This window comes from Phyllostomus hastatus, unplaced genomic scaffold (assembly GCF_019186645.2).
Source record: "Phyllostomus hastatus isolate PE091 unplaced genomic scaffold, TTU_PhHast_1.1 phas_contig_17, whole genome shotgun sequence".
Lineage (NCBI taxonomy): Eukaryota > Metazoa > Chordata > Mammalia > Chiroptera > Phyllostomidae > Phyllostomus > Phyllostomus hastatus.
This window is the reverse complement of record NW_025333664.1, coordinates 21,851,999-21,923,605: the sequence shown is the minus strand read 5'-3', so window position 1 is coordinate 21,923,605 and position 71,607 is coordinate 21,851,999. Positions and strand designations below refer to the sequence as shown.

The 71,607-nt window shown below is 42.6% G+C and overlaps 1 protein-coding gene across 6 annotated transcripts; it reads left to right on the top strand.

The window, feature by feature from the left end:
* The first annotated feature begins 14,811 nt into the window (after positions 1-14,811).
* CSNK2A1 (casein kinase 2 alpha 1) lies at positions 14,812-68,000 on the top strand. 6 transcript variants are annotated; one of them, XM_045832729.1, is made up of 16 exons: positions 14,816-14,945; positions 33,943-34,039; positions 37,547-37,610; positions 44,277-44,497; positions 46,485-46,596; positions 48,764-48,865; positions 49,378-49,428; positions 50,678-50,737; positions 52,197-52,280; positions 56,443-56,553; positions 57,480-57,581; positions 58,584-58,684; positions 61,621-61,769; positions 62,665-62,751; positions 65,061-65,209; positions 66,211-68,000. In XM_045832729.1, the coding sequence occupies exons 4-15, from the start codon at positions 44,397-44,399 to the stop codon at positions 65,174-65,176; spliced, it is 1,176 nt and encodes a 391-aa protein (XP_045688685.1). In that variant the 5' UTR covers positions 14,816-14,945; positions 33,943-34,039; positions 37,547-37,610; positions 44,277-44,396; the 3' UTR covers positions 65,177-65,209; positions 66,211-68,000. The 6 variants fall into 6 exon arrangements, with proteins under 6 accessions (XP_045688681.1, XP_045688685.1, XP_045688684.1 ...); XM_045832728.1 differs by adding an exon at positions 36,850-37,026 and having other exon boundaries at positions 65,061-68,000; XM_045832724.1 differs by having other exon boundaries at positions 65,061-68,000.
* The last annotated feature ends 3,607 nt before the right edge of the window (positions 68,001-71,607 follow it).

Genomic DNA, 71,607 nt, shown 5'->3' with positions numbered 1-71,607 from the left:
CAGAGCCTTCAAGGTGATCTCTTCTCCTGGAGAAAAATGATTTGCAACTTAAATCTACAAGTGAGCCCATAATTTCCCTGAGTTTGGGCCCCAATAAATAAAAAAATGACAAGTCAAACAAAGATCCATTCCCCTAGAGAGTGGATTAACCCTTGAATGGGCTTATTGCACAATGCTGCAGCGTGTTACCCAAAAGACACGCAGCCCCCCTTTTGTTTTATTTCCGAGCTTAGATACATTTTTTTAAACCTGAGCATGCAATGCAATCATGGAGGTAGAAGAACTCTGTAAGTTTCAGAGTGCTGAATGCCTCTTGGCTGGTTATTTATGTCCTGTCCTTGCCCCACGGCCCAGCACTCTGAGCCGCCCAAAGGAGGTGGACAGCGAGCTAAGAACACTCACAGGGCTGTAAACTATTTGCAAACATGGTGTTACTCACTTTTATTTCCTTCCAGAGCACTCTGGCCACCAGGCCTGGAACGAGGGTGAGGTGATGCAGTACCTCATACAATGTGTAAGTGTCTGTTTCCCACTGATTCTCTAGAACAGCCTGGGTGTATTTTTTTTAATTTGTATTGAATGCATTGGGGTGACACTGGTTAACAAACTTCCATAGGTTTCAGGTGCACGGTTCTATAACACATCATCTGTGTATCATATTGTGTGTTCACCCCCCGAAGTCAAGACTCTGTTGCCATTTGTCCCCTTGACTCTCTTCTGCCTCTCCCACTGCCCTCCCCCCACACTATTTTCTGTGTCTATGAGATTTGTTGGTTTGTTTGTTTGCTTGCTTGCTTAATCCCTTCACTTCTTTTTTTTTTTGGTCATTTATTCAATCATTATTTGCTGCCAAGCAGTGTCCTGGGCACTTGAGAAAACAAGACAGACATAGTCCCTGCCTCCAAGGCCCCAAAGTCTAGACAGGAGACAGATGGTCAGTTAATTGAGATAGACGCTAAATAATAAAAAATCACCACAAGCACCGAAAAGGAAAAGATCAGGATGGGCACAAGCAGGGCCACCAGCTTTACAGAGGGTCCGAGGAAACCTCCTGCAAGAGGACGGTCCAGCTGAGACGTGAGGAATGAGAGGATGCCAGCCAAGGGGAAAGCTGGGGGAAAGGCGTCCCAGGCGGGAGGCCCAGCACGTGCAAAGGCCCTGGTGCGGGAACAGACTTCAGGGAATTCTGGCCATAGTCAGCAACTGGCAGGAGATGAGGCGAGGAAAGAAAGCAGGACCGGAACCATGGGGGGATAAGGAGGAAGGGGGAAGCATCTGCCAGAGACCTAGATTTAATTCTAAACAGAATAGGATGATATGGAGTATTGTGGTCAGACACTTCCATTACTCCACCTGTGTTTCTAACTCAGGGCTCCAACCAGGGTTTTTTACAGTGGGGTCCCTGAACCAAGAGCATCAACAGCACCTGGAACTTGTTAGAAATGCAGATTCTTCGCTGGCTAGTGTGGCTCAGTGGATTGAATGCCGGCCTGGGAACCAAAGGATCGTCTGTTCCAATCCCCGTCAGGACATGCCTGGGTTGCAGGCCGGGTCCCCAGTGGGGGACATGCAGGGGGCAACCACACATTAATGTTTCTCTCCCTCTCTTTCTCTCTTCCCTCCCCTCTCTCTAAAAAGGAATAAATAAAAACGTTTAAAAAGAAATTCAGATTCTTAGGCCCCACCCCAGAACTACGATTCTGAAGGCGCAGCCCAGCCATTGGTATAACAAGCTCTGGAATCAATCCATGTTAGAAATACAACCTAGAGTCGCCACCTCGTGGCATTTTTTGGGAACTACAGCCGGACTGCAGCTTCCACCACCAACCCTTTTTGACAAGAGGAAGAAGAGGAAGGACACTTCCCACTGAAAGGACCTGGGTCATGGACAGAACGGTGGCTTTAGAGTGTGCCCGTCTACTCTTCTCACACGCAAGGACACGAAACATAGGAGGGTTTCCCCAGTGAATAACTTCAAGCCCAGATTCCTTACACAGTGGCTCTGTCCTAACTTCCCCGCCCCTCTCCACGCTGCCAGCCGCGCTGCATTTCTTGCTGTTTCTCAAACACACCAAGCATGTCCGCACCTCAAGGCTTTGTTACTTTCTGTTCCTTCTGCCTGGAACGCTCTTACGCCATGCTCGCACGTCTTGCTCCTTCACGCATTCAGATCTCCGTTCAAAATACCACCTCCCCAGGGAAGCCCTGGAGCTCCTGCCCTGCCCTCTGCCTGTGACCCCGTCTTCTTTCTCTTCATCCTTGCCATCATCTTACACGTTTATCTGATTTTTTTGTCTGTCCTCCTTGTGAGACTGTGGGTTTCAATAAGGCGGGGATGTTTTTCTCTTCTGTTTGCTGTTGTATCCCCGTTACAAACAGTAGGTGCTCAACAGATCTTTACCCAATGAATGAACATACTCAGTGAGGCAAGTATTACCACCCTCCTTCCCATCAGTGGGGAAACTGAGGCACAGAGAAGTGATCCGACTCACTCAAGTTCACATGATGGGTAAGTGGCTGGGGTCTAGGTTTGAAGCCGGAATTCTGGAACGTGAAGGGCGGGCTGTGTCCACAGTGGCACCTTGAGGTTCCTGAGGTTGGGGAGATTTTTCAATCAGGAGACCACGTCCCCGTCACTCAAGAGCAGCAAGCAGGTGGCTGTGGGTTTCGCAGGGTGTTCTTCACGGTGAGGGTACAGAGGGCAAAGGTCCAGTGCCAAGGTCCTGAGTGGGGCAGCAGCCCCAGGAGCGTGGGTGGTCCCCAGTGATTGGGGGTGCCCCGGGGACACAGCAGGAGGGGAGCAGGGGTGCAGACATCCTGCAGTGGGTCCCAAGTCCTGTGCGGTATTCACATTTCCCTTTAGTAATTGGCATAGATGAAAACCCTGTTTTTAATGATCTGAGCCTGGGACCAAATTCTATTTCAATGCAAATACTATTGGGGGGGGGCTTTTGTGGGTTTTTTGTTGTTGTTAATTTTTACTAGACTTTATTTCTTTACAGCAGTTTTAGGTTTACAGAAAAATTGTGCAGAAATGACAGAATACCTTATGCTCCCTCTCCTCAATGCACACAGTGCCTCCTATTATTAACACCTTGTGGGACCTTTGTTACAATTGAAGAACCAATATTGATCATTATCATTAACGAAAGTCCATAGCTTACATTAAGTTTCACTCTTGGCGTTGCACATCTCTATGGATTTTGAAAAACACAGAACGCTCCGTATTCGTCATTACAGAATCTCACAGAAGGATTTCGCTGGCCCCCAAAATGTCCTGTGCTCCCTGTAGTCATCCCCGCTCTGCTCCCCCCAAACCCTTAGCAACCACTGATCTTTTCATTGTTTCTGTAATCTCGCCTTTCCCAGCACAGTGTATTTGCTTCGTCTGAATACACAGTGGCCCTGTGAGGAAAGCGACCTCCAGGTGAGCTGGAACCCAACCAGGTTGTGTTTGCTTCAGAGCTTTACCTCGACCTGCTGGTGTTTTGGACGGTCACAGCCAAGGCGAGGCCGCGGTGCTGGAGGTAGCAGGGCTCCTGGCTCGGCCGGCAGATGCGCAGGGCTCCCACCTACTTCGTGGTGTTCCCTGTGCCTCGTGCCCAGATATTTACATATGCATGTATTCTACATTACTTTCATTTGCTTCTCGTTTATATTACAATTAGGATATTATTTATGTTGCAAATGATGTGAATCAGCAGGTTATGTTATCCAGGAATTTCATGTTGGAAAAGAAAAGAAGCTTTACAACTGTTGTGAAAGGGAACTTTGGGTCCCTAGGGCTTCAGCCCACAGCTGTGCTGCATGACAGTCGCAGTGGCAGCAGGTGCTCCAGAGGCACTGGGCTGGGCTGGTGGCTTCCGTGTACGAAGCATTAAGTCCTCACAGTGTCCCACCAGGTGCTGCATGGTGTGTAGTGGCACCTCAGTTCACAGAGGGGGACACTGAGTTTCAGTAAGGTCCCTGAGTGGGACTGGAAACTTAATCCAAGCACATGCCCCTAACACCCCAGCATCCAGCCCTGGAGCTCCTGGGCCTCGTGGGAAGGCTGAGCTGGGGGAGCTGAAGATCTTCAAGCCTGAAGGGCCCCAGGCAAGGGTGGAGAGGCACCTGGGGGAGCCGAGAGGTCAGGAGCACATGGTCTGGCCTGGGTTCCCATCTTAGCTGTGACACTGACTCATGGGTGACCCTGGGCCAGTAACTCCCCCTCTCTGAGGCTCAGTTTTCTCATCGGTGAAGTAGGAGTGACATCACCACAGTGTGGCGGGTACTGTCTATCCTTTTCTGTGTTACCGAGGTGGAAACTACAGTTCACAAAGGGAAGCACCTGCACAGTGTTAAATGGAGAGTGTGTCACCAGTCCTCTAGGCACCCACTCCGTCTGCCCAATGAGGTCCCTGCGGTTCCCTCAAAGCCCGATTCTGTATCACACCAGGGAAAGGTCAGGGTTCATCTTCCCTGGCCACCCACCCTCCAATCCACCTGCCCACGTGTCACCCCACAGGGCAGAAGTACCTGAAAGCCCCAGTGGACTGGGAGAGCTGAAGGGGCGCTATCCTTGGAAGCACGGAGCCTCAGTTTCCCTGGGGTGAACTCCAGCTCCAAAGCGGGTCCCACACTGACCAGTCCTCTCCATCGCCACCACCTCCACCCTGTCCCGCCGTCCCTGCTCATGTAGGCCACTCCTGCTTCCCTCCTCCTCACTCCCCACCCAGCAGCCAGAGGTCTTTTATTAATGTAAAATCATAAGACGCCACGCCCTTCATTAAACCTCCCATAGTGCCCTTTTGTTCTGAAGCCAAACTCCTCTACACCGTGCACGGGACACAACCCACCCCTCCTGTCTCATCTCCCACGCCGCTCCCTCCACCCACACTGGTCACAGCGGGCTCTTCCATGGGCCTTCAATGCACTAGGCCTGCTCCTGTCTTGGGCCCTGCACCCGTGCTGCTCCTCCTCCTCCTTGGCCTTCACCAGGCAAACTCCTCCTCCCTCCCTCCCCCACTCCGCTAGGTCAGCTTTTCCCGTTTTGCTTTCTCATAGCACTAATCCCAGTTTGCGAGAAGAGATTTATCTAATTATCTTCTTCCCACTGGACTGAGAACCAAGGGAACCCTGATTTGTTTCCTTCTGGGCGCTGAGAACTTAGAGAAGTGTCTGCCTCAAAGAAAGTACTCAGGAGAGCCTACTGTCTGGCAGACGAAATGGTCACCCAGAGGAGGGGGATGGCCCATCTCCCCACCGCGTGGACAGGGAGAAAATGGAAGGCAGGGGGAGTCCCAGGCACAGTTCAAGTCACTGTTCAGCACGAGCCTGCGCATGCCGGACTCCATGCACGGCAGGGTGGGGGTGGAGGTGGGGGTGGGAGGCGGGAGCCTACGTTGCTGGGCTAGAGAGAGAACAAACTGAGCCACCCCACCTGGGCTCCCAACTCACTAGCTGTGCAGGTTCAGGTAAGTCACTAACCCTCTCAGAACCCTGGGGTCTCCAAAGACCCAAGGGAAGAAGTGGAGAATTTACTTCATAACAAAAAAAAAAAACCCATGCCTTAGGGCATTAGGACTTAACACGCCCTCAAAACCCCAGGAGAACCAGCAATTCTGTTTGGTTACTGTTGCTGAATCACAAACCACTCCAGCTGTTGGTGGGTTTCAAACGACCATCCTTTCCCTCACTGTTGAGTGAGTCAAGCACGTTGCAAAGAACCAGCCGGGCAGTTCTGAATCACAAAGAACTGCCCGGCTAGTTCTTTGCTTCAGCCAAGTGTTGGCCGGGCCCAGTGGCTGGCTCTTGGCTGGGGCACCAACCTGTGGCCTCTCCACTGTGGCAGTCCACCGCAGCAGCTGACCTGTCACATTCAGTGCCTGCACCCCCACCCCACTACCTCAGTGTCAAGCAGCCAGCTCTATGACCGTCACCTCCTATCTTTCCAGCTCACTCTGCCCGGTGCCCCAACCCTAGCAATCCTCCAGCCCCACGGGGCCTCCGATCCACTGAGCCTCACTTCCCTCCTCCCTGATGAAAGCCCATGGGGTGTCATCATCCCCGAGCCCTGCACACTCCCGAGAGAGGCGCCTGCCCCTCCCTGGCTCAACCCGCAAGGGTGGACACCAACGCTGTGTCCCTCCATGCTCGTTCCCCTGCAGTGGAATGCGGCTGAAGAACACCACGCCACACGGTGTGGACTGGTCTCACTTACTTTCCTGATGGCTAGCCCTGATGGGATCTCAAACACTGCCTGACAACACACAGAGGTCCCCCGGGCCATTCATTTTCCCCCGGCAATTCCCTCCTCAAACCTCCATCACCTTCTCCCCCGCTGTCGCTCTTAGCTGCAGACCTTGCTCCCTATTTCACCGGGAAAATTATAGCAATCAGAAACTACTCCCACGAGCTTCCACCACTACACGGCTACCCTTTACACACACCCTGCCCTGTCCCCTGTGACGTGGACCGACCGTCTGTGTCCCAGGGCACGGCCCCATCTTACGTGCAGATCTCATCCTTCTCTGTCTTCCCCTCTCGCCTAGTCCCTATTTCCAGTCCGTTGAGTCACTCTCATCAACACAGAAATGTGCTCATATTTCTGCATTGCAGTAACTGCTCCCGACCCCGCTTTGCTGTCCACCTACCACCCCATCCTGGGTCCTGAGGCAAAACCCCTCACAAACGTGTCTGTACCCGCTGCCTCAGTGTCTCTCCGCTTGCTCTCATTCCATTCCAGAAAAGGTACAAAAATAGTACAAAAAAATACCCAAATACCAATCACCCAGGTTTTATTGTCTTTATAAATCTCTCTTTCTTCCCTCTCCTTGTGAGCTCTTATGCAGTAAGTTGCAAATTCGAGTCCCTTTATCCCTAAAAACCAGTGTGGGTTTCCTAAAAGCAAGGACATTCTCTTACAAAACCCAAGACCAGGAATTTTTTTTAATATTTTATTTATTTATTTTTAGAGAAGGAAGGGAGGGAGAAGGAGAGAGAGAGAGAAACATCAATGTGCAGTTGTTGGGGGCCGTGGCCTGCAACCCAGGCATGTGCCCTAACTGGGAATCAAACCAGCAATGCTTTGGTTCACAGCCCGCACTCAATCCACTGAGCTATGCCAGCCAGGCAAGACCAGGAATTTTTACATGGATACAATACTGTTACGTGAATCACAGGCCCCGCTCAAATTTTACCAGTAGTTCCACTAATGTCCTTTCTAGGACGTGAAAACCACTTTTTCTGGGTCCAAGGTCGCAGATCGTCTTTGGTTCTCGTGTCTCGTCAGTCCCTGTAACCTAGAGCTGCCCCTCAGTCGTTCTCCGTCTTTCTCGACCTCGCCCATTTCGAAGAGCACAGGCCAGTTATCTTGCAGCGGTACCCTTGAATTTGGGCCTGTCTCATGTTTCCTCGTGAATCGGTGAAGCATTTCTGGCAGAAATACCACTGAAGGGACGCCGTGCGCTTCTCAGGGTCTCCGATCAGGCAGCACATGGTGTCGATTTGCCCCGTTAATGATGCTCGTTTGATCAGTCAGTTGACGTGTCTGCTGGGCTTCTTCACTGTAAAGTTACAATTTTGCCCTTTGTAATTAATCACTATCGCGTCAGGAAAATGCTAAGACTGTGCAGATATGCTGTTTCTCCTCTACTGTTGACTGCAGCGTCTCTGAACGAGTCTCTCCTGAAACAATGGTTACTACGGTGGCTGCCCAGTGGTGACCTCCAATTCTCACTCTTCTGGATGTGTTAGTTGACTTTCTGCTCTTGAAAGGAGATTGCCTTTTCCTTTCTGTCTTTCCGTATGTGTGTGTTTAAATCCTCTCCTGCTTTCTCTTCTGCCCACTCCAATCAGCCTTCTGCTCCCACCATTCTGCCTGAAGCCTTTCCTGTCCAAGCGACATTGCCCTCCACTGCCCTAAACCCGGTTTCAGCTCTCATCCTCTTGACCTCTCGCCAGCATCTGACACAATCATCAACTCTCCTCCCAGAAATGTTTCCCTTACTCGGCTCTCAGGACACACTCGCTGGCTGCTCCTTCTCAGGCGCCTCTGTTGGTTCCTTGTCTCTTAGTGATGTAGTCTCAGTCCCTGGTCCTCCTCCCTCCTCGGTCTGTGCTCCCTCCCTGGGAAACCTCACCTAGTCCCGTGGCTTTGGAACTCTGAGGATTCACACAATGAGGAATCCTCATTTCCACAATGAGGATTCCTGTATTCATTTACTTGGGCTGGCAGAACAAGGTACCACAGACTGGCTTAAAAACAGAAATTTATTTTTTTATTTTATCACAGTTCTGGAAGCTGAAAGTCCAAGATCGAGGTACCAGCAAGGTGGGTTTCTGGTGAGAACTCTCTGCCTGGCTCGCTGCCTTCTCGCTGTGTCCTCGCGCGGCCCTCCCTCCACGCACACTCAGGGCGGGGGGGAGGGAGAACTGTGCCGTCTCTTCCTCTTCTTACAAGGATAGCAGTCCTATCTGATTAAGGCCCCACCCGGATGACTGTGTTTAACCTAATTACCTCCCAAAGGCCCTATTACCAAATATAGTCACATTGGGTGTTCTGGCTTCAACGTCCGAATTTCAGGAAGAAGCAATTCAGTCTCTGACAACTCCCAAAACTATATCTCCAGCCTGGGCCTCCTTCCTGGGCTCAGACTCATGCATCCAGCTTCTAACTGGGCATCTCCATTTGGAAGTCTTATGGGTGCCTCCGATTTATCAAGCCCCAAATGGCCCTGCTAATTCTTCCCTTCTTCCCCTCACCCCCAAGTTCCCCTCCTGTAGCCTTTCTCATCTCAGTTAAGAGCAAATTCTTTCCTTCAAGTCCTCTGGCCCCAAATCTTGGAGTTATCCTCAATTCCTTTCTTTCTCAAACATCCCATACCCACCCTGTCTTTTTGTCTTTGCTTTCAGAATAACCCCAGAGCCTAACTTTAGCTCAAGCCATCACCACCTTCTGTCTGGATTGTGGCAGTAACCTCGCAGCTGGTCTCCCTGCTTCAACCCCATCCCCCCTGCATTTATTCTGCAGCCAGCAGCTGGAGAGTTCCAGTAGAAATTCAAAGCTGGTCCTGTCCTCCCTCTGGTCAAAACTCACCAATGTCCCCCACCAAACTCAGAGCCGAAGCCAGAGTCCTCACAATGACCTACAAGGCTGTGTGTGATCTAGCATTGGGGTATCTCCCCAATATCATCTTCCTCTTGATGACTCAGCTCAACCACACTCTCTGCTGGCTGTTCCTTAAACCCGCCAAGCACAAGTCCACTTCATGGCCTTTGCCCATCCTGTTCCCTGTGCTCGCAGTGATAAGCTCCCATGTACCCCGTGGCTCCCTCATCTCGTCCAGGCGTGTGCTCAAGAATCAGCTGCCCAGCGAGACGTCCCTTGATTACCCCATTTGAAATTGCACCTCAGCACCCCTTCCTCCCTTCCCTGTCTTACCCTCCTCCATGGCGGCCGTCACCATCTGACACGCCACACATCTCTCCACAGAACGTGAGGTCTCGAGAACAGGGACTTCGTTTCGTTCACCACAGCACCCTGATCATAATGGCTCACATCGTTTGTACCCTCACCATCATATTTTAAGGGCTTTAATGTATGGCTCATTTAATCTCGCTGAGAGCCATACAAGATGGGTATATCAGTTAGCTATGACTGTAATTACTTTGCATAACAAACCACCCCAAAAGCCCGTGGCTAACAGCAGGAAACATCGATTTCTCCCTCTCTCCTCTGCAGCCATTTGGGGTTTGGCTGATCTTGTCTGGGTTCCGCAGGCTTGGCTCCAGATCAGGCCTGCTCCGCGTGCCTTTCCTAGTTCTGGACCAGTCTGTTCACTGCTGGGGGTTGGGGCAGGGCCACTGCTTCCCTAAATTGACACAGAGCATTCTCCTCCTACCTGTTTAGCTCCTATCCTTCCAAACAGATGCAGTTCATGAAAAAATAAATGTAATTTGCTACAAACTAGACACCAAAATAGAAAACTATTCTTAGCCTATACTTTCCTATAGAAACTTACACAGGGATTCTGTTTCTAAAGATGCAGTGTGCCCATGACAGCCCTGCCTCTGTGGCAGAGGCAGAAATTCTGGGTAGCAGGGGTGGGGGCAATTAAAACCTTCATCTAATTTGCCTGAAGACATATCATGCTATATCTCCCTTTCTCTCTCTCTCTCTCTCTCTCTCTCTCTCTCTCTCCCACCATCCCTCCCTCCCTCTTTTCCTCCTTTCCTTCCTCTCCCTCCCCTTCTCCCAACCAAACTACTTCTCTCCTCCTTCCTCCCTCCTTCCCTCCCTCTCTTCTTTCCTTTTTTTCTTTCAACAGGTGAGGAAACTAAGGCCCAGAAAAGTCAAATAAGTCATCTGTCCACAGTCATACTGCCAGAAAATGACAGAGGTGGAATCCAACCAAGTTGGAGTCAAGTTTACAAATGCCATGTACACCAGGCCAAGGGGACTGGACTTCCCCTGAAGGCAATGCAACGCCACTAAAAACACTGGAGCAAGAAAGAGGCATGGTAGTCAATAAACTTTCCCCCAGGTGCGCTGTGCAGAATGCATGGGGGAGGGGGATGGAGGGGCTCCCCAGGCAGCCACAAAACTTCAGGCCAGAGCTGATAAGGGGCTGGGCTGGGGCAGTATCAAAAAAAGGAAGGGAAAAAACCACAGTAAATGTAAAAATCAAATCGAAAAAGACAGGGGTGAGAGACATTTTTAAAAGACTTTCCTTCCATATGGAGTGTTGAAATAAAAATTAATGTTTGTTGTACAAAAACACAAACAGAAAAGATGTGCCTAAGGCAGACAGAGGGTTTAAAGTAAAAGTCTCCTCCTCTCTCCAGAGATAAGTTTGCCTAATAGTTTTCGGTAAATCTTTCCTGCTTTTATGTAACACTATACAACACATATATATCTACTCACTTTTAATGTGTTGTTTAAATGTGTTCTGACCAAACACTCGCTCTATCTCTTGCTTTTCATCACATAACAGTATGGCAGAGCCAGTTTTACATGTCCTCATTCTTTTTCATGGCTTTGCCACTTACTAGCTGTGTGACCTTGTACAAGTTATTTAACCTCCCTGAGACTCGGTGCACTCACTCTCTAAAAGGGGATAACAATTGTACTTGCCACAAAGGGCTACTGTGAGGATTAAATGGGCTAATATGTGTATGGCAGGTGGTATGGTGTCTGACGCATAGTACGTGCTCAAAACAATTAGTTCTTATTGTTGTCAATAGCTCCGTGGCAGCTATACCATAATTTATTTAATCAGTTCTGTGTATGGTCACTTAGGGTGATATGTGGTTTGCAAAGATGGCCACAACAATTCTGCCCATGTGCAGAACACATGACTGTTTGCAATGGGACTTGGTGTTTTCCCCATCAAGAAATGGGGTCTATTTCCTCTCTCCTTAAATGTGAGCTGGCCACAGTATGGGCTTTGATCAAGGAAATGCAATGAAAGTGATCCTGTGGCGTTTCTTAGCCAAGGCCTCAAGAGGCCTTGCTGCCTTCGTTCTCTTCCCTCAGAGGCCGTCGCGGAAGGACGCCCAAGCCAGCTTGCTGAAGAAGCCACATGAAGGAGAGCCAAGGCACTGACGCCACAGGCCCAGCCAGCAGCTGGACCTGTGAATGAGGTCACATAGGACCAGCCACCTTGACAATTTGCTGACTGCAAATGAAGGAATAAGCCCAGGCAACAGAAAAGATCTATCCCAGCATTTTTTTTTCCCAAGATTTTATTTACTTTTAGAGAGAGAGGAAGGGAGGGAGAAAGAGAGGGAGACAAACATCAATGTGCAAAATACATTGATCCATTGCCTCTCAGACACCCCCAACTGGGGACCTGGCCCACAACCCGGGTGCATGCCCTGACCAGGAATCAAACTCAAAACTTTTGGTTCACAGGCCGGCACTCAATCCATTCAGCCACACCAGCCAGGGCAGACCTGTCCTAGCCGAAACAAATCCAAACTGCCACTTTACACAAACAACCAAGTAAGTGATTGTTGGCTTAAGCTACTCTGTTTTGGGATGATTTGTTAAGCAGCAATAGAAAGCTGAAACATTTACATTCTTAGTTCAGTTGAGTATGTGAGTATGACGCATGTTGAAATGCAAATTCCATCTCTGGCATATGAATTTCTCCACACCATGTAATGTCTCTGAACCTCAGTTTCCTCATCTGTACAATGGGATACTTTCAGTTCCTGCCTCTTCAGACTGATATGAGGATTAAATTAGAAGATGAACATTCAGTGTGGCACAGGGCAATTACTGTTGGCATCATTAACTGTGGTTGTTGCTGTTGTTCGAAGAAAGTTGAGAGTCGTGATGTAGGGGGTCAGAAAGGGTGAGTGTGAAAGATAACTGAGGTGGTCTTTGGAGGCTCCATAACTGGTGGACACTGGAGACTGAGAGCTTCTTGGGACCAGAGACCCATAGCAGGCTGGCCTGGGAGAAAGAAGGAGTTGGGTCTCAATGTGTCCTGCATAGTACAAAGAGACTATATGTGTGTGTGTCTGGGTAAACCCTCCAAATTAGGTCATGAATGGACGCTACAGTTGGGTGAAAGAATGAAAAATAACACTGTAGGAAAGGCTAAGATCACAGGTAAGTTGTGAGGGCTAAGTCTTGGGAAACACCCAAGCTCTTTTCAGATGAAATCCCAGACTCCTTACCATTGCCTGAATGCCCTTCCCACCTCTCCCATCGTATTTCCTACCTTTGTCCCCTCATTCACAGTGTTCCAGCCACCCTGTGCTCCTTCAAACTGATCAAGCTCTTTCCTACCTCAGGACCCTTGCACTTACCAGTGTTCCATTCTCAGAGCAACCATCTGAACCAGTGAGTCTAGAGTTCTCCCCCATCTTACCTTCTTCTCATCTACTTATGTTTTTTCTTCATACCACTTATTCCTACCTAACAATACTTTTTTGATTCATTTGTTTGCCTGTGCATTATTTGTTTCTCACTTTAGAAGGTGAGCTCCATAAGGAACTGGTATCTGTTTTGCTCACACCACATCCCCAGCACCTAGCACAATATCTGGCTCATATTAAGTGATTAATAGCTATAAACTAAATAACTGTGAGCAGAGGTGGGGGACAGGGAGCCATGAGAGCTAAAAAGACATGGTCCAAGAGCTAAGTGGAAGGCTAGTCATTTCTTGAAAGACTGCTTTACAGAAACATTGGGATCATCTTCTCTAACTTCCTCAGTCCACAGGTGGGGAAACAGAGACCCAGAGAAGAGGAATCACCAGCCTGAAGGCACCCATTACTGTGGGCTCCCAGCCTACTGAGATCAAATATCACAGACCTGTCTGACAATGCGGCCCAGAAAAAAGTCACCGCCACCTCCCTGAGGCCATCACTGTAAGTCTGCAGCTGCCACCACCCTCATGCCATCCCATGGGGGAGGAAAGTGTCTCTTTGGGAGTAGAGATGCCTGTCAGCTGACAAACTGCCAAAGGAGGACTGGAACTGGTGCAGAGGTACATCCCTTGGCCAGGCAGCTATTCTGAGGGAGCTCTGGTATAATAGCTGGTAGTACCAAAATAGCCCAGCCTCCTCACCCTTGTTCCAGCTCTCGCACCTCTGCCCCATCAGAGGTGAGACTAATTCTTGAATCCTCTCAGTAACACTTACATATACCAGCTTTTAGCAGAGGCTGCAGGGGACAGGATGATCATCAGACCCAGCCCAGGTCACTGGGGGCTCACAGTCTGATGGAGGAGGCAGGCTAGAGACCAGCCAGACTGCTGAATGATGGTGCCGCGGCCTGGGGGAGCTCAGGGAAGGAAGATCCTCAGAGGAAAGGACCCTTAAATTATTTGGATGGACTTTTGTAAGTTATCCAATGCAGGAAATGACAGTAACAGAGGGAACTGCCAGTGCGAAGGGACGGAGGAAACATCGGTAAATTCCAGGAATAATTTGGAGTTTTAGTGGGTGGGAGCATCAGGAACTTGAAAGGGGACAGACAGAAATGAAAGTGGGGAGGGGGGTGTCCAAATGATGTAGATACTTGGATGTCAACAGGAGAGATTTGCTACATTTGGTGCACAAAGGAGAATCTTGGGAGATTTATAACCAAGAACTCGCCGTGATCAGGTTTTGCACAGTAGAAAGTGTCCTATGGCTGCTCTGGGGATGTAGCCCGGGCAAGAACGGGAGTGGGGGCAGACCCAAGGTTGAAGAGGCTATTCTGGATGAGAAGCTCTTAGATAGGTCTCCTGTGGGAAGCAGGGTTGGGTCTCAGTCTCTAGAAGGCTGATATCGTCACCTCCTAGACTCCTGCGCCACCCCACTCCCGGGGTCCAACTTTAGTTCGCTTGCTCCGAACTCGAAGTTTGAGCAGGCAAAAATGTGCTGCTGGAACCCTAATCCTGGACGAGGGGTCCGAGCAGGAGACTTCAACTCCCAAAATGCTTCGCTCTACAGCTCTGCGGGTCGCGCATGCTTCTTTTCAAGAAAGGCGGGCCGGCTCGTAGATTGATGGGACTCGTCAGCTTGGTGAAGTGCGGGAAACCTAGAGACCGCCATCTTAGCTTGGGTCAAACCAATTGCACACTTAGGGGTTGGTTGGTGTTCGCTGTCTCGTAAGTTCTTAAACGTGCTGAAATAAAACCCAATCAATTATTGCAAGTCTCTTTATTATGCTTTAGGCGGAAAACGCCTTCCAACTTCCGCCCTAGCCCGGAAGTGAGCCCAGAGCGACAATAGGACATTCCAGTATGGCCGCTTTCAGCAAGATTCCACTAGGGGCGGGGTCTGAAGTAGTCCCGCCCCTCTTGCTGGTAGGAGGATGTTTCCGCTTCCGTCAGCCGCGGCTGCAGCCTCGCTCTGGTCCCTGCGGCTGGCGGCCGAGCCGTGTGTCTCCTCCTCCGCCGCCGCCATATTGTCTGTGTGAGGAGAGGGGAGAGCGGCCGCTACCGCTGCCGCTTGCACCACAGGTACCCTGGGAGCCGCCCGGCGAGGCCGTTGGGGGGTGGGGATTGGCCCAGGATGGGCAGCCGGGCGCGACCGCCCCTTGTGCTTCCAGCAGACTCCCGAGCGGCCCGTCGCCCTCCCCTGCCCCCCCCTACACACACACCAGCGGAGGCGCCTGCAATCCATCGGGGAGGCCCGGGGCCACCCGCCCCCCGGACTCAGGGCGGGGAGCGAGACTTGGGGACAGATGCTGATGTGAGGGTGGGATCTAGGTCTCGAGAGCCCAGCGTATTAGGGGGAAGAGGGCTGCACTGGGGCGGGGACTAGGGGGCAACTTGGAGGAGGGGGTCGCCAGAGGGGGAGGGAAGCTTAAGGGGTGGGGCTGCAGGGGATGCTGGGGGCTGGTCCCGAGGGGAACGGTGCCTGCTGGGTAGGGTGGGGCGAACCCTCCCTGGGAGCCTGGCAGCTGGGGTGGGGGCCTTCCAAGGGTCCCTGTAGGCGAGGCTGGGCTTCCCACCTGCTGACTGGGCTGCAAGGTGGAGGGAACTGGGGCCGAGGTCGCCGAGGAGAAAGCCGGAGGGAACAACGAAGTGGGGTAGACGGGGTTGGAGTTGGAGTTGAGGGGTAGTTGGGAGACTGGGTGGAAGAGGAGCGAGATGTAGAATTAAAGGTTGGCTAAGAGTATACATATTAGTGACCTTTTGTAAGAGTAGGACTTTTATTTCGTTTCCCCGCCCCCACCCCGGCGTTGGAACATTTTTAGCCGAGGCAGGTGATGGGTGGAGCCTCTGTAGTTTGTTTTTGGGAAGCAAAGTCAGGGTCAGGAGAAGTTGCTTCTTGGCTATTGCTATTGTGGGAAGTGGTGAGTTCTGAAAAGGAGGTGGCAAATTTGAGAAGACTTGATTATCTTTCATCTGCTAAGTGGTATGAGAAGGGTGTGTGGGGAAAAGAAATGAAAAGAAAGCTAGAGAAGGAAGTTTTTTCTAAGAGTTGGGAGGACCCCCCCCCTCCATCTAAGGGGTTACAGTATAGGCCCAGTGGTAAATAATGAGACTGCCTGGGTTCTCAAATATCTGTGCTACTACTACATAGTTGTGTGACCTAACCTCCGTAAGCCTCAATTTTTCTGTCTGTGTAATGGGCATGATAGTATTCTCTAAACTATAATGGTGAGGAGTAAATAAGATTTGTGTTGAGTGCTTACCATGGTGCTTAGCAGATAGTAAGTGCTCGATAGATCGTACTGTATCTAGTAGTAAAAGGGACTAGCTGGTGTATTTGGGGTTGCCCCATTCTGAGTGAAATTTATAGTCAAGAATGGGACAGTAGGTAACGCCTCACAATGTTATCTTTGTAGTTGTTGCAGTGTTTTGGTTTCGTTGTCTTTTGGGTTAACCAGCTTGGTGGACCTTGGACTGAAAGATCAGGACCAATACTAGTTCTCCCTCATCATTTTAAAAAGTTCACTTGCAGTTTCACCTGAATAGGTTTGTCCTTCCGTGACTTTGAAATAGGTGAGTTGCATTTCTATTGGAGGATGACGGTGTATGACTTGAATAAGGAAGGAGAAAGGTTTGGCAGTTTACTTAGAATGATTACAAAGTTAGGTTTCCTTGGGGCAACTCATTTCTACCTGTGCCCTCTTGTGTCCTCAAGGATACAGTAGAGAAGAGAAAAGTGCATTTAACGGGGTGCATTGGGTTACTTTCTGCCTAGTGGATTGATGAATGGCCTTGCTCTTTGAGGATGAAACAAGTGACAGCTTCTTCTCCACGATGTATTTTTAAGCTTTCCTTCCTGAGCCCTCACTAGCAGGTCACCTAGCCATTCTCTTCAGGTTGAGTCCTTGATTTTACTGTTGTCTCTATCTCTGAACATACACCTTTCTTTACATATTCTTTTGATGAAAGGAAAATTTTTCTTTAGGTGCTGAGTTAAAGCCTTATGTAGGGTTTGGGTTTGTAGTCGGCAGAATGCCCTCCCTCCCCCGCCAAAAAAGATGTTCCTACTCTAATCCCCAGAATCTTTACATAACTAACATGGTAAAAGGGACTTGGCAGATGTAATTAAGGTTAAGAATCTTTAAAATAGGAAGATTGTCCTGGATTTTACAGGCAGGTCCAGTCTAATCACGTGAGCCCTTAAAAGCAGAGAACTTTCTCCAGCCAGGAGTTAAAAAGAGAGGAGGGGGGCATAAGGGAAATCAGAGATCTGAATCATGAGAGGGACTCCATTTGCTCTTGCTAGAAGGGGCCACACGGAAACCATGAGAGGGAATGTGGGTGGCCTCTACTAGCAAAGACCAGCCCTGGTGACAGCCAGCAAGGAAGTGGAGGCCTCAGTCCTACAGCCACAAGGAACTTCATTTAGCCAACAGCCTGAATGAGCTTGGAAACGGAGTCTTCCCTAGAGTTTCCAGCAAGGAGTACACCTTGAGTTTGGCCTTGAGAGACCCTAAGCAGGAGACATAGCCAAGTTCACCTGACTTCTGACCTACAGAAACTGAGATGATAAATTTTGGTTGTTTTAAGTCATTACGTTTGTGGTAATTTGTTATGGCAGCAATAGAACACTAGTATAGATTTTGGTACCAGGAGTGGGGTACTATAACCTAAAAATGTGGAAGTGACAGTGGAGGTCAGAAAATTTTTGACTATGATAAAAAAAGGCTTTGAATAACAGATGGTTACTAGCAATACGAATGTTACTGCCTCTGCTAGTGAGGGCTCAGGTGGAAGTGGGGTATGCATTAGGGACTGGAGCAGAAAGGATCCTTGTTACAAAGTGGCAAAGAAGCTTAGAATTGTGTCCTGTAGTTACATGGAAAAGAAAGTAAGTGATAAACATGGATATTTAGCTGAGCAGATTTCCAAGCAAAGTCTTGAAGTTGCACCCTGGTTTGTTTTTATCGGATGTTAGTCTGACTAATGGCGTGAATTTAGGAAATTCACCTAAAGCCTTCTGGGTCCTTGAGAATTTATACTAGCAGAAACAGTGACAGCTTGGATTGAAAGAAACAGTAGCAAGTTAAAGAGGGCTGTGAATTCCCTAAATTTTCTCAGGAAGCAGGCTGGTAAAACCACTCAGGTGTAACTCTGCTGCTTTTTGGGGAAAGGGGGGGGGGTTGGAACTAATGGCCTGGAGAGGTAGAGCTGAATACCACTGAGGATTTTTCTCTGGTTTGAAATGGAACGGAGTTTGCTCAGGTTTTGAAACTGCTGTGGACTGATGGATCTGTTTCTCTTATATTTTATCAGTTTGGACTGGAATGTTTATAACATTGCTCCATGCATGACCCACAGGGATTGTAGTTAATATACAGGGTCCAGCAGAAGTAATACCTGCTTGAGTGTGGTTGGTAGGGTAATAGAGGTGTAATAATTTATAGTTTTAATTTAAACATTTCACCTAAAATGTCATTTGGTATGCTTGAGTGTGATATTGTTATGTTATAGAATGACATGCTTATGATTTTGTAATAAAAGATTTTGTAATAAAAAGGGGGGTGTTGTTTATGCCTGTATTATAGTCAGGTCCTCATCTACACCTGATTTAGTTGATGATGATATTTGGGACTTTTGACTTGATGAGCTTTAGTCGGGAGGCTAGAGGGTGGGTGTGGTAGGAAAAATGACACCTCCCATCCCCAAAAGATGTCCATACTCTCATCCCTGCAGTCTAAATTATATTAACATTATGTGGCAACGAGACTTTGCAGATCGGAAATTATTCTATTGCAGATCATCCTGGGTTGTCTGGGTGGGTCCAATCTAATCACATGAAAGCAGAGAACATTCTCTAGCCAGAATCAGATTTAAAGCATGAGAGGCACTCAGCCTGCCATTACTGGAGGGGGCCACATGGAAAGCATAAGAAGAAATGTGTGCAGACAACCGGCAAGGAAATGGGGACATCAGTCCTGTGACCAGAAGGAACTAAATTCAGTCTCTGATCAGAATAAGCTTGGAAACAGATTTCTCCCAGTTTCCAGCAAGGAATGTAGCCCCGTGGACACCTTGAGTTGGGGCCTTGCAAAACCCTAAGTAGAGGACCCACTCACCCAAGGTCACCTGACTTCTTACCTATAGAAACTGTGAGATAATAAGTTTATATTGTTTCTGGTAATTTGTTAAGCAACAGTAGAGAACTAATAGAAAGGTTTTGCTAGTTTTATTTAAGAATCTTTGGGGGATTATTTTCTGGAGAACAGAGGAGGCAGATTGTTCTGTAAAGTGATTTGGTCCTGGAAGACTTTGCAGAATAATGGGTTGAGTGGAACCTATACCTCTTCCTTAATGATTAAGTATCCTGTTACTGTCCTTACTTGCAATTTGAAGGGACTAGTTGACCAGCTTAGTAGAATGTAGATTCTAGAGCTACAGGCCATTTTAGTAGGACCTCTACAAATTGATGATTCTCCCATGTCTATAATAAATGTTGGGTAAAAGATTTTACTTATTTTTAGAGCGAGGGAAAGAAACATCAATGTGTGGTTGCCACTTGTGCCCCCAGCTGGGGACCTTGTCCCTTACCCAGGCATGTGCCCTGACTGTGAATTGAACCAGTGACCCCTGGGTTTTCAGGCTAATGCTTAATCCACTGCACCACACTGGCCAGGACTCTTCACTAACTTTTATTGGCTGAATAAAGCAGTCAGTTTGTGACAACCATTGAAAGATTTATTTTCTGTTTTTTTAGAGGAGAGAGAAATGGGTGGTTTTTATGAATTTGTAACCACCAATACACACAGTCTGTTCCTTCACGCCTCCCATCCCAACCCAAAGGTGTTGTAAGGTCTTTTCTCCTCATCGTAGTCATTGGAGGTTAAGAGTCAGATTTGGAGATAATTGCAGAGTGGAGTTCTCTAGCTTTGAAAAAAAATACTGTTTTTGTTCTTCAGCCTATTGAATTAGACTCATAAAATGTGGGCTCCCAACTTTACTGAGGGAGACTTCAGCGAATGGAGGAAACGAGACCAATTCTTTTTGAATTAGTTACCTGATTACAAAATTAGAGCATTTCAGGGTATGAAAGACTTTTGAGATTATTGTTGGACTTTTGGGTTTAGAAAAAAGGAAATTGGGTCATATGAAGGTTAAGTGGCTCAACCAAGTATCTCAGCCCTAGAACTGGCCTAGAATCCTGGTCCAGGCGATGGAAATGGATGGCTTTTGAACTATAGCAGGTCCTGGAATAACATCCTTTCGTCGGAAGGTTGGTGAGATGCCATTGGAACTTGACTCTTGTTTATATCAATTAGCCTGTGGTAAAATTGGGTTTCCTTTTTTTTTTTTTATATCCTCACTTGAGGATATGTTTATTGTTTTAGAGAGAGGAAGAGAGATTGACATCAATTGGTTGCCTCCTGTACTGGCCATGGCCATATGCTCCCTGACTGGGAATCAAACTCACAAACTTCTTGTGTACGAACCGGTGTTCTAACCGACTGAGCTGCCTGGCCAGGGCAAAATTGGGTTTCCATATATGTCGTTTCACTTAAAGTTGTAGCTTAGAGGCGACATTGAGGATTTATTGTATATCCCTGTGCACCACTCCTTGCCTTGTCCTTTTTCTAGATTTTACCTTGTACAGGTTGTCTCTCTGTGCCTCAGTTTCCTCATGGGGTAATGTGAGTATCAGGATAATGCATGTAGCGCAGTACTTAACAGAGTGTCTGAAAGATGTTAACTATTATATATGATTATTGTTTGGACAACTATATGACTTGTGCATAAACATCACAGTACAATCTGTGTAAGTTCAGAAATTAAGAACTGGTACGATTTGGCACTGGATTGGGTAAGGACTTAGCGTTTTAAGGTAATAATGCTTGTGATACTTACTTTAAAAAGAGAAACTGGATTTGATCCTTGGTCTATCACAGTTCATTGGGCGACCTGGACCAAGTTTGTTTCACAAGAGTATTAGTTTGTTCATACACCTAAATGTCTTTGAATTCCTAAGATGGATGACTTTAAAAGTAGTGTATCATTTAATTGTTTCTTAATAGAAAGAAATCTAGGCCAGCTAGCTTTTCAAATGAAGAAATTCCTCTAGGATTATTAAGGAACTGCTGTCATTGGAACAAGGGATATATTTACATTGGGTTATAGACAGTTGGCGGTTTTTCTTAAATATTTGGTATGCTCCAGCGTAGATATCAGCAGACTTAGCTGTTAACCAAAGTTTGTTTTTTTTTTGTTTGTTTTTTTTTTTTCACATTATAGAGATCAAGAATTTAGTCTTTTTAAAAGTTTAAGGTGAATGAATTCACAGTATCATGCTAGGAGTGGCATTTCACTGATTTCTACAAATTCTGTATTTTAGACATAAGACACCTACTTAGCAACAGTTGCTATGGTGGGCAAGCTTTTTTTACATTAGTGATGATAGTGTTTTCTTGCATAGAAAATACTGAGCTATCTGAAGTGAGGGTTTTAGGGTTAAATGCCAGGGTATACTTAGAATAATCATTTGTTATTTTAGATGTGTTGCATCTTAAATACCTTTACATTGGCCGCTTTTTCTCTTTTTTATACCTTTTGGTCTTGTGAATTTTTCTAGCAATCTTTTGTTAGCTGAAACAGTTTAATCTGCTTGGGCCCTGGCAGGGTGGCTCAGTTGGTTGGGGCATCATCTCTGTACACCAGAAAGGTTATGGGTTCAACCACCGGTTGGGACATGTCCTGGATGTTTCCCTCTCAAATTGATGTCCGTCTGTCTGTCTGTCTCTCACTCACCCTCTCACCCCACCCCTCCCTTCTTCTCCCTCTCTCCCTCTCTCCCTCTCTCTCAAATCAATAAGCATATTCTCGGGTGAGGATTTTTTTAAAAAAATTAATCTGTGTGGAAAAGTGAGCACTTGCAATTTTCTGGAGTTACAACTGATGCATTAATGAGCATTTCTCAGTTTAGTTACCTCATTGACATTCTATAAATTTTAAGAAAACGAACCTGTTAAAAACAAATGGATAAATTATTTTCCTAAAGAAATGAATCCTGTCATATTACAAAGTACAAGATAGCCATTTTAGGCTCTTCCATTTATAACCAGTCAGAGGTGTTTCTTACTCAGCAGACCCTCCCTCCTTCGGCACCTGCTGCATTTCAGGTAGGTGCCTTGCTGAGAATCTCTCGATCGTCCCTGTCCTCAAGTCTACAGCCGAGGACGTTTTGTAATAACGCATGTATCATTCCACAACTTAATATTCTAGGATGTTTTCTTATGAAGGAAAACTCCTATTGCCTTTGTGTCTCAGGTATAGTTTCTGAAGCAGCTACAGAAATTTGGGGTGGGGAGTTGAGAATTTCTCCTTCTTAATAGAATTCTTCAACTGACATTGCTTGGTGTACGGGGGTAACAGAATTGTTGGAAAGAAGTCCAGCTTTAGAGTGAGGCAGACCAAGTTTGGGGACCGTTACTTAATGTCTCTCAAGTCTAGATTTTTGTCATCTAAACAATTAAGATAACTACTTCGCACAAGTTAATTATTAGCCTGTAAAATGGGGTTAGTGGTACTTAGTTATTAACCCACAAGTGAGGGATAATGACGAGAGCAACAGATGACGTTATCTCAGGGTTACGGTGAGGGCTGACAGAGATAAGTTACTGAAATGCTGGGTGCCCGGCTAATGTGAGTTCTTACCCTTTCCTGCCAGCGAAGACAGTATGTTCATTGTCAGTGCTGCCACTCTTTTTTCTTTATTTTCATTTTCTGCTGCCAGGAGTACTTGTTTTTTAATGAGGCCTTTCGACTTGTACTTCCTGTTTCTGGTGTGGCCTGCTGGTTGGGTGAGGTACTGAATTGCTGCTGTTGAGGGGTGGGTCATTATGTAATCAAGCCCAGTGTGGCTGCCTTAGTCACTCGTTCACAGTGCAAATGACCAGAGTGGCTATCTGGTCCTCATGAGTATTGGGTTCTCTTGCTTCTAGACAGAGAAGTGAATTCCACCTCAGATTTGGGGAATGTTCAAAGTTTGGTCTCCTGCAGTCTTGTGAACCTGACTCAGAGGTGTTGTTTCTTGGCGGTTCTTTGATTATAGTTTGGGAACTCCTTGTGCATTTGTGTACTAGAGATGTGTTTGAAGAACTTTATCCACATTGACATCATCTGTATATCCTGTTCTTCTAGGTAATGTACTAATTTGCGTTCTTGTTCTGTATTCTTAAATCATATACTCCTTAGGTAGGGCGGGAACCTGTCTTTATCAGTAATTTAAAGTGGTTAATGTGTTCTGAGTGTTTATGACTCGTTATATAACATGAATACAAATAGCCATCTGCCTTGGAGTTTTTTTCTTCCATCATTTAAAACCTGGCTTTTACACCATAGTGGCCTTATAATGAAGAGAATAATGAAGACTTCTCATTGTTGAAATTCACAGGCTCCACCCTTCTCGTCTTGCCTCCACATTTAAATCGACCCATTTCATTGTATTTATGATAGGCTGTTACTGAATCAGTGGGCAGAATTAGGAATAGTTGAGATAGTGAAAATAATCTATTTAGTTTGAATTCCAAACAGAGCTGGGCTCAGACCTGGCCCTAGCCACTTAGTAATCCTGTGAGTCAGTAAGCCATTTAACTTCTAGACTTGTTTATTTCTAAAATGAGATGTGCATCTCATACCAGACCTGGCTTATTAGAGGTGTTCAAATGATAGCAATAATTATTACATACGTAAATGCTGGGGTATACTCTCGATTACCCTAGGTCTTAACTGAAGTTTTTTCTGTATTTGCTTCTAAAAAATTGTGGTCAGTGGAATAAAGTACCAGATTGTGACTTTATTTTCCTGTGTTGCCTGGTTAAAATACATACAATGACGTCTTTACCCATCATTCATTATATTCTATATTATTGGAGACAGTGCTGGACTAAGACTTCCATCAGCTGTTTGAGGTAGAACTGCATTGATTCATGTCAGACTGCTTGGGTTTTTGTACAGTGCTTCCCTCCATTGGAAGACCTCCCACTGTTGCTGTATTATTCATGTAGCATTGGAACTTCGTTTCCTCTTCTGATTTAAAGGTGAAGAAATAAAATTCACACAGAGGGTCCAAATGTTTTGTTTTGTTTTGTTTTCATTTTGGGTTTTTTTTTTTGTTATTCCATACATGTTGGTTTGTTTTATGGAAATGCTTGAGTGTTTTGCCTTTTAAAATAACAATGTTGTCAATTTTGTCAATGGGAATAAAAACAGAATGCCTAGTGAGTGATATGTTAAAATTATAGTGTCTTAAATATCCTGCAAATTTAAGCAGGCAGTAACTTAATGGGTTGTCAGGTGTTAACTGTGAATGTTTACAGTTCTGAATTCAGCTCTTAGCAGGACGGGGTGGGGGGGGAACGTTGGCTTTGAACAGATTGTTTTCTTGCTTACTCAGTGTGCACTTGGAGTCTTGGGATTTGAAGGTCAGAATGGGTTAGGGAAACTGTCAAGGAGCCACTTGCTAACCATTTTTACCTGTATAATTCTCTCCTATTTAAAAAACAAGAACGCCACAACTTTTTTGGCAGTAGTCTGATAGATGAGAAAGAATGTTCTTGGCCACGTTTACCACCTTGGGTTGAAACAGGAAAGGAGAATCATAAAGTGGGGGGCGGGAGGGGAGATAATTTCATTTCTTTTGGCTCATTCTTCTTCCAAGTTAGGGTTAAAAGGTTTAGTTTGTGTTCATTGTTTGGGGTTTGTATTCCAAAGACTTCCAAATACATCATCTCCCAGAAGAAACAGTAGCTCATTAGTGTCATACCTGGATAAAACGTGAAAGGTGCAAAGATGATTGCATAGCTCTTGAAATAAGGGGAGTTATGAAATAGTTTTCTCGACCTGTGTCGATTTTTACTATTTAGCTCATGACCTCCATAGGTCATTTAAACCAGAAATTTTCAGTGAGTGTATATATCAGGAGTTACAGATGTGTGGAGATTCTGGTCCTGTCACTCCTCTGGCCATTTGTGGCAGGGTACAGGGCGTCCGAGTCAATGACCTTAAGTCTGAAAGTCTTTATCATTTATTCCACTGTGTCATACAGATACTATTTTTTTCTCTTGAGTTCTGAGTTTTTAAAAGGCTGTGAGGACTAATTTTAAAAGTTCAATAATGATATCTTAAAAGTTTTAAGATTCAAGATTTAAGATTCAATCTTAAAGCTTGGCTTTAAGTTCAGAAAAGACCCTTTTTAAGTATCTCTCTGGCCCTTAAGTTCTCTTTTTATATTTAATTCAAGGGATATACTTAAAAATGTAAGACACTACATGATTTCTTTGGACACTTAGGAAGAAATTCAAGTTCTTATTTTTTAAGCAGTAATGTGAAGCAAAAATAAAGTTCCCTTGTATAAACTCTGTGTCCTCACCTAACACTGAAGCTGACATTTTATTAATCATTCATCATTCATCACTCATGCTGGAACATAAATTGAAGCTTAAGATACATTGTCTTATTCTCTTACCTCAGGAAATAATAGGGTATATTTAGTTTAAGAAATTTAATTGTTTAATATTTGTGTAAATTAGCAAGTTAACCTTTTAAAATGAATGTTTTACGGTGTTAAAAATGTTCATTTCCTTTTGTCTGACTCACCAATTCTTAATTTTGCTGGGGTTGACAGATTCCTCTGAGCCTATAATAAAAGCCATAGACCTTGTCTTAAAAAAAAAAAATAAAATGTACCTGCCCATGTTATTTGGTATATACTTACAAGGGGTTTATGGACCTCTGATCTCATTGATGAACTGCATTTTCAGTATCATAATTTGCATTGTTCAAATACTAGTTTTCTCTTTTTATTACTTTTAATACTGTAACAGTTACCTGATTTATCATTTGCCACAGTATTATTCTTTCAACAAGTATTTCTGGGCCATCTTCTACATGTCCAGACTCCTGAGGATACAGTTTTCTACCCTTAGAGCTTTGTTTAGTTAGAGGTGAGTGTGTGAACAGTGCAGTGGCAGTGCTAGATGGAAAGGTAAGCCATGGGTGCTTGCTGGTGGAGTACAAAGGCGTCTTGACCATTAGAATTTTTTTTGTAAATCCACTGTCAGTTCTGTATTTCTTTTTTTTTGTTTTTTAATGTTAAAGATTTTATTTATTTTAGAGAGAGGACAAGGGAGAGAGAAATACTGCTGACTGGTTGCCTCTAGTAGATTTCCTTACCGGGAATCAAACTGGCGACCTTTTGCTTTGCTGGACATGTCCATCCAAGCTGGATGAGTCAGCGTGGTTCTGTATTTCTTGACAAAAAGCATATTGTGGTCCTGGCTGGTATGGCTCAGTGGAGTGAGCACCAGCCTGCAAACCAAAGGGCCACTGGTTCAGTTACCCATCAGGGCACATACCTGGCTTGGGGGCCAGGTCCCCAGTTGGGGGTGTGCAAGAGGCATTGATGTTTCTTTCCCTCTCTTTCTCCCTCCCTTCCCATCTCTCTAAAAATAAATAAATAAATTTTTTAAAAAACATTAACAACAAACAAAACCCCAACATACTGTGAACTGTTCCTAATGGAAACTTAAATCAAGGCACAAATAGTCTATTTATTTATTTGATTGTTGTTCAGTTACAGTTGTCCCCATTTCCCCCTCCCCATTGCTCTCCCCTGCCCCGTCCAACCGCTGCTCCTGAAGACAATCCTCACCCCATTGTCCATGGGTCCTTTGTACCTGTTCTCCTTCCCCCACTGTCCCCCACCCACCCCCCTAAGGAACAAATAGTATCTTATTTTTAGATAGAAAGAAAGGGGGAGAGAAACATCAATGTGTGGTTGCCTTTCATGTGCCCCACACTGAGGACCTGGTCCGCAAGACAGGCATTTGCCCTGACTTGGAATCAAAACAGCAACTCTGTGGTTTGCAGGCCGGTGCTCAATCCACTGAGCCACACCAGCCAGGGCAGGAACAAATAGTCTTAAGTTGAGAACCTAAATGTGCTTGTCATTGCTTGTGATAATACTGAACATTTTCTTTGCCCATATTTTTTCCGAGTTATCTTTTTTTAACATGTCAGTTTATTTATAAATTTATATATTTCGTGTAGAGCAGGGATTGCTAACTCAAATATCCACAGGAGTTGGACCAGTAAGCTAAATTAATGGAATTATCCAGGTTTATCTATCTCGTTTCCAGTGGATGGGTTTTAGAGTCCATTGTTGGATACGTATAGCTCAGCAGATCAGAGTGACTTTGTCAGTGCAGGAATACAAAATCATTGTTACCAGACAGACCTACCTACCTTCTTCTGAGGTCAGTGTTGGCAACTAAGTCACACTTAAAAATGAGCATCACAAAACGTCTTTTTTTGATCCTTACCTGAGGATATGCTCATTGACTTTAGAGAAAGAGAAAGGAGGAGGGAGGGAGAAATTGATCGGTTGCCTCCCACATGTTCCCAGAGGATCGAACCTGCAACCCTTTTGGTGTACAAGACGATGCTTCAACCAAATAAGCCATCTCTTACAACTAAGCCATTACCCAGGGCTATTACAAAACATTATAACATCTAATTCAACTTAACAGCTGATTCACTTTCTAAAAACACTGAAAAAACTTGTATAGAAATGTTCACTGCCGCGTTATTCATAATAGCTGAAAAGTGGAAACCTGAATGTCCATCAACTCATGACTGAATGAACAAAATGTGGTATGTCTATGTGGTGGACTTAGCCATGAAAAAGAATGAACTACTGTGAATAAAACTATATCATGGATGAACCTTGAAAACAAGCAAAATGAAAAAAGCTAGACATACAAGGTCACATATTACATCACTTCATTTATATGGAATGTCCAGGATGGGCAAACCTACAGAGACAGAAAACAGGTTAGTGATTGTTGGGGAGTAGGCGCCAGGGGAGTATGCAGAATGACTGCTGTGGGGTATTGGGTGACTTTTGGGGGTATTGGTAATGTTCTGAAATCAGATAGTGGTGGTGATTGCACATTGTGAATATGCTAAACACCACTAAATGACACGCTTAAAATGGTGAATTTTTTAAATGATGAATTTTATGTTCGTTGGGTTTTACCTGAATTTTAACAATTGGGGGGGGGGGGACATACTCTGTGAGCCAAATACAACATAAGTGTTTGCTGTAGAGCAGAATGAATAGGCTGTGAATCTAAACAGAATAGTTTTAAATCACCTCTCTGTGGCATGGTAGCAGTTATTTTGATATATTTGCCTTCTATAAAATGGGAAGAATATTCCCTAGGTCTTGGACTTGTTAGGTTTAGAAGTGATCAATACAAATCCCAAAAAGCAGTGACTGGCTCACCATAGACATTCACATACGTTTATAATTGAAAACCAGCCAGTGTTGGCCACCTCTAGTTCTAGCCTGTGTTTTGTTGCCAGGTCTAGGATGGCCTGCACTGTTAGTTATTGCTTATCCATCACCTCAGGAGGTGTGGTTGTCTCCTTTGTAATCTACCTCTAGGGCAGTAAAGGGAGGAGTGGGAGAAAGTATTATTCCTTATATTCTGCAGTTTCTTCACTGTAATCAGACACTGTGAAATGACAGATCCAAAGTCATATTTGTTCATAGTGGCTCCAGGGTTCATGTCTTTCAGTAACAGTACTGAACATTTTCTGTAGCTCTGTCAAGGGTTGTTGAGTACTGTGCTCATCACATTGGGTAAATGATACGGCCTCATGAAAGCTTATGGCCTAAAGAAGCATCTTTCACACATTGACTGGTTATCTCTTTGGGAAGTGATAGTATGGTTTTTACCTCTGGTGTTATGTGCGTGCTAACGTTTATATGTAAGACTGAAGAGCATCTTTAAAGTCAACTGCAGATTAAATATCTACCATACAGCCAAACAAGTTTTCTTAATTTTGAACAGGAGAAAGTCTATATGCAAGCAAGATTAATTTTTCCCAAAATATTGTTTACTACTGTCTTGATATTCAGTTCTTCGAACATTTATGCAACACCACACTAGGCACTGTGATAAATACAGGGCACACATACCAAGAGAAATAAGAGTCCAGGTCCTTGAGTTCACTATCTGCTGAGAGAGAAGTGTATAAACAAAATACATGTGCTGGCTTTATGAGTATGTGGAAGCGCTTTGGCTCCAGAGGAAGTGCTCTTCTTGTTTTAGAGAGGTGTGGAAAGGCTTCGTCTGGATGTAAAACTGATTCTTGAAGGGTGAGGAGTTCCCCTAGAAAGCAGGATTAGGATAGGGAGTGGGGGCAGGAGTATATTCAGTACTCATTTGCTTAACATTTACAAAGTTTGTAACTTTTTATAAGTGTTCTGGAAGTGTTAAGCTGTGCAGTAGAGAGACATTAGGACAGAACAGAGGTTGTAAAGTGATAACCCAGTTACAATACAGATTGAACTGTGTATGGGAGTATTCAGGGTTTACACATGCGTGCGTGTGTGTGTGTGTGTGTGTCAGTTTTGGTAAGTCCTCTGGGAATTTCAGATTTACTGGCATAAAGTTGTTCGTGTTATCCTATGTTTGATTATTCAGTGTTTTAGGACACAGTGTTTTGGGATATGATAGGATTTTTCCCCTTTCATTTTTACAATTAATATACAGTAAAATTGATTCTTCGTTTTCAGTTCTGTAAATTATATCACACACATAGATTGAAGTAACCACCATTACAGCCAGGACATTGAGCCCTTGTTAGTCACACTAGGTCTCCCACCCCTAGTCTCTGGCAGCCTTCATTCTGTTCTCAGTATAATTTTATCTTTTCAAAAATATTATATAAATGGAATCAAACAATATATAACATTTTGAAACCAGCTTTAAAAAAATTTTTTTAATTATATTTTATTGCCCTGGCTGGTGTGGCTCAGTAGATTGAGTGCCAGCCTGTGAACCAAAAGATCACCAGTTCAGTTCCCTGTCAGGGCACATGCCTGGGTTGCAGTCCAGATCACCAGTAGGGGGCGTGCAAGAGGCAACCACACCTTGATGTTTCCCTCCCTTCCCCTCTAAAAATAAATAAATTACATGTTATTGATTATGCTATTACAGTTGTCCTAATTTTTCCCCCTTTGCCCCTCTCCACCCAGCAACCCCCACTCCCTCAGGCAATCCCCACACCATTGTTCATATCCATGGGTCATGCTTAGGTTCTTCGACTACTCCATTTCCTATACAGTAGTTTACATCTCATGGCTATTCTGTAACTACCTGTGTGTACTTCTTAATACCCTTTCTTCTTCACCCATTCTCCCACAACCCCCTCCCATCTGGCAACCATCAAAATGCTCTCTGTATCTGTGATTCTGATTCTGTTGTTCTTGTTTGCTTTGTTTTTAGATTTAATTGTTGATAGGTTTGTATTTTCTGCCAATTTATTGTTCATAGTTTTGATCCTCTTTTTCTTAATAAGTCCCTTTAACATTTTTTATATTAATGGCTTGATGATAATGAACTCATTTAATTTTTTCTTGTCTGGGAAGCTCTTTATCTGCCCTTCAGTTCTAAGTGATATCTTTGCTGGGTTGAGCAATCTTGGCTGTAGGTCCCTGCTTTTCATGACTTTGAATATTTCTTGCCAATCCCTTCTAGCCTGCAAAGTTTCTTTAGAGAAATCAACTGACAGTCTTATGAGAACTCCCCTATAGGTAACTTTTTCTCTTGGTGCTTTTAAGATTCTCTGTCTTTAACCTTTGGCATTTTAATTATGATGTATCTTGGAGTGTGCCTCTTTGTATCCATCTGGTATGGAATTCTCTGTGCTTCCTGGACTTGCACGTCTGTTTCCCTCATAAATTAAGGAAGTTTTCTTTCATGATCTTTTCAGATAGATTTCCAATTTCTTGCTCTTTGTCTTCTCCTTCTGGCACCCCTATGAGGTGAATGTTAGATCTCTTGAAGTTGTCCCAGAGGCTGCTTGTACTATCTTTTTTTTTTTTAATGTTTTTTTCTTGTTCTGATAGGAACTCTGCATCTGATAGATGCTTCTCCCCATTTTATTTAGTTCTCGGGGAGTTTTCATCTGTTCTTTCATTTGGGCCATATTTCTTTGTCTGCTCATTTTGACAGCATCCCTGTGTTTGTGTGTATGAGGTAGAACTGCTATGACTGCCTGTCTTCGTAGTGTGGCCTAATGTAGTAGGTGTCCTGTAGTGCCCAGTGGCTCAGCCTCCCATCACCCAAGCTGAGTGCTTGAGGTGCGCCCTTCGTGTGTGCTGAGTATATCCTCCTCTTACAGTTGAGCCTTGATTGCTGTTGGCAGATCAATGGGAGGGTTTTCCCTGGGCCAGAGACTGACTTCTGTCACTCAGCATATTGCTTTTGAGATTCATAGAAGTTCTATCAGTGATTAGCTCCTTTTTATTGCTAAAAAATACTTCATTCTGGAGCCCTGGCTGGCATAGCTCAGTGGATTGAGCGCGGGCTGGGAACCAAAGTGTCCCAGGTTCGATTCCCAGCCAGGGTACATTCCTGGGTTGCAGGCCCCCAGCAACCGCACATTGATGTTTCTCTCTCTCTCCCCCGCTCCCTCCCTTCCCTCCCTAAAAATAAATAAATAAACTCTTAAAAAATAAAAATTAAAAATAATTAAAAAAAAAACTTCATTCTATAGATGGACCACAGTGTATCCACTTAGATGATATTTTTTTATTATGAATAGAGCTTCTGTAAGTATATGCATATAGGTTTTTATGAGCATGAGTTTTTATTTCTCTAGAGTAAATAGTTGTGAGTGGGATTGCTGGGTCATATGAAAAGTGTAATTTTAACTTTATAAGAAACTGCCATGCAGTTTTCTAAGGTGACTGTACCAGGTTACATTCCCACCAGGAATGAATTATATAGTTTCTGTTACTCTGAATCCTCTTCATCTTATTGCCAGTTTTTTTTCATTTTTTAAAAAGTTAGCCATTTTAATCTGTAGTGTGTCTTATTTTGATTTTGATTAGACTTCCTTAATGATTAAAAATATTTTGCATCCTTTCATGCTTATGTATATATCTTAGGTGTCTTCAGATCTCTTGCCAGTTGTTTAATTGGGGTATTATTGAATTATTTATTATAGATACAAGTCTTTTTTTATATAAGGTGTGCAGTTTAAGTTCATAATTTTGCAAATGGATGTCCAAGTTTTCCAAAACCATTTATAAAAAAGGTCATACTTTCTCCACTGAACTGTCTTTATACCTGTGTCAAAAATCAATTAGCAATATTTATGTGGGTCTTGCGTCTGTACTCTCCATTCTGTTCAATTGATCTATTACTTCTTTGCTAACACCACACTATTTTTCTAACTGTAGCTTTGTAATAATGTTAAAGTTAGATGATTCCTCCAGCTTTATTTTTTTTAACTATTTTGGTTATTCTAGTTCATTTTGGATTTCTATTTTAATCCAGTCTGTCACAGTATTTGTCTTTTACCTGGATAATTTATTTCATTTATATTTAATATAATTAGCCATATTTCCTCTATTTCTAGTTTGAAAATGAATGGTATTTTTTCTTCTGTAAATAAACACCATCATAGATGTTATAACCTGAAGCCATAACATATCAAAGTCTGTTATTAGTCAATGTTGATGTTTATTTGAACTTTCACATAAATATTCCTCTTTTTTGCTCATTCTTTTCTTTTCCAACTCAAACTTTCCAAATACGATTGTGTTATCTCCGTTTTTTAGAGATATTTACTGGATATAGAATTTTAATTTGGCAGGTTTTTTCCTTAGCACACTGCAGGTATGAAACTGCCATGGCTTCATTGTTGCTTTTAGAAAAATCAGCTGTTCTTGTGTTGCTCCTTTGAATGTAATCTGTCTTCTCTGTTTGCTTTTCAGATTTCTCCTTGTCTCTGTTTTTTCCTGCTATTTTGTTATTATATGTTGTAGATTTCTTTTTATTGATCTTGTTTGTAATTTGTTGGTTTCTGAAAGGTGATTGTATCTGGTTGCTTCTGGGAAAATCTCAGCTGTTACTCATTTGAATATTGCCTTTGTCCTGTCTCTTTTTCTTTTACTCTAGTACCAGTTACAAGTACATCAAATCTGTCACAGTGTTACTGTTGTCTTATTTTTCCTTAGTTTTGACTGCTCTGCTACATGTGTGGATAATTTCTAGCCTAGTCTTTAAAGTATCCTGTTCCCTGCAGATATTCTGAAACATCTCTTATCCTATAAGCATAGTTATTTCATAGTGAGTCCAATAAGAATCAAATTTCTGTGGGTCTATTCTATTGTCTATTCTTTTTCTGCGGTTTTTACTTTGGAGTCTTTTCTTCAGTGCCTAGTTATCTTGGATTACAAGATGAAAGTTGTATTTGAAAAATTATTTGTAGGAATGACTTAAGGGCCAAACATAGGAAGGTACTTTTCCCCACCAAGAGATTACTCATGTTGGGTATCTGTGGACATTACTGGTCCAGGGACCACCTTAAAATAAGCTTCAGATCTGCTATTCCTTCCATAGGGCTGTAATACTTCGTTGGATCTGTCACTGCCCCAACCCTGGTCCCATCCACTCTCACCTTAGGGTTGTAACTCTGAAATCTCAGCTCATTCTGGAGGGATTCTCCTGTTAGATTCTTTACCTTATTAGAGCACTTGGCTTTGGTTTCTGTCAGAACAAAATTCTAATTTTTAGGGATCAACAGACCCTTTGGGCTTGCTTGCTTGCTTACTTGCTTCTCTGGGTTCCCATTTTCTCTTTACTTTTGGCTATAATTGCTTGTATGTTTTATTTAAGAATGAGAGAAAAAGGAAGAGGGAGTGTGCGTGTGTTAATCCATTCTTTTTAGTTGTTCACATTGGGGGATTGGCCCAAATAAACAGGCCCACCGTTACTGAAAATAGGGATATTATCTGCAAAAATCTTGGTTTCTTACTTTGAAAACTGAGAAGCTCTAATCACACTTTCAGGGGTCATTTACACCTTCTAGGTACTTGTCCTTTCTAGGCATTTTGGTCTGTGACCTCTGCAGTGAAACTAATTTGGATGAGGAGTAGAGAAAGAAAGAGAATGAGATCTGAATTGCAATAATTATGAATTAATGGTTCTATTTTTTTTTCTTTTAGGCACATACTGTAACAGTCAAGTATAATGCACCAGTATTCTCCAAATCAGATATAAAAAGGTTGCTGATCCGATTTGCTTCTTATAAGGGATAACAAGGTGTGTCAACCTTTGGCAATTTTAGGGTCAAAATTATAGGTGTTTAAAATTCTTAACTTGCTTACTTTATTGTGCTTTACAATTTTTTGTTTCAATGTTCTTCACCTGAATAATTCCTGTGCATTCTTCAAAATTAAGCTTAGATGTTATTTTTGTCCCTGATAGCTTTTCCCCAGGTTGGTAGGAGACTTAAATTCCCTTCAGTGCCTTCAGAGCACGCAGCCTTGTTTCATTTAAGCACTGATCACTTAGGAGAGTAATGGTCTGTTTTCTTTGTCGGAGGGCTTAGAGAAAGAATCCCTTTTGGGCCACAGGCACACATATCCTAGTGCATAGTAAGTGTTCAATAAATGCTTACTGAATGAACATTCTGCTCTTGATTTAAAAGGAGAGGAATAGTAGAAATAGACAACTGTGGACATTTGAGAAAAGCGTTCCAGGTAGTATTAGCTACTTAAATCCTTTTCTGTGCCATATGACCTTCTAAACAGTGCCACTTTTGAAAGGGGCAAAGGTAAGTTTGTGTGACTCAATATTTGCTTCTATAAAAAAGCATGAACATGTACATAGTTATACTTTCCCTAGGTTTTTTCCACAAATCCTGCTTCTCTCTTACCAGTGTGTGCTAGGGAGAACTCACTCTCTGCAGCAATGCCTAAAAGGTGTTGTTTTCCTCATACAACTGCTATTCCTCTCAACAGGAGTCCTAAATCATGCAGATAGTGCAATATAAGCACATTCCTCATTCTTTGCTTTAGAAATCTTTGTCCTGTCTGGATGATTATGAGATCCGGTTCATTCACTGTGGATGATCTAGCGATGGCAGGATTTTTTTACTTTTTGAAGACAGCAACTCTAGTAAACTTTAAAGTTATAAGAACTGATAAAACTGTTGCAGTTTGAAAGTAGACTTAACTCTCTAAGTCTTCTTTCTCTAAGCCCTCCGACAAAGAAAACAGACCATTACTCTCCTAAGTGATCAGTGCTTAAATGAAACAAGGCTGCGTGCTCTGAAGGCACTGAAGGGAATTTAAGTCTCCTTTTCAAATTTCAAGTTCCAGAATAATCTTTACAGTTCTAATACTAGACAATTAATCTATAAAAGTACATTAGAACAAATGACTAATTGACTTGTACAGTTTTCTGGTATTAGACCATTTACTAGGCCCCCAGTTTTCTTCTTAGCTGCTAGATTGAAAAATAGAACTCATATACAATAGAAGAGAGTAAAGAGAGAGCCTGGCTGAAGAAAGCAAGAGAAGTTTTTATTGAAATTAATTTAATTGTATTCCACTTATGTCAGTAAATTTGTGATTTTGGCAGTGTATATTTTAACCTTATTGTTTAAAGGAGTTTTCATTTCCTTGCATCTTATAAAGAATAGGTCAAACCGTGGCTGGTGGGGCTCAGTGGACTGAGCACGGGCTGTGAACCAAAGGGTCACTGCTTCGATTCCCAGTCAGGGCACATGCCTGGGTTTTGGGCCAGTTTCCCAGTAGGGGGCACATGAGATGCAGCCATACACTGATGTTTCTCTCCCTCTCTTTCTCCCTCACTTCCCCCTCTCTAAAAATAAATTTAAAAAATCTTTTTAAAAAAATTAAATAAAGAAAGAATAAGTCAAGCAATGAAATAAATTATCCATGTAGTTGGATTTGGTTATAGGTATGGTCTGACTTTAGTACGGAAATTTTTGTTGAGAAGATAATTATGATTGACTTCCGTTAGATTAAACATTGAACAAACAAAACTTACCCGTATCTACAAAGTCAGTCTAAGGGCTTTTTAGATAGAAGTATGGTCTGAAATTGTTAGCCACTAAAGTTACATCGTCTTTTATGCAGTTACATGGGAACAGTAAGGGTTAAGTAAGTTTATTTTAAATGGAAATTATTGGGGAAGGTAATACTTTTCTGTAAGTTAGGTTTTCCTGAGGTATACATGTGTTATGAACAGTGAACAGGAGAATTCACCTTCAGGATATTCAGGACTCAGGCACTTTTTCAGCCTTCCAAATAACTATTATAAAAATTGCTAAAATAAAGTTTCTCCAGTGTTCTTTTAATTTTGATTATTGTTGTGGGGGGAAACAAATCTTAATTGTGGCCCTGTTCTTTAGTAGAAGAACATGTAATACTGGGAAGGAGAGAGACAGAAAGCAAAAGAAACAGTTACCTAAGCACCCTTTAGTTCCCTCTGGCTGTGTGCCAGATACGTGTTTGGGGGCACCCTGCCTTTTAGAGGCAACTTCATTTTTATTTGACTTTTAAAAAATAAACCAACATTACCAGTATTGCCCCAATAAATTCAATTAAAAGGGAAAAAATAAAAATAATAAAAATGGGCATAGATTTGATCAACAAATATTTACTGTGCATCCTACAAAGTGCAAAGCCTTCAGCTAGATACAGGAAAGTAAAAAGATTTGACATAAATCTTGACTTTGAGGAGCTATGGATCTAACGGGGAAATTAAGGTTTGAAGACTACTGTAAATGAGGTTTAGAAAGTGATTAGGTTCTGTAGGAATGAAAAAAAGACTTGAACCTTGGCAGTCAGCCAGCTTGGCTTTGCATCCCAACTCCGTTTTCTGGATATGCTTCTGAGCTTATCTGTAGATTAGGGAAAGAAATGCCCGCCTCATGGAATTGCTGGCAAGTTAAGATATTTAAAGCTAAGAAGCTTTTTTAGCTCCAGACTTGTAATATCTAATTTCCTATTCAGTACCCTTTTTGATGTCTCAAAGCCATTTTCACCTCAAGTCCAAAACCTGACTTATGAGTTCTCTTCCAACATGTTTTCTATTTCCAGGAGTGGCATCAACAGTCTGTCCAACTAGAAACCTAAAACTCACCCCCTGCTTTTCTACTCCGTTATGCAGTCCACCCAGAGGTTAATATTGCACCATAAGTTTTTGTTCCTCACATTAATCCATTTACCTCTGTTGCTGCCACCGTTGGTCAGGAGTCCATCATCCCTCTCACATAGGTGAGCGTTAACAGGCTCTAGCCACTAACTCTATTCTGCCTGTCCCACAACCAGCCAGAGCAAACTATTCAAAAATGTACATGAATCACTTTTCTGCTTAAAACTCTTTGATGAATTTCCATTATCCTTAATCTGCAGATACAGGCATATTTGTCTCACCTTTGTTCTGCCTTCCTTATTATATTCTGAAGGTCTAGTGTAGTACTTTTTCATCATGAATGCTCATATATTTAAGGGATGAACAGGAATGTATGAAAGAACCAAACCAATAATGAAGAAATTTAGGCCGACCTTGTATTTCTTTCATGTTAGGCTGCATGTGATTGTACATACATACACGTTTAAAGAGATAGAAGTGAAATTCTATTTTTGAATAATGTTTATCTTGATGACTTCTCCTTCCTATCTTTTCACATCCCCATTTTATCCCCATCTCACCACCCTTCCCTTCCTTCTTTGCACCATCTTGTTTATCTGAAGTTGCTGAGCTCAAGAACCCTGTTATCTTCTCCCCATGTAGTTACCGAAGGCCGACCATTTGAAATTCGTGTGAATGGCTTGCTTACTGTAAGCAGATTTATTCGGTATGTATGACAGTAAACTGAAGCGTGGCAGGGTGGGGGTGATGCAGACCCGCTAGTTGTCCTCCCAGTGGAGAATCAAATCCACTAGTTCATAAATTGGGTTCCAGCTCATGAGGCACAGAAAGCTGCAAGGGGCAATCAAACAAGTACTTGAAAATCTCAAGTTTCATTAGTGAATAGTCTCACTTTGCTCTTCACAGAGAATGCCAAGCCCCTAAGAGAGCAGAGGAGGACTGGGTGGTAAGAGGGTGGAACATGGACTAGTGAATGGGAGTTGGGGGATATTTTCCATGTGAGTCAGATGGTTTCCAGGGAGAAATGAGGCCTCATTTTGTAGTATCAGGTCTGCCCATGAGTTGGCCCTTAGAGGCTAGGACTTAACTACAGCTTCTGTAATGTTTGTATTCTAGCAAAAGCTAAGAATGAAGACTGACTCTTTAAAGATAGGTTTCTTCATATTAGTTTTTACTAAGGAGCTATGCTGTAATAATAGTTTACATGTGTTTGGTGTTTCTGAGCCCTTTCTGGAAGCTATCTCATTTGATCTTCTCTTCAGTCTGCAAGTGCGGTTAGGCAGGTTTTATGAGTGATGAACCAAAGCTGGAAGAAGCCCAGTTGAGGTCCTACAGCCAGGTAGGGGTTTGAAACCAGTTCTCCACTGCTTGTTTCATCACCCTGTTGCATCTAATCCCAGTTACTAGAGTTGTGTTGATCTTACAAACTTATGAAACTCATAGTAGAAGGACTTTGAGATCCACAGATAAAGGGTGCCTTACAGGTTTAGAATATCAAGCAAAAGGAAAAAAATGCCTATAAAGAAATATGAAGACGGAAGAGAAAGATACTGTTTTTATCAGAGAAGCTAAGAATTTAAAAGTTCAGTATCACTTTATTGGAAGTCATAAATAACCTGGAGACAGTATTTCTACTGGTTTCAGCTGTCATCTGTGTTGTTTTGGCTGTTTGCATGTGTACATACATACACACCCTTACCTGTCTCCCTGTTGTAAATGCAGGCATGTAGCCACCCAAAAAGAAGCCAGCAGTCTCACAGCACAAAGGACCTTGTTCCTTGGGAAGAACAAAGGGTACAATAAAAGTGTCTGCTTTCTGGTTTTTTGCTTGTCATGTCTGTTTTTTTTCACTTAACCAATATTAGGTAAAGAAATTAGATTACCATCACCATGGTGGTTTTATAAAACCAAAGAAATAAATATTTGGAACTAATTTTTAAAATTGTTTTGGTTCACTTTTTAGTTAGTGCTTGAACAATTTTGTTGCTTTCTGGCCATTTAAATTTGTACTTGTGGGACTCCAGAGTTTAACAGAGGCAAGTTATAAGAGTTTTGTGCATGGGAGAACTCGTACATAGATAATACATGGCTCTTTTGATTTCATGTATTAAAGGGGGAGTATCGCTGATTGTGTTTATTAAACTCCTCAGTACAGCATTAATCCCCATCCCAGTCTCTCACTCATCCTCTTCCAGCTTTAAGCCACTGAAACCATGGTCATAACAAGTCATCTCTTCTGGCTTATCTTCTTTGTGTATGTATAGTAGTTAAACTCCAGCTTAAATACAGCATCGGGAAACATGCAGTTGTCATAAATGTGTCTCCTAGAGCTCTCAAATAGGCACAGTCCTAAACATTCATTAGCTCATTGAATCCTTACCACAAACTTGGGAGGTGACTGCAGTTATCCCCATTTTCACAGTCTGGTTGAATGTCAACTCCTCCAGCTCTGTCTTTGGGCAAGTTATTTAACCTTTCTTTACTTCAGGTTCCTCATCTGTAAAATGGAGATAATTTCCTCGCCATTTGTATGGTGAGAATTAAGTGAAATCCAAGTAAAGTGTATAGTGAATGTGAGTATCTGGCTGACAGGTAATGAATGGCTGTAGACGTTAGCTGTTGTTACCTTACTAGTGTATGGTTGCATGGCAAAAGAAATCACTGCCACAAGAATCAGAAGTTTGCTTTCTGGTCCTTGCTCTGTTGTTAAATATGTGATTGGGGGTAAAAAAATTTCTTTCTGAGCCTCAGTTTTCTTACACCGACTTTATTTTAACCTTTCATTTGGAAGTAACTTCAAATTGATGAGAGACCAAGAACATAGTACAGATGTGACACTAGAAGTATATACAACAGAAGACAAAATAAATTAGAGTTTGTCAACATTAAAAGTTTTGTGCATCAAAGAGCACCATCAACAGAATGAAAAAGCAACCAGTAAAGAGAATATATTTTCAAATTGTATGGAGGGCTGTCCAATCTTTTGGTCTCTCTGGGCCACATTGGAACAAGAGTTGTTGTCTTGGGCCACACATTGAATACATTGCAATCAGGGAAAAAAATCTCATCATGTTACAAGTAAGTTTATGATTTTTGTGTTGGGTCACAGTCACAGCCATCCTGAGCCACACCTGGCCCACAGGCTGTGGGTTGGACACCGCTGTAGGGATTAATAACCAGAACAGATGAAGAACTACAACTCAACAACCAAAAATAGAAATCCAATTAAAAAAAATAGCCAAAGAACTTAGAATAGTTAACTCTCCACAGAAGATAGATAAACAACCGGTAAGCACATGAAAAAATGCTCAACATCACTGATCATAAGGGAAACGCAAATCAAAACCACAATGAGATACCACTTCACACCATTAGGATGGCTACTGTAAAAATAAATGCTGGCAAGGGTGTGGAGAAATTGAAGCCCTTGTGTATTGCTGATGGAAATACAAAATGATGTTGCCAATAAGCAAAAGATTATGGTGGTTCTCAAAAAATTAAACATAGAGGCCGCGCACGTCGTGCGTCCTAGGCGCTCTGGGGATCCTTGACTGGCGCCGCCGGGAAATACCAACAGTTTTTCCCACCATGTTCTTCTCTGCCGCACTCCGGGCCCGGGCGGCTGGCCTCACCGCCCAGTGGATGGAGGAATAGGTGGACGCACCGTACCTCCTCGCACAACCGAGATTAGAACAACAATAAAATACGGTCAGCATAACACCCAGAACCGACAGGGGATTCATCTGAATGGAAGTCAGACAGCCAAGAAGTTGAAGTAGACCCGTACATCCAGACTGGTAGGAGACAACGAGCCAAGCGGGCGTGGGGCTGGCGCGGATCGGCAGCGCACGGAGGTCGGGGGAAATTTGGCGCGGAATCGGCGCGACAGCCATCCGGGGCGCAGGAACGCAGCAGTGGACCCTGAGTACGCAAGCTGCGGCTGCCGGACCCAGTGGGGCAGCGGTTGTGGACCAGGGCAGAGCTTGCAGCCCAGGAGCCCGGGGAAAGGTCTGGGCCCAGGAGAACTGAACTGCCACCATTGATTCCCCCTTGCCCCCACATATAACGTCACAATCTAGCGACTGGGGTGCCCAGCCCCGGTGAACACCTAAGGCTCCGCCCCCCACCGTAACAAGAGCGACCAGACCGAAAAAAAAAAGAGAGACAGGGAAAGACATAAGACGTGTGCAACAGAGCAGATCAGTCCCCCAGGACTCATCCTTTTGAGTGACCAAGAAATAGCCAATCTATCAGATGCACAGTTCAAAACGCTGGTGATTAGAAAGCTCACGGAATTGGTTGATTTTGGGCGCAATTTAGATGAAAGGATGCAGGTTACCATAAAAGAGATGCAGGAAGATACGTGGAGGAGAGCCAATAGAGAAAGGAAGGAATCTGAGTCTCAAAACAATACAGTGGACCAGAAGGAAGATAGAATCAACCAAGCAGGAAAGCATGATGAAATAAGAATTCAAAAAATCGAGGAGAGCCTTGGGAGCATCCAGGACACCTTTAAACGTTCCAACATTCGAATTATAGGGGTACCAGAAGGGGAGGAGCAACAAGTGGAAAAGTTATTTGAACAAATGATAAAGGAGAACTTCCCCAATCTGGCAAAGGAAACAGTCTTCCAAGAAATCCAAGAAGCTCAGAGAGCCCCAAAGAAGTTAGACCCAAGGAGGAACACACCAAGGCACATCATAATTACATTAGCCAAGGTAAAAACGAAGGAGAGAATCCTAGAAGCAGCAAGATATAAGGGGACAGTAACCTACAAAGGAGTTCCCATCAGACTGTCAGCTGATTTCTCCAAAGAGACCTTACAGGCAAGAAGGGGCTGGAAAGAAATATTCCAAGTCATGAAAGACAAGGACCTACATCCCAGATTGCTCTATCCAGCAAAGCTCTCATTTAGAATGGAAGGGAAGATAAAGTGCTTTTCAGATAAGGTCAAATTAAAGGAGTTCATCATCACCAAGCCCTTATTTTATGAAATGCTAAAGGGACTTATCTAAGAAAAGAAGATAAAGAAAAAGACATGTATAGTAAAAGGACAGCAAACTCACAATTATTAACAACCACACCTAAAGCAAAACCAAAAGAGACTAAGTAAACAACTAGAACAGGAACAGAACCACAGAAATGGAGGGCACATGGAGGGCTAGCAACAGGGGGATGGGAGGAGGTGAGGGGGGGAAAGGTGTAGAGAATAAGTAGCATAGAATGTAGGTTGAAAATAGATAGGGGGAGGGCAAGAATAGTACGGGAAAGGTAGAAGCTAAAGAACTCATAAGAATGGCACATGGAAGTGAACTAAAGGTGGGGAACGTGGGTGGGAGAGGGGGTACAGGGTGGAGGGGAGGGGAGGGGGGAAATGGGACAAATGTAATAGCATAATCAATAAATTAAAAAAAATTAAAATGAAAAAACAAACAAACAAAAAATTAAACATAGAATTGCCATATGATCAGCAGTTCCACCTCTAGGTACATACCCAAAACAAATGAATGCAAGAAGTCCAAAAAATACTTGTACATCTATAGCAGTGTGCTTTATGACAGCCTGAAAGTTGACATAACCCAAGTGTCTATTGACCAATGAGTGGGTAAAAATGTGGTCTATATGTACATAGAAGTATTATTCAACCTTAAAGACATACATAGCTGCGTGAAGTAAGCCAAATGTAAAAAGTCAAATATTCTGATTACACTTAAATGAGGTACCTGGAGTAGTCAGGCTCCCAGGACAATAAAGGGTTATAAGGAGCTGGGGGGAGGTGGAAATCGATGTTGAATGGGTACAATGTTTCAGTTTGGGGTGGTGAATAATTGGGGAGATCAGAGGATTCGATGGTTGCACAAGAAGTCAGTGTACTTAATGCCACTGACCTGTATACTTAAACATGGTTAAGTTGGTAAATTGTATATATTTTACCATGATTTTAAAAAATACATGTTTAACAAATTAATAAAAGGAACATTTTATTTCCTTTACCCACATTTACCTATTGTAATATTTTACCCCATTTGCTTTATCATGTGTATGTACTCTTTTTTTCTTTTTAATTGATTTTAGAGAGGGGAGCGAGAGAGACATCAATACGTTGTTCCACTTAATTATGCATTCATTGATTGCTTCTTGTATGTGCCCTGACTAGGGATCAAACCCGCAACCTTGGCGTATGGGGACGATGCTCTAACAACTGAGCTACCCGGCCAGGGCCAGTGTGAGTATACTCTTGAGTATACCTAACCTACCATCTAAATTCCAGTTTTATCATTTGATCTTGATAGTATTGTCTTTCAATAGCATTTCCCACCCCCCCTCCAGGATAGGGTGTAGGACATTGTATTTAGTTGTCTTTAGCCTTCCTTTGTCTTTTATAATATTGATGTTTTTGAAGAGCACAGTATATCTCCCTGCCCTGCCCCCCACCTTTTAACAGAGTCTTCCTCATTTTGTTTGTCCATTGTTCCCTTGTAATTAGATTGAGGTTACACAGTCTTGACCAGAAAACTGCATAAGTGATGATGCGTCCTCCTCAGGTTATATAACCTCTGGAGACTCAATACATTTTTAATTAAATACAGAGTAAGAGGAATCAACAAATGCTATAGGAATCTCAGAACAGTCTAGGAAGGCATCATAAAGAAGACTTGGTTTACCAGTTTGGTGGAAAGCATACTTCTAAATTTCATGGAATTTTCTCAAATTTTGCATTAGTTCACTGTTTGCATTAGCTTACTGTTTTCTATCAGTTTTTATTAAACTTGTACCTGAATAAAATAAATTAAGGAGAAATTACTGATTTTTATTTTTCAATTCAGTGAAATCAAGTATATCTTTCAAATGGTGGTCAGAGGTCAACTGATAATTAAATAGGATTCCCCAAATGATTTGGATCCATATAAAATGACTTTGAACTTTGATGTGTGGAAACAAGTCTTTATTTCCTTCCTGGTTTCATCAAATATTAGAGTCATACTGATGGTCTGTACTCTTGGCTTTGCCACCATTCCAGAGCCTTTTAGCTATAGAAAGCTGTGAAAAGAGAAGTACTGTTTTTGCCAACTTTCTGTAGAATGTATGAATAGTAGTACATACTGTTCTCAATGCCATCTTTTCCTTCCAGGTTATATCCAAACTTTAGCTGGGGAGGTAACAAGCTACTTTGCAGAATAGGGTTAGGGCTAATAATAGATTTTGGTTTATGTTAAGGGAGTCACTGTGGCACCATTGGTATACATCCATTGGTTTAACAGGTAGGAGAGCCAAAAGCATATTTAAGGCCATTGTTGTAAGATGATTTTTCTTTCTTCGCAAATGCTTTTAAAAAATGATTCCTGGGCCCTTGTGTGTTTTGTTTCTGCAGTGCGAAGAAAAGCAGCCTGAAACAAAGTCTTAAACGCCCCTCACCCACCGCTGCATCTGAACACAGTGACTGCCAGATCTCCAAACATCAAGTTCAGCTTTGTTCGCCAACCTGTCTGACATGTCGGGACCCGTGCCAAGCAGGGCCAGAGTTTACACAGACGTTAATACGCACAGACCCCGGGAGTACTGGGATTACGAGTCACATGTGGTGGAGTGGGGGTAATCGCTTCCTTTTACTTCACTGTGCTCACCCAAAGGGCTGGCTCTTGTGGGTTTGTTGAGTAATTTATGTCAGGAAACCTCTCTGGCTGTGTATTTATAAACCTCAAGATTGAAGTCTGATTTGAGTTTTTTGCAATGAAGAAAAGCAAGGTATTGCTTTGACAAATTGACAGTTTTGATGGGCTTATTTAAGAATCATTTCAGTCATCTTTTCTGATTCGTATATTCTGTATACAAAGCTGATAACCGAGAGCTTCCTGTCCGCTTGCCTTAGCTCAGGGCTTTGCAGTTAGGTGAGAATACTTAAGAGACTTCGAAAACACCAAACTCTTACTTAGAATGTTTTTGAGGTCAGAGAATGTTGCCCTGTGATGATTGTGGAGGATGAAACAGTTCTCCAGGAAGGTGTCCTCTTTCTAATGAGAAGCAAAATTAAACCCCAAACATTTGCCTTCATCATGAGACTAGGCATGTGTAATGTGGAATTTAGCCCAAATTCCATCTTGAACAGTTGCACTCTGCCCGAACAGCTGCGTTTGCCCTCCTAATTCTCTGTGCAGTCTCATTTGGATTTTTGCATGTCTTGTCCTAATGTGGTATGTATGTAATTGATCAGGTCATACTTTTTTGTAGTAAAAGCATTTTGACATTCAAATGCAAAAGGAGACCATTTGAAAACTTAGAGGCTACATTTTATATCTGTCCACATGTGATAAGTATAGGCTCCTAAAATTGTTGTGGGTGTATTTTAATCATATTTGGGTATATTGCCTCTGCCTGAGGAGGCAGTGTGTTTTAAAGACAGCATCAAGAACCAGTGGTACAATACTAGTAAATGTTACCATTATTGATAAATGTAACCATTCCCCTTATATCACAGGCTTTGGGCTCTAGGAGTACCTCTGTGTTTTACAGAAATTTCAACTACTCTATTTAATTTGAGTTCTTGGCACTTAGTTCTGCTAAAATGGCACTGAATGCCCCTTTTGAGTGTTCGGCATGGTGCTGTTTGGTTTGCTTTTGTTTTCTGTGCCTTCCCACAGGAGAACTCAACTAGAAATAAGAGTTCTCTCCCCCTACACCTTCCTTAATTATTGCATTGTTCGTTGTCCTTCGTACCTTTGCCTTCTGTGTTCATTTACTTCCTTTTTAGCTGCTTGAGGAAAATGAATGGCTGATTGTTTCATGTCGGATTCTCAGTGTCTCCAGCTGGGAGTAAAGAGAATTTAGGCCTCACTAAGTGGACTGTGTTTGTCATTCTTTAGAGAAAAGTTCTCTAACTTACAAGCAGAGGCAGAGAGAAAATGTTGGCTTTTTTTCCCCCCCTCTGATGTTCTTTAGTTGTCATGGAAAAAATAAGGGCAAAAGTAGAGGAAGGGACCCTCTAACTATAGTTCATTATCTGTAGCCTAGTTTGCAAAACTCCGTTATATGGACTGCCCTCAGTCCATATAATGCCTTGCCTTGGAGGACAGGTGGGAGGTCAAGCCTGTATATGTGAAAGCCACTTAATGGGGGGGGAGGGGGGGCGGGGGGGGGGACATAAAAGTCAGCTGCTTCCAAAATGTGCTTAATTGAAATATTCTTATAACATGTTTATTTCCTGCTAAGTGCCAATACTGGGCCAGGCAATAGGAGACAGGAATATATAAGACAGGAATATATAAAAATTACTTTCCAAAGGAAAGCTGTCTATTGTTGGAAGCAAACATACATAATGAACCCTAAAACAAGCTGTCTGTGAGTGGTATGTCAATAGAGATGTAAACAGTGTGGGACTGAAAGGCTTACATTTTTCTAATTCTAGGATGTGGAACACATTTTTAATTGGCCCAATTAAAAAATACAAAGAAACCAATTTAGGAATTATTTGAAATACCTCTTATTTCTTTTATTCTTACTGGTAATAGAGTTTTATTAGTGCAGTTAGTGCTTGATAATTTGAACTTCTTAAATTATTGTGACTTTGACTCTCTGTTCACAGAAATCAAGATGACTACCAGCTGGTTCGAAAATTAGGCCGGGGTAAATATAGTGAAGTATTTGAAGCCATCAACATCACAAATAATGAAAAAGTTGTTGTTAAAATTCTCAAGGTTAGTACAAGAAGAGAGAGATTGTAATTTCAGAGATATTCGGAATTTAGATGTGTTTTAAGTAACAGTGACGCCTTTTTAAAATAGCATTTGAAAGTGTTTTTGGAGTGCTTCAATACCTGTATTTTATTGTGTCCTCTGAAATCAATAGAGATTATCTTCATTTGACAGATTGGGGAAACTAAAGAAAGAGAAGTGATTTGACACAAGTCATATAGCTAGGTGTGGCAGAGGGAGGGAGTACAGGTTTAATCTTTTAAGTCTGATACTGATTTGATGCCTAATATTGACTTTATCTATTTTTAGTTATATTTCATGCTTTTTTAAAAGATTTTATTTATTTTTAGAGGGGGAGGGGAAACATCAGTATGTGGTTGCCTCTTGGCCATTCCCCACTGGGGACCTGGCCCACAACCCAGGCGTGTGTCCTGACTGGGAATTGAACTGGTGACTCTTTGGTTCACAGGCTGGCGCTCAATCCACTGAGGCACACCAGCCAGAGCTAGTTATATTTCGTGCTTTTGTTTTCAGGAAATTGTTACCTCTATTGTGTAAGGATCAGCATTTAATTTTGGAGAGAGTGGGGAAGGGAGGGAGAAAAGGATCGATGTGCAAGAGAAACATCTATGAGCTGCCTCTTGTACGCCCCCAACTGAGGACCTGGCCTGCAGCCCAGGCATGTGTCCTGACCGGGAATCTAATCAGCAACCTTTCAGCTTGCAAGACAAAGCCCAGCCAACTTAGCCACATCAGTCAGGGCATAGCTCAGAGTTTTTAAAAAATACAGATTCTGTTTCAGCATATGTAGGTGGATCATGGGAATCTGTGTATTAAAAAAACCCAGGTTATTGATCATCAAAGTTTTAATAGTGATCTTGTTAACGAAGAAATGATATAAACTTAAAACAATTTTTGAGAATTGTATCCACTGTGTCAGTCAGTAGTCTGAGATGACTGGCACCCTAGGAAAGAGCTGCATGGTCTGGTATGGTAGACACAGGTCACATGTGTCTTTTGAACATTTGTAACGTGGCTGGTCCCAACTGAAATATGCTGTAAGGATAAAATATACTAGATTTAAAAGGCTTAGTACAAAAAGAAAAGAGAAAAGAATATAAAATTGCTCATTAGGTATTTTTCTATTGATTTACATGTTAAAATAAGATTTTTTAATATACTTTTAAATAAAATATATTATTAAAATTAATTTTGTTTGTTTCTTTATCTTTTTTTAAATGTATACGTGGCTTGCATTGTATTTCTTTTGGACCAGCACCGTTTTAGACTGTTTAGGAGGGAAGGCTGGGTGGAGGAGGTGCAGTTGGATCAAAGCCCTCCTCAGAAAAATGAAAGGCGTTTCTGTCCCGGGACAGATGTGGAAGTGATGGGTGAGGACAGCGGGATGTGGAAGGCATACTGTAGGGGCTCTGCAGAGCAGTCTTTCTGGAATGGAGAGAGGGCAGTACTGATCATAAGGCTAGGTGGTAGATATTATGTCCCAGTCATGTTCTGAGATCTTTTTTATATATTTCTTCTGATTCTTGAAACAGTCTTACGAGACAGGTGTTCTTTTTGATCGTTTTACACGTAATGAAAGCCTTAGATAGGTTATGTAACTTTCCCACAGATACATAGCTAGCAGGTAATGAAAGTAGGATTCGCATTAGGCAGTCTTGACTTCAAGGCCCACATTTACCCACAAGTTTATGCTGCACAAAGATGGTTTGGCCATCCTTGATCTTGGTCCTATTTCCCTCACTTCTGTTGGGTGTTTATAGACTTGCAGGATGGAACAGGAAAAGCCCATGTTTCAACCTAATGGTAAAAAGATTTTTCAAGATATCTCCTAGTACTATTACCATTTATAACCCTACTCTGTATAGTTATAAAACTTACCAATAAGACTGATGACTAAAATTAAATGCTAATTCTGCAGAGGAGGTCTGGTCTTTGGAATGGAAAACTTTTTTCTTTTTTCTTTTTTTTCTTTTTTTTTCAATTCAACATTTGCTAAATAACCTACAGAGTGTCTGGCAGAGGGTTGGGAGAAGGATTCAGAGATGAGTCTGACACATTTCCTTCCTTCAGGGAACTCATAATAAGCCATTTATGTATTCCATTATCTGTTGAAATACTTTATTTCACTGATGTACTTTTACCCTTTTAGCCAGTAAAGAAGAAGAAAATCAAGCGTGAAATAAAGATTTTGGAGAATTTGCGAGGCGGCCCCAACATCATCACACTGGCAGACATTGTAAAAGACCCTGTGGTGAGTAGCATAGACACTAGCAGGGCCCGCCAGGGCTAAAGTGGTGTTTGACCTAGAGCACAGCCGGCCTCTCTCTGTTCCCCTCTCTACCATTAAGTGCTGCTTTAAAAGTGCCTAATCAGTTATAGCATTTAACTAGCTTGGGTCTTTCTTTCAAAGAGACCTCCACCCACAGACTATTTCTTATTCTTCTAGGCTAAGAGATGATAGCACTGGAAACTGAAATGTGTTAATCCATTTTGCAAACTCAGGTCCGATGCCGATGGGCGATGGGCGCATTGTCGGGCTGCCTAAAGCCTGGTGAGACTTCAGCTCCATGTCTTCTGTTTGAAATCCATCCCAAAAATGACCTAAGTGTGGTGATGATTAGAGTTGGGAGGGCTTGTAGCAATAGAGGGTTTCCTACCACTGAGGCGAGGACTGCCAAATTCACCATGTAGCATCCGCAGACATTGTGCCCGATAGAGCTGCCGGGCTATTGCTAATGTGTTTTTTCTTTTTCTTTTCCCTAGTCACGAACCCCCGCCTTGGTTTTTGAACACGTAAACAACACAGATTTCAAGGTATAATATATAACCAACCATTTTAAGTTGTTAGGCTTTTAGACCATATAGAAGGCCTTTTAGGGATGTCATTATTAGAAAAGCTTCCTTCTAACTTGCTTAAAAAGAGCTTTTCATCTTCAGTGTTGAATTTTAAGATAGAGATACTCCTGTACCAACTGCCAATTTCCACATCGTGGTATTTTTGCCCTTTGACTTACTGTGTGTTCTCTTTAATGACCAATATGTTTACTTCTCCCCACCTTTACTATTCACTTAACAGTTTCCACTGATGTCAAACTGAATGAAAGCAATAACATGTGTTCAGTCAAGATCTGGCCAAGGGCATTTCACTTTAAAATGACAGTGTTCAAGAAGGAATGTATTGTATGTAAAGCAAGGTCTACTTATACCTTAGGATTCCTCAGAAACTCTTGGCTCTAGGACTTAAGAAGGAACGGGTGGGTAGGGGTGGCGTAAATTCTGCTACAACACATACCTCTACAGCAGATTTCTCTTAACTTCCAGCCCATCCAGCGACCTACTTCAAACAGTTCTCAATTCTAGTACAATAGAAAAATGTGGGTGCTCTCTTGGGTTTCAAGTTGTTAAAGGTATTGACTTGCCTTTGCACTAATTCAGTATCAGAAAATTTTAGGTATCAATAAATGGTTGAATTCTTTTGCTGAGATAAGGAAGAAAGGAAGAACTATTTTAGAATCAAAACAGTAACTTCAAAGAAAATGTCAGATGACATCACTGACCATTTAATGAGTATTGCTTTTTAAGACCATAACTCTTTGGAAACTGGAAAAGAGATATAACAGTTGTTCAAAATTTACTTTCAATTTGGGACAGGAATAATTCTGTTAAATTGGCTTGACAGATTTGTCAGCAAGCCACCTGCATACCCGCTGGTGGTCTGCAGATGGGGTAGTTCCCTACTAAGGAGTCTGGAGGTAAATGAAAAGCAGGCTCGGTTGCAAATGTCTGTCAGGGCGTTGCTTACATAAGTTGGTATATTCCTAACAGTGGATTATAGCTTCAGAAATACAAGTTAAAGTAATTCTTGACTTTTGCATGTGGAGTTAAAGACTCAAAGCACTCCTTTAAAGTGAATGTTTTGTTGGAGAAGTAGAGACGGATGCAGAAAAAGATCTTGGGACCGTAGCAAATAAGCCAAGTCTTGGTTTGAATTACAAGTGAGGATGAGAAATTGCCTTCCATCAGCAATATTTCACAGCTTAAATGTTGCATTTGTCTTTAACAGCAATTATACCAGACGTTAACGGACTATGATATTCGATTTTACATGTATGAGATTCTGAAGGTAAGGGAACCTTGGATACTAAATATCTAGATTGAACTTCCCTTCGTTAAATAACCCAAATGACTCTCTGTAAAATATGTGGAAAGAAGGGGCCTCTTCATGTAAGTTTTTAATGAGTTAACAATATCAGGATTCTGCTAATGTAAAGATTGTAAAATAGGATTTGTTAAGAATATAATTTAGAATGCTATGGAAAGGGTATATAGAAGAAAGCTGGGGCCCCTTAAATATTTGTAATTTCCATCTTCCTCCTATGAAAGTTAACAAATTGTTCAAACTTGTAAAAATAGCTCCTTACGTGCTGGCTTCTGGTGTACTTTATTTTACTTGAAAGTGAGCAAGTGAAACAGTAAACTTAACTCAGCTGTCAAAGGGTCATTGTCCTAAGTATTATGTAAGTCTCTGCTTAGAGTTTGCTGATTTAGAGTGGACTTTGATTTCTAAAGTCAGATTACCAAATATCTTGCTCCTGGTAGTCATAAGGTCAACCAGCTTTATAGGTGAGAAAATTGCTAGGAGTTGGCTGGTGTTTCTTACTAAATGAGGGTTGACATAGAGCCTGCATTTGAACCTTGAAGTGCCCTAAAGAGGCGATGCCAGTAGAGATATCTGACCTTTCCCTTGGCTTGTGCAGCCTCATGGCAAGCAGGACTTCATAAAATTAAGGCTATGCTTGTCTAGCCCTGGAAACTTTAGGAATTCAGGTCGCCCTTCAGGAAGGACAAGAATTTGGCCAACGATATCCACTGACTTAAAAGCTGAGATTAGCAAATCCCAAAGGTTGTGCTACTCAGCTCACATTAGTCTGAGATTGGACATGGTTTTCAAGTTGGATTTGATATCATAAATCAGGAGTTGGCCACCTTATTTACAGGGATAAAGAGTAAAATGTTTGATTTTTCTAGTCCATAGGGTCTTTCTCACACTACTCAGCTCTGCTGTTGTAATATGAAAACAGTCACAGACAACATGCAAACAAGCAGATGTGGCTGTGTTCCATGACCACAAACATCAAAAAGGCTGCAGGCCATATATGGGCCATGGTTTACCCAATTCGATTGTAAACTCTCAGCTTCTAAAGAATTACTGTCTATGAATAACAGTTTTGTAGTACAGATCAGTTTTCTTCTTTTGAGGGGCCCGTATTTGTGAAAGTAATCCAGGATTTGGGTTAGGGAGAGAAATTGGAAGTGATTGATGTACACTTTGGGTCTTTTGGAACAGAAAGGATGTTGTAACAACTGTGTAAGACCAGAACTTGATGTTCAGGGGCCCTGATTTTGACTTTGGGGTCTTGAGCAAGTCTCTGAAGACTGGCTCTGGGAGTGATTGTCCTCACTGTGACTTCCAAGGGTGTTGTGAGGCTAGAAAGAAAACTATGGAGGAATATAAGTAAGGAACTTGGACTAGAAAATCACTCTTAAGCAAGCTAATTCTTTTCTACCTGTTTCTTTCACAGGCGCTGGATTACTGTCACAGCATGGGAATTATGCACAGAGATGTGAAGCCCCATAATGTCATGATTGATCATGAGCACAGAAAGGTAATGTGATAGACTGACAAATGTCTTCATTGGCTTGATAGAATGTACAGCCCATCTTCAATGAATGAATTAACAAATAAGAATGTTTAAACCATTGTTTATTCATATTCCTGAGAATACTATCAAAGAAGGAAACAGATTAGTGTAGTAGGCAAAACAGTAACTCCCTCCTCATTTGCCTCCTCTTTCTTACTGGTACAGTGGGCATAATATTTGCCCTGCATTGCCACTAGGTTATTGTGAGAATTAAGTGTGCACTGTTGTGAAATGGATGAAATATTCAGAAAATGCTGCTGTTTAACAAGTACCATGAAGCCCCTGAGCTCTCTAAGTGCTATTTATGAGAGCTGTGCTCACCGTGTGCTTTTATAACATTTCAGTTTTGTGAGATAACCAAGCCCACCTCTTATAGGCACTAATGACTCTGCTGTAAGCTTTGACAGTGTAGGTGATTTTTTTTTCAACTAAAATTCTTTTAGACACACTATGTGGGATTGCTCTAGAGGCAGGGGATATATGCGTGAGGCAGATAGTAAAAGATCCTTGTCCATAAGGAACTTGCCTTTGGGGGAGGCTGGTGGGCTAGAAAGTTAGAAGTGACGTGGAAGAAAAGTAAGTTAGGCATAGGAACAGTGGAGAGTGTTGCAGTTTTAAACAAGGGGGTAAAGGGAAGATTTCATTGGGAAGGTGATTTTAGAGGATATTTAAAGGGCCCCAGCCATGCAACCTTGGAAAGAAATGTGTCCTAGGTAGAGGATGCAAAAGCTCCGAGGCAGGAATGTGCCTGGGTTGTTGGAACAGTGATAAGCATAGACCTGGGATTAGAATGACTGGGGAGAGAGGAAGGAAATGGTATCTGAGAGGTAAAGAAAACCAGATCATGTCAGGCCTTTTCTCTAAAGATGCAAGATTTTTCAGGGTTTGAGGAAAGGGTTGGCAAGCTCTCACTTGCCTTTTTAAAAGTTTACTGCACATCGCCCTGGCCAGGTCGCTCAATTGGTTGGAGCTTCATCCCGTGCACTGAAAGGTTGCGGGTTTGATTACCAGTCTGCGCACTTGCCTGGGTTTGGTTCCTGGTGGTGGTGCATATATAGGAGGCAACCAATCAATGTTTCTCTCTCACATCTATCTGTCTGTCTGTGTGTGTCTCTCTCTCTCTACCTCTCCCTCCCTCCCCTTCTCCTCTCCCCCTCTTTTAGGAAGAGAAACTCAAGTCTCTCATACATGCCTGGTGGGAATGTAAGGTGGCACAGCCATTTTGGAAAATGCCAAACTGTTATTTTACACTTTGTTGGATTCTTTAAAAGCTAAATAAACAGCCCTGGCTCTCCTGATTGGGCCCATTGTCCCATAAAGTGAGGGGTTGCTGGTTCGAATCCCAGTCAAGGCACAAGCCTGGTTGTGGGATCAGGACCACTTGGGGTATATGTGGAAGGTAGCTGATTGATGTTTCTCTCCCTCTCTTTCTCCCTCTGTTCCTCTAAATAAGTAAATAGATAAATAAAGTTTTTTTAAAAAAATCTAAATAGCCCTTGCCAGTGTGGCTTAGTGGATAGAGAGCAGCCTGTGAACTGAAAGGTCACTGGTTTGATTCCCAGTCAGGGCACATGCCTGGATTGCAAGCCAGGTCCCCAGCTGGGGGCGTGTGAGAGGCAGAATATTTTTTTAAAAACTAAACAAACATGTGCGTATGTATGCTTAACAAACAATCCTTAGGTCCACACAGAAACCTATATATGAATATAGTCTTTATTTGTAATAGTTGAAAATTGAGAGGAAAAGCATCCTTCAGTGAGTAAATGGTTAATCAAACTGGTATATGTATACCGTGTAGTGTTATTGCTGAATAGTATTACTCAGCAATAGAAAGGAAAGATAATGCAGCGACTTGGTTGGATCTCTTGCTAAGTCAGAAAAAAATCTGTTATGCTGAGTATCCCATCTATAATAACATTCTCAAAATAATAAGAGTTAGAGAACAGGGGTTGCCACAGGTCAGAAAGTGGAGAACAAATCACGCAAGGGACTTCTGTGGTGTGGTGATGGAACAATTCTGTGTCTTATGGTAGGAGTTCTCTAAATCTACACATGATAAAATTACATAGAATTACACACACACACACACACACACACACACACACACACACACCCCACGACCCCCCCCAACATGGAAAACTGGTAAACTAGAAGGTCTTTCTGTGAATTGTGCCAATGTCAATTTCCTGGTTTTGGTATTATAATGTAGTTATATAAGATGTTACCATTGGGGAAATGTAAAGCTGGATGAAGAGTACATAGAACATCTCCAATTCCTGTGAGTTTATAGTAATTTTTTAAATACAACGCTTTTTAAAAGGAGCATTCTGGTTGCTGTGTAGAGGATAGAGGGCGAGAGTAAAAGTAGCTTGACTAGCTAGGAGAAGGGGCTGTGGCAGTAAATCAGTCAAGAGATGGTGGTGGCATGGACCAGAGTGATAGTGGCAGAGGTAATAATCATGGTCAGAATATGGTAGAGCCAACAGGATTTGACGGATGTGGGGTGTTAGGGAAACAAGACTCCAGGGTGAAGTTTTTTGGCCTGAATGACAAGATCAGTGGAATGACCTTTAACTGAGAAGAAGGGGCAGGCTGTGGGAGAAACAGAATAATCAGAGGTTTAGCCTTTGAGATGTTTGTTACGTGACCAGAGACGGAGAGGTAGCTGGTAGGATACATGGGCTAGCAGATAGTTGAGAAATGCCAATATGCTGTGCGTGAAGCCACAAGACCAGAAATAGTCATCTGGGAATACTTGGTAAGAAAGGAAACTCAGGGATAGCTCTGGAGCACTTTTATTAACGGGTTGAAGAGAAAGACTATTAAAAAATTATACTTTTGCCCTGGCTGGTGTGGCTCAGTGGATTGACCACTGGCCTGTGAACCAAAATGTTGCCGGTTTGATTTCTGGTCAGGGCACACGCCTGGATGGGTTGCAGGCCAGGTCCCCAGTGGGGGGCTTGCAAGAGGCAGCCAATGTTTCTCTCATACGTTGATGTTTCTCTCCCATTCTCCCTTCCCCTCTCTCTAAATATAAATTAAAAAATTTTAATTTATACTTTCTTTCATACCTTTTGTTGTAGTACCTTTTGCTTACCAAAACAAGGAGGACGCTGTGCATAGTTAACAGTGAACCTACAGAGACAGTGACGAGAGCAGTCAGGCATTTGCAGACACTGCTGCCCACACTCAGGTCACGGCTGTGCTTCGCATGGTGGACAAATAAGGCAGCCTCTTGTCCTTGCTAGTGCTTCCACTTGCAGGATACATCTTAATAAGTTACCATTTGATGTGGTTTTTCTCTTCCTTCACTCAGCAAATATTTTTATTTTTCTCATGTGTCCTGGGCAATATGTTGAATTTTAAAAATTACAAAGGTGAATGAAACGGTCCCTACCTCGAAGGAGTTTGCAGTCCATTTGGAAAAGAAAGATAGAAAACAAAATACAATAATAAAGAATTGTGGGTTTGCCCTGCCAGGTGACTTGGTTGGAGCATCAGCCTGTATACCAAAAGGTTGTGGGTTCAATCCCCAGTCATGGTGCATATGGAAGGCGGCCAATTAGTGTTTCTCCCTCTTACATTCTAAAGTCAATAAACATATCCTTGGGTGAGAATTTTTTTAAAAAGTATTATATGTTCTCTTAAAGAAGTATACTTGAGGTTCAAGGAGCACTAAAGGCAGTGGATCTACTTGGTATGTAGAAAAATCTTCAATGAAGTGGCTAACTTTTATCTTGAGAGATAAGGTATTCACCAGTAGGGGTCTGGGTTGGATAGTCTTGATATTCTACTTAGGTGAGCAGTGTAAGAAATTTGCAGAAGCACAAAATAAATTGTCTTTCAGCAAGTCTCCCTGGAGCACAAGAATTAAGTCATGGAGACCCCGTATGTCAAGTTAAACAGTTCCCCAAGTTTGATTTTCATCTTCATCACAGGGGTGAGCAAAACGAGGTTTACAGTTGTGAGTATGCGAAACACAGAGTTGATTTTTGTATTAGTATTTTTCCACACGAACAACTCTAAATCTACTTTTAAAAGAGTACTCTGAAGACAGCGTATGGAGTAGCTCGAAAGATAAAATTGCTCATGTCTTAAACTCTCTTTTTTTTTTTTTTCCTTTTAGCTTCGGCTAATAGACTGGGGTTTAGCCGAGTTTTACCATCCTGGCCAAGAATATAATGTCCGAGTTGCTTCTCGATACTTCAAAGGTCCTGAGCTACTTGTAGACTATCAGGTGAGAAGAGAAAGGCAAATAAAACTTCGGTTTATATTTATTTTGTACATAATTTGTGAAAAATGTCATTTTGTGCTTTGAGTCATGATCATTTATAAACATCCATGGCTGCCTCTTCTATGCAAATATAAAATATGAATCACCTCAGTTTGTCTTCCATAACTTTCATTTTTGTCTTAATGTTAGTGGAATATCCATTGATCTGCATTTGATCCTCACTGAAGAGAAAATGCACCAAAGCTAACTTTTCCTAATTAGAAACTCCAGAGCTAGTTTGAGGATGGTCAGCTAAGGTCAACCAACCTAAGGACTAAACTAAAAAACAGCCCTCTTATGATTTTCATAAATCGTGTTCTATATATAAAGATCCTTCTCCTACTAAAAGTAAAAAAGCCCTCTTGCTCCTCACATAAACGAAATCCTTGGGGAGCACCTTGCATGCCCAGTCCTCCCAGCTGTTACTATCAGATACCTTAAAAAGTTTGGACTCCAGCCTAGAAATTTTTTTACTGGGATCTTGAGGATATAACCATGAACTCAAACATTTTATGTATAAAAATATTTTTTATATTATTTATAGTGGTGAAAAGAAATTACTATCCTATTATGGGAAAGTTAAATATTAAATTGAAACATTTATGCAATAAAGTAACGCTGCACATTAAAAGGTTTCCACAGGCTAACAGTCTGAGGTATTCTCCTGTGAGCGAAAAGGTAGTATTTCGCAAAATAGTATGTACAGATTGTTTTGCAACAGGGGAAATGCATAGAAAACTGAAAAGTAGTATATGAAGATGTTATTGGTGTTTGGACTTTTTAGTGGAGTGATTTTTTTGTTGTTAATAAAGAGCAGTTTTTTATTTTGAAAATACAATTCGTTCTTGTTATTTTCATTTATAACTGACTTCGTTTTTACTTTAATGCAGATGTATGATTATAGTTTGGATATGTGGAGCTTGGGTTGTATGCTGGCGAGTATGATTTTCCGGAAGGAGCCATTTTTCCACGGACATGACAATTATGATCAGGTGATAAAGCTGTTCCCATTAGGGAGCTTACTGCTCTAACCTAGTGATGGCCAGGTCTGACTGCTTAGAAACTGCAGTGGATTTTGCTGAAACCCAGACACCCAGCCCCAACCTGAGACCTATTAACTCTGAGAGTGGGGCTCTAGAATAATTTTCACTTCGTGGCTTATTCAACCAGCTCAACATTGATTCTCATATTGGTGTTTTAGAAGCTACCTGTTTAGCCCTTTGAATTCACTGAGTTTTCCCCCTAGTATTTTCCATTTGTGTTGCTTGTTTTATTTTAAATTATACATGTAAAATAGGGCTTTACCTTAGAATCTCCTAATGTCAGTTTTCATTAGAGCTGGGAATGTCTTCAGCATGTTGGTTTACATATGGTATTCCTGCGATCCTTTCGTCTCTTTATACAGATGGAGTTGATGTGTGTCAGTAGAAATACAGATGATACACTATACCAGCTTCACTTCCCCTTGAAGATGGGTTAAAATAGCACCTCTTTATCAGGTGCCATGCAGGGTTGAGGAATATATTGAAAAAAGATTAGTTCGGCCTCTCAAGTAGTTCACAGTGTATCTAGTAAAGGAATCAAACATATAAAGAAATGGGTTGTGGTTGTAAGTGCCAGAGTAGAATTGTAGACAAGGTACTACAGGAAGGTGTGGGAGGGAGGGAGTGGTCTGAGTGTGCAAGGGGGGCTTCCCCAGAGAAGTGACGCCTTTAGCTGGATTGTGAAGGGAAAATCTTAAGCCTTCATCAGGTACACTTTTCAAGGGGAAGGTTGTAATTGTTTTTTTTCTCTTTTTGACACTGTCACATTGATTTAGGGAATTTTATGTGGAAATTCATTCCTGCCATGCATAGAAATTCGATTTGAATCGGGTGTAATGTTCATGCCTGTAGCTGTGATGATCCCTTTCTGTTAATCCAGTCATGGTTATTGTTTATTTAATCATGTAACGTGTGTGTTTGTGTGGGGTTTTGTCTTTTCTTCCATCCTAGTTGGTGAGGATAGCCAAGGTACTGGGGACAGAAGATTTATATGACTATATTGACAAGTACAACATTGAATTAGATCCACGTTTCAATGATATCTTGGGCAGGTGAGTCATAAAATTTGTTCATCAGTGCCTTGAGCACTTTAAGGTACACTTTGTAAATTGACACTTTGGGTCCTCAAAAAATAGGTTCTCTTTACCAACATTGCTGAAGCATCAGTGGGTCAGTGCCATAAATGCTGCTTGGGCAGTCCTGTGATAAAAGCAATGGGTTGAATGGCCATTTTCCCAGATCTGCTTGTAGGATTCTGTGTGTGGAGATTATAGTCAGAGGATTCCTGTAAAATGAATGAAATGTAGATTCTAGTAGAAGGGTTACAGTTGACTCAAATATCAAATTTTCTTTTTTCTTTTTTCATTGTATTTCTTTAAAGTATATTTTATTGATTATGCTATTACAGTTGTCCCATTTTTTTTCTCCCTTTTGTTCCCCTCTGCCCTGCAACCCCCTCCCACCAACATCCCCCTGCCCCTTAGTTCATGTCCATGGGTCGTACATATTAGCTCTTTGGCTTTTCTGTTTCCTATACTGTCTTAACCTCCCCCTCTCCACTCTGTACCAACCATTTATGCTGCTTATTCCCTGTGCCTTTTCTGTCTTTCTCCTCCCTCCCCCTGCCCACTGATAACCTCCCCTGTGATCTCCATTTCTGTGATTCTGTTCCTGTTCTAGTTGTTGGCTTAGTTTGTTTTAGTGTTTGTTTTTAGGTTCAATTGTTGATAATTGTGAATTTGTTGTCATTTTACTGTTCATAGTTTTGATCTTTTGCTTAGATAAGTTCCTTTAACATTTCATATAATAAGGGTTGGTGATGATGAACTCCTTTAACTTGACCTTATCTGGGAAACACTTTATCTGCCCTTCCATTCTAAATTATAGCTTTGCTAGATAGAGTAGTCTTGGATGTAGGTCCCTGCCTTTCAGGACCGGAATACTTCTTTCCAGCCCCTTCTTGCCTGCAAGTTTTCTTTTGAGAAATCAGCCGATAGTCCTATGGAAACTCCTTTGTTGGTAACGGTCTCCTTTTGTTTTGCCTTACTGCTTTTAAGATTCTGTCCTTCTCCTTAATCTTAGGTAATATAATTAGGATGTGCCTTGGCGTGTGCTTCCTTGGGTCCATCTTCTTTGAGACTCTGAGCCTGCTAGACTTCCTGGAAGTCTTATTTCCTTTTCCAAATTGGGAAAGTTCCCCTTCATTATTTTTTCAAATAAGTTTTCAGTTTCTTGCTCTTCCTCTTCTCCTTCTGGCACCCCTCCTGATTCGGATGATAGAGTGTTTAAAATTGTCCCAAAGGTTCCTCCTAAGCCTCTCCTTGTTTGTTTGGGTTTTTTTGTTTGTTTGTTTTTTGAGTTCTTGGTTCTTCATTCTGTTCTGGTTGGGTGTTTCTTTCTTCCTTCCGCTCAAAGGCATTGATTTGAGTCCAGGTTTCCTTCCCTTCACTGTTGATTCCCTGTATATTTTCTTTATTTCACTTTGCATAGCCTTTATTTTTTCCTCTGTTTTGCAACCACACTCACCTATTTCTGTGAGCATCCTGATTACCATTGTTTTGAACTCTGCATCTGATAGGTTGGCTATCTCTTCATTGCTTGGTAGTATTTTTTCTGGAGCTTTGATCCGTTCTTTAATTTAGGCCATATTTCTTTGTCTCAGTGCTCCTGTTACGTTGTAAGGGGCAGAGCCTTAGGTATTCACCAGGTTGGGGAAACCCACATCGCTGTATGTGGGAGAAGAGTCAGAGAGAGAACTATACTGCTTGCTCAGCTCTCACCCCACTTTTAGTCACTTTCCTTGCTACCCATAAGCAAATTGGGCCCTTCTGGTGCTGATTCCCGGATGGGTGGGTTTGTATACATCTGGGGCCCTGTGGGTCTCTCCAACGAACTGTCCTATGAGGCTGGGAGTTTCTCCTGCTGCCACAGCCCCCACAACTTTTTACAGCCAGAGGTTTTGAGTCTTTCTTTTCCCTCCGAGGAATCCTGGGTTCCATGGTCTGTCTTACTCCCCAGTTGTTTCTCCCGGTTTACCACATGCAAATGTGGGAATGCAGATGTAGGAACACCCAGTCCACCAGCCTCTGCCTTGCCACAAGTCCTCTCCGCCCACTCCACCCAGCTGCCTGGCTCCGCCCCTCCTACCAGTCTGGATGAATGTTTCTTCTTTAACTCCTTGGTTGTCGGACTTCCATACAGTTCAATTTTCTGACAGTTCTGGTTCTTTGTTTTTAAATTTGTTGTTGTCCTTCTTTTCGTTTCTCCTTTGTGCAAGGAGGCAAAGTGTATCTATCTACTTAACGTTCCATCTTAGCTGGAAGTCAAATACCAAATTAACTTCGTTTAGCTCACTTCTCCCAGTGGCAAAACCCACTCTGAGTGAAAAAAGTAGAATAGAAAATGAATGCTTCAGGACTGATGTGCAGACAGTAGACTCTGAAAATTGTGGCTAGACACAATACTAATTCATTCACCACTTACCAGGAGGTGGACTTTTCTGGTGCAAAGGCTTTGCCGCCACGTGGCAGAGATGCTAGGAATGTGTGTGGGGGTGGGAAAGAAGCCTGATTAGCCCAGCCACCTGACCCGCCTCAGTGTGCAGAAGCACTCAGTCCTATAAAGTAACCGGAATTATGTTTTGTAAAATTGTAAGGACTCAGAATTATCTTTTACTTATTTATTTTTAGAGATAGGTGAAGGTAAGGAGAAAGAGAGGGAGAGAAACATCAGTATGTGGTTGCCTCCTGTGCACCCACAACTGGGGACATGGGCTGCAACCCAGGCATGTGCCCTGACTGAGAGTCGAACCTCGACCCTTTGGTTCGCAGGCCCGCACTCAGTCCACTGAGCCACACCAGCCAGGCTTGAGTTTTGATTTCTTTTTGCTAGTGGCAGGGCTCCTAGCCACTAAGGAAAACATAGGAATGAAATGTTGGGCTTCTCTGCTGCCCCTTGGTTCATTTCTCATTACTGCTTTTGACTACAGACACTCCCGTAAGCGATGGGAACGCTTCGTCCACAGTGAAAACCAGCACCTTGTCAGCCCTGAGGCCTTGGATTTTCTGGACAAGCTGCTGCGATACGATCACCAGTCACGGCTCACCGCAAGGGAAGCCATGGAGCACCCCTATTTCTGTGAGTCCAGCTGTCCGGTCCACAGATCCTGTGCAGGCCTGCCCAGCAGACTATACAAGGCCAAGAAGAGTATGTGCTGTGGAGAAAGCTCTGGACTCGCAGACCTTGCAAAAGAGAGTTGGAATCCCAGCTCTGCTTAGCTCATGGCAAGGGTTTTTTTGCCCACAGGGAGCCTCAGCTTCTTCAAGTGGGGACAGTAATGGCAATTGTCTTACAGAATTGTTGGAGGGATTCTCATCTAACAGAGTGCTTAATATGGTTGCTCCTAAGTAACTGCTTTTCTTACTGTGTGGGTGACACTTTTCAGTGGCTAGATAGTCTGGAATGGTTGGATTATAACAAATAGCCCTATATCTGTCCTGTCTCTGATTATCATTTGTTAGAGAGAGCCAAGGAAGCCTGAACATTTTAACTGTGTGAACAACTTCACTCAGGTTTGTGAATGTAGCTAAGTGTGCTGTCCTGGGTGAAAATGTCACTGAGCCCACCCCATCCTTACTGTGATGTCAGCTTCGGCATTGGATTGTTCCTTGGAGTGGTGGGGTGCTTTTGTGGTTCATCAATTATACTGTGGCCCAGCCTCCTGAAGCAGGTGGACATGGAGTCTGTGGTAATAGCACTGATGTGCACAGCCTGTGGCTTTGTCCTGTATGGCACCATGCGCGACCAGCTGAGTTGTAGACTGCTATAAGATCAGTTCGCTCTGATAAGGTATTGCTCTCCAGGCCGAGTTAGACTATATTACCTCATTAAACCCTAATGGGACCAGTTTTGCTTTAATTCTTCTGGGAATAATACAAAGTACAAATAAAATTCAGAGAAGGAGGGTGACTATTTTAAGGCCTTAATCATTAAGCATAACAGAACCTAACATTTTTACCTGTTTTTTTCCTAGACACTGTTGTTAAGGACCAGGCTCGAATGGGCTCATCTAACATGCCAGGAGGCAGTACACCTGTCAGCAGCGCCAATATGATGTCAGGTCAGTTCATTGTTGAATCTCTTTGTTTTTATAAAGATTTTATTTGTTTATTTTTAGAGAGATGGGAAAGGAGGGAGAAGGAGAGAAACATTAATGTGTGGTTGCCTCTCATACGCCCCTACTGGGGGACCTGGCCCACAACCCAGGCATGTGCCCTGACCAGGAATCAAACCAGTGCAACCCTTTGGTTCACAGGCTGGCACTTAATCCACTGAGCCGCACCGGCCAGAACTTTTTAGATTTTACTCATTCATCCATTCATTCATTCATTTATGTTAGAGAGGGGAAAGGGAGGGAGAGAGACATCAATGTGTGGTTGCCTCTTGCATGCCTCCAACCAGGGACCTGGCCTGCAACCCAGGCATGTGCCTTGACCTGGAATCGACCTGCGACCTTTTCGGATTGCAGGACACTCCCATCCCAGTCAGCCACACCAGTAGGGCTTTTGTTAAATTTCTAAGAAAACAAAAGGTAGAAGTCAGTTACTCTTTTCTGTTTGTGTGTTTATGGCCTGATTTTGTCCCTGTTTGTGGCTGATTTCTTGTGGGCCTCCTTTTCTCTCTCATGATTACCTAACCTGTGTAGCTCTTTCCACTGGGTTTCAGGATGCTTTTGACACCTGGTATGCTTGACTATCAATAGGCTCTTCTAGGCCAGAATCTTAAACTTTCTCACTGTGGGACATGAGTATCCCAACAAGGCATGCAGAGTAAATAAGTGATCCTTTTATCTCACAGTTTAGAGTGACAATAGATGACATACACAGTCCTCAGAAACAAGATTAAGAAACTGGGGGGAGTAGAAGTGGGGTTTTTGCACATGGGGTATATATGTGTGTAAGAATGTTTCTTTGATTTTTTTTCTTCAGAGTAACTACAGTTATGCTTAGTAAATTGTGAAGATTTACATGAAATTATTTTTTATTATTGTTGAGTCACTGTGATTTAGAGCAAGTTTTGTACAGAGTACACAGTTATTCAAAAGAAATGATAGGCCTATCTTCTCCAAATTACACATGTAGGTAGCATCCATGTGGGTACACTTGTAGTGAGGGCATTTGCTCAGACACCGTCAAAGAATTCCTTTATCCCTGTCGTGTTTCAAAGAACTACCTACCTGCCTTCTAGAATTTACCCTCTTGAGCATCTTACCTACGTGTAAAATGATGTATATTGAATTATTTGTTGTAACCTTATTTGTAATAGAGAAACACTGGAAACAGCTCTCAATAAGGAACTGGTTAGATGAACTGTGGGACATCCATTCGGTGGGATGCTATGCGGCCAGAGAAAAGAAGGAGTGTTCTGCGTTCTTTTCTAGCTCCAACTCCAAGATAATGTGAGATGAAATAAGCAAGCTGCAGAACCATGTGCAGGGCCAGGAGTGGACAAAAACACATGATCACATTCCTATATATGATTCTTATATGAACATTCTTACAAAATTATATTCTTGTGTATGCGTTAAATATTTCTATAAGGATACACCCCAGAAATGGTGTCATAAGTTGGCCAAGTGACAGGGCAAGGGAAATTTTTTCTTTGTATACTCTGTTTTAAACCTTTTGTATTTTTAGCCATATAAATATATTGCCTGCTCAAAAAACATTTTGAAAATTGAATAACTGGCTGACTGAGAACCATTAACGGGTAATTGTCCTCATTCCGATCATTAGATGAGTGGAAGAAACTAAATGCAAATAAATTATCAAACACTATTTCAGCTTAGAGATGGGTGCTCCTTTCCCCACAAAATGGACTTTGAGTAGTTCTGAAGTTTTAGCTGGCAGCTGACCTAGGCACATGGTCTTGCCTCTAGCCCTCGGCTGTTCATGACGGCAGTGACTGGCCACGTGTGGCTATTTAAAGTAATTAAAATTGAATAGAATTTAAAAATCAGTTTCTTAGTTGCGCTAGCCATGTTTCAGGTGCTTAATAGCAACATGGGGCTGTCGGCCACTGTGTCAGCACAGGTCACGGAGCAGAAAACCTGCGCAGGCCGCCCTAGATGGGCTCTGGCTGGAGTCCGGGCACAACTGCCAACTTGACTAGCTGTTCACCGTGGGCAAACCGCTTCAACTCACCAATCCTGGATTTCTTTACTTTTTAAATGTATTAGAACTTTCCATTTTAATTTAATTTGTGAGAATTTAATTTGAAATCAGTTTAACTTGTAAAAATCTGACTAAGGAGATGCCTTTGATAAACAGAATTATTGCTGTGTCACTTGGAGGGTGGTGCTGTGAAAAACTGGTGACTGACGTCCCCACGGCTGGTGTCCCTGGCTCACTCTCAGATGTTCTCTTTCAGGGATTTCTTCAGTGCCAACCCCTTCGCCCCTCGGACCTCTGGCAGGCTCACCAGTGATTGCTGCTGCCAACCCCCTTGGGATGCCTGTTCCAGCTGCCACTGGCGCTCAGCAGTAACGGCCCCTGCTGTCTCCTGATGCCTGAGCAGAGGTGGAGGAGTCCACTCTCTCCTTGATGCAGCTTGCGCCTGGCGGGGAGGGGTGAAACACTTAAGAAGCACCGTGTCTGAACCGTTGCTTGTGGAATTATAGTAGTTCAGTCATAAAAAAAAAATTATAATAGGCTGATTTTCTTTTCCTTTCTTTTTTTTTTCTTTCTTTTTTTTTTAACTCGAACTTTTCATAACTCAGGGGATGCCCTGAAAAATTACCTGCAGGTGGAATATTTCACGGATTTCAAATTTTTTTCTCCCCTTCCAAATTCAGTTCCTCATCACTAAAGAACAAAGATAAACCAGCCTCAATTCCAGCTGCTGCAATTGGGGGAGAGCTCTTCCCTGCCCACCATTGCTCCCCCACCATCCCACACTTCCCGGCGGGGGGGGCGGTGGTTGTATCTCATTTTGTTTTTCAGAGATTACAGAAATGTAGGTTTTTCAAGAGAGGTAGGAAGGAAGGGGGACCCGATTATAAAAAGCAGTGTCCTGCTAGTCATTTACATCACTTAACTCCAGAAGTGCTTCAGTGGGGTTATCCTGGTGAGTCTAGTGGAAATAAGTCTTAATAGTTACATTGAAATGCAGAAAAACTACCCCCGAGTCCTAAAAACTTCTGTTCAGTATGAATCATGTCTTACTGACCTGACCCTAAATCTAACTCACTTATAAATTTAGTTTCAGTTTAGTTTAAAACTTGAATAACCTTCCCTTCCAAGCTCCTTGCCTTGGTCCTCTCCCCTTCATCTCCCAACATAGAGCTGGTAGGAGGGGGAAGGCAAAACCTTTCTCAGTTTCCTTTGACTTGGCCATTTTGAATTCAGTTAGTTACTGGGTATAACTTACTGCTTTTTACAAAAGAAAAAAAAAACATTGTTTATATGAATTTCATGCTAACAGCGCTTTAAGAGGTAATGGGAGATGTGGCCACACTTTTCATTTTAAGCTTTCTACCTTCTTTTCCTCCTGCCTTCCCCTATCCTCACATGCCATCCAGTGAGAAGACCTGCCCCTCAGTCTTGTCAATGCGTCTGAGAGGGAGGAGCGGAGCCGCTGTCTCCAGTGAAACCGAAATGGTAGACCTGTAATTACGGGAAAACGATCAACTCTCTTGTTACAGCCCTGCCACCCCTTGCTGTGTGTATATATAATACTTTGTCCTTCATATGTGAAAGATCCAGTGTTGGAATTCTTTGGTGTAAATAAACGTTTGGTTTTATTTATCAAGGTTAGATTTAAGTTCCCTGTGTAAAGGTCTCGCTGGGTGGGTGTCTCAACGTTCACATCTGAGGGGCCTGCAGCCCTGTACCGTGGAGGCTTCCTAAGGCCCTGTTTTTATACACCCCTCGTTCGACCCATGGTACCGGGCAGGGCAGAGAGGCCTTAAAAAAGCACCACAAGCCAAAGCGTCTCTGGGGATTAAGGATCCTTTGCCATAAAACTCATTTTGTGTCTCAGCAGTGCAGGGATTGAGGATGGGAAAAGTCGCCAGTTTTCGTGTGTTTGTGTGTATGTCAAGTGGATTTTCCACTGTAATTCAACCACCTAAGTTTATCAGGTGCTTCACTGAGGAAGCCTAGTTTTTTAAGCACAATAGCAAAACCATCAGCTCTGTATTTTCTCCTGTTATTTCATTACAGTAGCTGCTTGTGGGGACTAGGAAAAATTCTTCCAACATGTTTTAAAGCCTAAAGTCTTAGTTCCCCATTCTCCTACCTTTATAGATTCATAAGCCTTTCTCACCTGGGCGTCATAGGTAAATGTAATTATTTGAGGAGTTGAATTTAATGAACTTACCTAACTTTGTATAACCCATCTTGGCTCTAGAAACTTGATCAAAGCAATGGCTTTAGTGAATATAATGGTGAGCTTCAGAGAAAGCTAAAGCCTCCTTTTATAATGCTTCTCAACTGTAGGGAAAACATTCTGACTGTGTGGCAGGGTGGTTTCTTTCCTTGTGGCCACTTATAGTGGATATTTATTGTTCTTGACCCTTTTATGCCCTAGAATGCTGTGGGGGTTACCGTGTTGAATTTGTGCAGAAGCTAAAAGCACCAGATGTGCCAGAGATGCAATTTGTGATGACATTTGCACTGGATTGTGATTTGAACAGGACACTTATGACTAATAAATTCTTTCTCTTTAGGTGGGGAGGAGGGTTGTTGTAAATCGAGACTTCACACCCCACCCTTGTAGCTCAGAATCTAGATGTAGCAGAAGCTGATGTGGGGAGCTGCAGACAGCTGAACCTCCCACCGTGCATCAGACCTTGCAAGAAGCTGAAGGTGAATGCAGAGGACTCTGAAATGCCACCCAAGAGCCTTTTAAAAGAAACAGAATTTTTTTAAATGCTACTTAAGGAGTCACTGCAGAAGCATGAAAAAACGACCCAGTCGGGTGGGGTGGGTGGGGGGCAAGGGTTTACAGAGTAACAACTTATCTGTTGTTGTAAATTACCTCATCTGTATACCTTGTATTGGGACACGATTTCTCAGCACTACCTGTGTCTGCATTGATCAGATCGCAGGAGATAGAATGCCAATATAAAACAGTTGTGTTGGCAATTACTCTGAAAGGTTTTTTTAAGTAATTTTTAGCTTTGTTTGAAGTGGGCTTCCCCACCCCCTCATTTTTTAAGTTTGAAGTCAGAGTCCCCCTCTCCCTCTTGATTTATTGGTTGTAATTGTATTGTAATTGGTATAACTAAAACATAACTGTGCTGGGAAGAAGTTGTGCCATGAAGGTCTTTAATTTTTTTTTTAAATAAAAACATTTAAACAAATGAAATGTCCCTGCAGCCTGAGCAGTATGCTTCTCCAACCGACACCGTGTGTGATAGATGGCTGTGTTCTCACGTACTTTGAGTTTAGTATCGGGTTGATGGAGATTGGAAGTGGGATGGCTTAAGATGGGCTGAGGAGTGCCGAAGCCAAGGGAGCCTTGGACATGGAGACACAGTGGAACACAGCATGATGATGTTGCTAAACAGGCCTGGTTTCATTCCCGCCCTTGTCACATACTTGGCTGCTTGGCAAGTTACTTAACTCCTGAGTCAGCTTCATCTATAAAATGGGGCCACTGCTTCCTTGGGACTGAACCTGTAAATGTCCAGTGTTTGGCACCTGTTAGGCCCTTGATAAACCTGATTTCCTTGGTCTCCTGGTGTGGAGGGTTAGGTCTTGGTCCCGGCTTTGCTAGTAGTTGACTGGACGGTTTCTGGACCTCTCCGGACCTCTGTGTTGAATTGCCTTCCGAGTTCCTTTTTCAGCTCTGACATTGATTTTAGAAAGTTTGAGTGATGCTTAAATGAAAAGGTCCGTGGAGATAGCTTGTTCGCAGCAGAAAAGACCTCCCTGCGGAAGGTCAGCCTTGGTGATAACCCCCCAGCCCTGGGGGCAACCTGGCAAAGCTGCGGGGCCTGGAATGAAGGCTTGCTGATGAGCTTTGGGGAACCTAGGTGGCAGCTTAAATCCAAATTACCAGAAGGGCGGGTAAAAGAGGTGAAACGGTTTACTTACCAGTGCCAAGTGAATGAGTTCTACAAAAGTACGTACTTAAATTGCCTTTTGTTTCTCGTTTAATTACAAATTTTTTTCATTAAGTTCAGGAAATGCCGTTATCCCAAATCCCTAGGTTCATTTAAACCTTCATTGCATACTATCTTATGACATCTGCATGTTATCAGCACTGGGAGTTGAGAAGTATGGTATAGAGAAAAGGAACTATTGTGTAATATATCTGAAATGGCTAACAGGATCTTCCTATCTTATACATGAAAAAATACAGGAAGATGACATGGTTAGAGACAGGAATGTATTTTGTAAAAACAAGTTTTCAGACTATGGTATAATTATAGCCCTAAAAGTACCAGAGAAATTGGAGATTGGTTTAGTGGTTGACATACTTGGGAATTTTGATTTCCTTTAGTCTTTACATTTCATTTTGTTTCACCTGTTGTCAAGTGTGGTTATAATTAAAACTGACTGAGTGTCTCTTGAAAAGTCTAGTTTTGTCATCACTGTCTAAAGATTTCCACCACCAGATGCTCTCCGTAGAGTTGGGTTTGAGTAGTTTTATTATTAGTCTTCGCCTACCTCCTGCCAGATAAATTCTTCCTCCCTTGTGAACTAAGCTTTAGGGACCGCTGGCTGATCGTTAGTGATCTGCATGCTAGCGAGGCTGTCTTCCCAGAGCCTTCCCCTACCTTGAGGGAAAAGTAAGCCAAAATGCTTCGAAGTAAAGTAGTCCCCAGTTTCCTCCTCAAGATGGGTCTAGAACCCTTGATCTTAGCCCTGACGATTGTAGCTGAGTCGGCTGAGCATTGTTCCCCAAACAGAAAGGTCGCTGGTCCGGTTCCCAATCGGGGCACGTGCCTGGGTGGTGGGTTTGGTCCTCGGTCCAGGCAACTGGTTGACGTTTGTCTTGCTTTGATGTTTCTCTCCCTCCCTCCCCCTCTCTCTAAAAATAAATAAAACATTTTTTTAAACCACTTGATCTTAGCTGATGTTCTACCCTGTCTAAAGTCCCTTCTCCCACTGCCATCACTACCACTACCCCATTGCCCTTTTTGCTTAACACTGAACTTTTGGGGTATTAATTTGTTGATTTATTTGTTGTCTCTCTCCCACGTGCGTATAAAATCCTGATGACTCCCTGACTGGTATAGCTCAGTGGATTGAGTGCTGCTGGCCTGCCAACCAAAGTGTCACCAGTTCGATTCCCAGTCAGGGCGCACATGCCTGGGTTGCAGGCCCAGGTCCCCAGTAGGGGGCCTGTGAGGCAACCAGCTGATGTTTCTCTCCCTCTCTGTTTCCCTTCCCCTCTCTCTGGAAATAAATAAATAAAATCTTTTTTTTTTTAACCTCCCTGATGACCTCGTATGTCTAACTAACCTGTGCATCATTATAGAAAACTTTTGCTTTAAAGTATGCCAGGATTCCTCAGGGTTGAAGAGGAATAAGTGGAATAGCACAAGGACATTGCTTAGCACCACACCAGGCTCAAAATAGATGCTCAATAAATGGTCATTTCATTCTCTATTTCTACTTCCACCTCCCCACTGCACAATAAGTTAATACAGGTACTGTTGCATAAAGAGCATCTGAAGATCAGAAGAAATTTGCCCTTAGTCTTGCAATTGTAATGATAAGCCACAAGCCCCAGACTGAATTAACATGATAAGATGTTTGTTTAATGAGCCCCTGATGGAATTATAAGAGACTGAGGGCTAAACAATGATCCTCACCAATTTAGTAGGCAAAGATGCTAAAATATCTCTGCCTTCCATCACTTATCTGTAATAATATGAAATTCAGACTATTTTTCAAGTGGAACAGAAACAGGGTGTCACAGATAGTTTGTTTCTATAGTCCTAATGGAAACAAGTCCTTTCTGGATTTTAGGGCCTTATAATTCTGTGCTAAATTTAACCACTTGGGAGAAGCAACCTAGTAGAACTGCAGGTTTGAGTAGAACCACCTAGTTCTAATCAAAGTCCTGTCTGGCTGTGTAGTTTTGGATCAGTTACTTAACCTGAATCCTCACAGTGACTTCAGTTATTACTGTAAATCGTTTTAGATGTGCACCAAGTTATAAAGAAGCTATAACACCCCGTGAACCTACCACCCCAGGTACATCTACATGAGCAATCCAGATGAGGCCCCGTTTGTCCTCTCCTGATCATACCCTCCTCCCTGCCCTGGGCATCCTCATGTTTCCTTCGTCCATAAAATTGGGGGTGTGAATACCTGTTTTGCAGGATTTGTTCAGATTAGATAGCATGTTTTAGAAGGGCCCAGCACGGTGTCTGACAGAGAGTTAAACTAAATGTGTGATAGTACTCTGGGTTTTTGTGTAGTGCAGATTATGTGCAGAAGTTGCTGCGTCTGTAGGGACACTGCATTTGTGTGTTTCTGTCTACAATTTTACAGTAGATGGCAGTAAAGTGTCTTCTAGAAGAAAAAATAGCGTTCATTATAACAGGTTTTCAACAAATGCAAGTCAAGTTTCTCATTTCCATTACCCTGTTCCCACCCACTGAAGATTTCCCTCTAGGATTCTACCATTCTGTCTCCTCTAAATTTTTAATTTCTCTACTAAAAGCCAAATACTTTTGCACTGTAGCAAATTACAATCTGGATTTGCCTCTCTGTAGCCATAATCACCAAGGATTGTAACTGACCTTAAATGTAAGAAGGTGTCCCCAGGCACCTCCAGATGGCGGTTTATTGGATGGCTGGTCTGTTTCTTGGTGAAGTTCCTAAGGGGGTTGGGTATTTCTGAGTCAACTTCACTCTTGCATCACCTGCTTTGGCAGCGTTTTCCTGGCTCCTCCAATGAGAAAAAGAAAGCAACAGCAGCTGGTAAGTGGTTTCCTGATCCCACCTTGTGAGTC

Excerpts from the sequence above, each read along its gene's own strand:
- CSNK2A1 (XM_045832725.1), top strand. The coding sequence starts at position 44,397 with ATGTCGGGACCCGTGCCAAGCAGGGCCAGAGTTTACACAGACGTTAAT. Across the intron at positions 50,738-52,196 it reads ACATGTATGAGATTCTGAAG|GCGCTGGATTACTGTCACAG; the intron begins GTAAGGGAACCT and ends TTTCTTTCACAG. Across the intron at positions 52,281-56,442 it reads TTGATCATGAGCACAGAAAG|CTTCGGCTAATAGACTGGGG; the intron begins GTAATGTGATAG and ends TTTTCCTTTTAG.